A 72,089-nucleotide genomic window follows, 5' to 3' on the forward strand; every position below is an offset into this window, starting at 1 on the left:
TGGCCAAGGGCTCCCTTCCTTAGGGTGGGACAGTAAAGGTCCTGCTCTGCAATTTGCAGCAGTATCAGGCGCGGCAGCACTGGGTTGCAGGACCCAGCGACCTGACACTGCCATGGATCACAAAGCAGAAGCTCCCATTGACCCCCCCCAATGCAGGCGGTGCAGGGCTTAAATAAGCTTGCCCACCCCACCTATCTGTCGCATCAGTGTGTCAGTGCAAAGCCCCGTGCGCCATGTGCACAGGTCTGCCATCATCCTCTGCTGCCATCTTGGGTGATGGCATGGATTTGTGCAGATGAAGTGACATGACAGATAGGTGGGGCAGGCGGGTTTATTTAAGCCCCGAGCTGCTTGTATCATGTGGGGGTGTTTGGTCTTACAGCAGTGCGGGCCCGGGGCAGGCTGGTGACCAAGGCCCAGTCATGCCTGGCCCCGACCTTTCCACTTAGTTCCCTCCTGGTCCCAAAAGAGGTTAGTACAGTCTAAATCTAGTTTCTCTTCTGGGTTCACACATAGACACTTAAAGGACAAGAGTTACGAGCGTGCAAGTTTTGTTTTCTCCTTTCCATTCAGTGAATGCAGAACAAGAGCACTGCACAGAACTACCGCTAGCACTACAGCCACTCCTTTTTGGGAAACAGGAGTGCTGCTGCCTTCCTGGGCGTGCCAGAGCAGCACTTCTGCTGAAGCCTCAATGGTGCTGCTGTGCAACGTTCCTGTTCAGTGCAATAGTACTCAGAAATAACCATAAATAACAACAATAACAACTAAACAGAGTCAAACACAAAACCTTTCATTCTGTAAACTTTATTCTTTGTACAGTAGAACATACAGTACTTGTCATAAGTATACCATTTATACAATAATACTTTCCATTACAATGAAAAAAATCATTTTAAACCCCTGAAAAACGGTGCACTTCCTCAAAGTTTTGGCTTTGGTTTGCACATTGTTTTGCATTTATATAAGGCAATAATTCTATAAGAATCATTTACGACATTTCACTTTTTCATGATCTTGGCATAACACTGGCCGGTGACCAGGAGAAATTAACCATACAGTACAACACAGCAATAGCATAGCCTGCATTTTTTTTAAAAGTTAGTCTCTAGTACTTGTAGTTGCAGAGAACAGCTTGGAAATATTTAGGTTTCATATACTGAAGTCTCATAAATCGAAAGACCTCTGGTGATGAAGGGGTGAGGTTTCAATGTCCTGCATTGCTCCTTGCCCTCTCCCTGGCTATTATTTCCTACTGGGGGCCCTCTACTGCCCATTCCTAAAAGCCATGCTGTCCTCATTTCACCACACCCAACTATCTTCCTGCCTAGAGCTGGTAATGCCAGGAAACAGAGGTTATCAAGGTAAGAATCCTCATTAAGTTGGGCTTTGGAGTGGAGTTAATCTTTAAATGTGAGAGGTATCAGCAGTGATAACTGACTTGTAGAGGACTAGAGCAGGGGTTGCCTTCCATCTAGATGTGTTCCAGGCATGATGACAGACTGGGATTCACAATTGTTCAACTGTTTGCACACATTTCTTCACCTCTGATCACATTCCCCTATTCATTTGTTATATTAATGTCTTGCCTCTCCTCCTGCAGCCACACGCGGCATTTTGTGCCTGCATGTCAACACATGCCTCTCCCACACCTTTAATGTCAGTTGTGCACCCATGCTTCTGATAATAAACGTTTAAAGAGGCAACCCATACAAAACACCAATTTAAATTTGCCTGCAGCCTCAAAAAGAGCTAACAGATTCTGAGCAGGACGACGTTTCTGTTAATAAAAGATTAAAAAGCTTCCATTGGGTATTTGTATTTGGCACAACTCTTCTAGCTTAGGCTGCTTTCTGTTGATTAACATTTCTGAGGGGTGAAGCTGCAGGCTTCCTCACTAGTTCTGAGATGTCAAATAGAACATCACAGAGCTGGGGTGTGTGTGTGTGTGCGGGGGGGGGGTGCATTTGCATTTTCTATAAACCCCTGAGGCTTGAGATGTATTTCCACCCCTGAACAAACTATATTTACTTAGAGGGAAAGTATTTTGTGTGCTCATCCGCAGAGACCTTGTAAATGTAGCATTAGGATATTGAAGAAGGGGAAGGGCCTTGTACCCATCTTTCTTGGGTTACCATCACCATTAATCTTTTATCGTATGATCGCTTTTCTTCCTTTCCTTCAATATTTATAATTTCTCAGTTCTGTGTACATGTAGCAAAAGAGCATGTACAGCAAATATACCATTTCACATTTAAGCCATCTTAGCAAGAGTTCAGCTTTGGGTCAGACTGGCACAGACTACTACTCATAAACCACATAAAAGGCAGCAGTCTAGCTGAAATCCTCATAAAGCTTTGGGTGAGGTCTAATCCAAGGACTATTTTGTAGACATATTTTGCTGCTTAGTAACTAATCCTAATTAAGCAAAAACATTTTCCCAATTTTAAACCATAAGAATGACCTATGTGAGCTCCTTTATGTGAAATTCAATACGCAGAACTACCAAAAGGAATCTGACTCGACATATGAAGTAGCTACGTTGTTGACTGTCAGGCACATCTCTGGCTCAGGCAGTTATGTTAATCCACCTTGTCATTAGTCAACACAAGGTGTAATTATTATCACTGTAAAGGAGATATCCGATGTTCGAGAATAAATGAGTTTAACTGTGTTGCAATGATCTTCCTCAGTTTGATTTACATAAGCACTTCAGGTTCTATGTTAAACAACAAGTCATCGTTTCCCCTTCTAACTTCAAGTAGTAGAGGCGATTCATTCATCACTGCATCTTGCAGGTCAGCAGAAGTCATCAGTGGACGTCCATTCACCTTAACAATAATATCTCCAGCCTTAATCCCACCTCTGTGTTGTTAAGAGAGAAATAATTATAAACTAAAATCCATCCCCTTTTACCACAAACATATCTATTTATTATTAAAACACTTTTACCCTGAAAATGGCTCCCAAAGCAGCTTACAAAAGTCAGTAATAATTCCTGCCCTCAAACTTTCAACCTAGAATACATAAAACAAAAGGAAAAGGGACTGGGAGAGATAACATGGGGATCATAACAAAATGGCCTACCTTGCAGGGTTGATGTAAAGACTGCCAAGATTATATATGTGCAGTGCTTTCATCACCTCAAAGTCCAGTGTACGTGCTAACTATTATAGAAATATAATGAAAATAAGTTTTCCCTGCATCCCACGGTGAAAATTCAGTGACTGAATTTCCTTTTCCATAAACAAGGATATTTTAGGATTGGTCTAAGAAGTTAAGATGCATATAAATTCACTCAGGTACAACTCAACAGCTTCTACTTTTTAAAGTGTTCTAATAATATTGATCTGAAGCTTGAAATATTACTCTGAGGTAGTATTATTAATTTTTTTCTGCTAGATGGAATGGTTTTCTTCTGGAAAACTGTTTTTCATCAGTCTTATGTACTGTATTTTTGTTGCTGTACACTACTACAATATTTCCTCATGTTCAGCAGCCTACAAATTTTCCAGAAAATTTAAATAAATAAAATAAAAAATCTGACTCAGTTTGCATTTTAATATGAACCAACATGATCTGCATTCCCAGAAACATGTAAACCAAAAACAGCTATCCTGAGAAACGCACACTTCTCTGAATTTTGTGATGCAGTGCTCCATCCAAAAGATCTCCATAAAGTACATATACTATGGCAGGGTTTCTCAAACTGTGCTCCATGGACCACCAGTGGTCCACAAAACCCACTCTGGTGATCTGTGGCATATCAGCATGAAATGTTCATATTGATTTTTAATTGTATTTTTATTGCTGCTTTTATTTGTTATATTTTACCTGTATGGAATGCAAATTGTAATACAATAAAATACAATATAGAATAAAAGAAGCAATACAAATAAAAATAAAAGTCACACAGCCTCTACCTCAACACTTTACAATTGCTACAACAGGCAGGAAAATCATTAAGTGGTCCACCGAAACCCTCAGTGGGGGAAACATCTGGGAACCACTATGCTAGAAAATGTACATAAAATGCATATTTTAGTGAATTAGGGGAAAACTGCATACAAAATGTGTAATTAGGAGAAACACAAAAATTGCAACAAAGTTTTGTGAGGACTAAACAAAAAAGTAAACTGATGCAGAAATCTATTTTATTTATTTATTGCATTTATACCCTCTTTTTCTCCAAGGAGCTCAAGGTGGCATACACAGTTCTCCCTCTCCTCATTTAATCCTGACAACAACCCTGTATGGTTGGTTACACTGAGAAGCCATGACTGGCCCAAGGTGAGCTTCATGGCTGAGTAGGGATTTGAACCCAGGTCTCCCATGCGACAAGCAAACTTTAGGATTGAAAAACTGAGAGAACCTGGAGCTGAGAGATTTATCCATCTCTGCTCCAAGGTAGACATTTCAAAACTATAGCCACTCTATTTATAATAAGGGAAAATGCTTTTTTTAAAAAAGTAGAGCAAATTTGGCCAGCAATGACATTGCGTGCAGATTGTATTTGGAAGACAGCACAGATATTATGGACTTCTCCTATTTGATTTAAGCTCTAAAACAGCTGAGACTTTAGTCTAGCCTAAAAATGAAATATCATTAAGTGTACTGCTCCTGAAAAAGAAAGTAACAATCTCGCTATCAAGTTTTTTAGAGGATTAAAAAATAAAAATGAGTCAACCACAAGTTGAATCTCTAAAGGTGCCTCTGCTGGTTTCTTTTGCATTTAACGTATTTTAAGCAGAACAACTGTTTTTGGTTTAGGACCAACATACCTCTGAGATGGAGAATTTGGAACAACTTCATGTACGTAAATTCCACTACTGACATCTGGAAAATCTGGATCATTAAGCTTCAGTTCTTCCACTAGTCTAAGGAAGAAAAAGAGCACAAACATTAGCAAAATTGAATCATCATATTACTATTGCTGCTACTCCTGCTACTTTAAAAAAGTTTTGCCCCCATAATATACATTTTCTTCTGATAGCAGCTTTTGAACAATGTAACATTTTTATCTCAGTGGATTCATTTTTAAAGCAACTTTATAGCATTGTCTTAAATAACAATTAGCAGTATAAGCAACACTTACACACAGACTATGCATATTTAAGTTTTTACAGTGATGAGAGGCAAGGTAGACAAGAAGTTGTTAAAAGCTGTTGTAATATGAGACATCAGGGAACAGACACAGTATCCTAGTAGGAGTGAAAATTATGCAGGAAAAAAGCAAGAGGGCACTTCTGCAGGGCTTTAAGGAAGGAAGACTTGAGAAAATCATAGAATCATAGAATAGTAGAGTTGGAAGGGGCCTACAAGGCCATCGAGTCGAACCCCCTGCTCAATGCAGCAATCCAAATCAAAGCATTCCCCACAGATGGCTGTCCAGCTGCCTCTTGAATGCCTCCACTGTCGGAGAGTCCACTACCTCTCTAGATAATTGGTTCCATTGTCGTATGGCTCTAACAGGAAGTTTTTCTTGATGTCCAGTCTGGCTTCCTGCAACTTGAGCCCACTATTCCGTGTCCTGCACTCTGGGACGATTGAGAATAGATCCTGGCCCTCCTCTGTGTGACAACCTTTCATGTACTTGAAGAGTGCTATCATATCTCCCCTCAGTCTTCTCTTCTCAAGGCTAAACATGCCCAGTTCTTTCAGTCTCTCCTCATAGGGCTTTGTTTTCAGTCCCCTGATCATCTTTGTTGCCCTCTGAACCCATTCCAGTTTGTCTGCATCCTTCTTGAAGTGAGGCCTAACCAGTGCTGAATAGAGGGGAACTAGTACTTCACGCGATTTGGAAACTATACTTCTGTTAATGCAGCCTAATATAGCATCTGCCTTTTTTGCAGCCTCATCACAGTTGGCTCATATTCAGTTTGTGATCAACGACAATTCCAAGATCCTTCTCACATGTCGTACTGCTGAGCCAAGTATCCCCCATCTTATAACTGTGCATTTGGTTTCTTTTTCCTAAGTGTAGAACTTTGCATTTATCCCTGTTGAATTGCATTCTGTTGTTTTCAGCCCAATGCTCCAGCCTATCAAGGTTCCTTTGAACTTTGTTTCTGTCTTCCACAGTATTAGCTGTGCCCCCCAATTTTATATCATCTGCAAATTTGATAAGCATGCTTTGTACCTCCTCATCCAAGTCGTTAATAAAAATGTTAAAGAGCACTGGGCCCAGGACCGAGCCCTGTGGTACCCCACTCGTGACTTCTGCCCAGTTTGAGAAGGAACCATTGATAAGCACTCTCTGAGTACGATTCTGGAGCCAACTGTGGATCCATCTAATAGTTGTTCCATCCAGCCCACATTTAGCTAGCTTGCTAATCAGAATATCATGGGGCACTTTGTCAAAAGCTTTGCTGAAGTCGAGATATATTATGTCCACAGCATTCCCACAGTCTACAAGGGAGGTTACCCGATCAAAAAATGAGATAAGATTAGTTTGGCAGGATTTGTTCTTCATAAATCCACATTGGCTCCTAGTAATCACTGCATTGTTTTCAAGGTGCTTACAGATTGACTGCTTTATAATCTGCTCCAGAATTTTTCCAGGGATTGATGTTAGGCTGACTGGTCTAGTTCCCTGGTTCCTCCTTCTTGCCCTTTTTGAAGATAGGGTCAAGATTAGCTCTCCTCCAGTCATCCAGCACTTCACCGGTCCTCCATGATTTCACAAAGATAATAGAGAGCAGTTCTGAGAGTTCTTCAGCCAGTTCCTTCAATACTCTAGATGCAGTTTATTGGGCCCTGCCAAATTGAACTCTTTCAAATCGATTAGGTATTCCTTGACCATTTGTCTATCAATCTCAAGGTCCAATCCTGACTCTTCTACTTCATGTTTCCCGGGAGGGTCATAGGCCCTTTTTTGGGAGAGATGGGTAAAAGCAGTCAACAGTGTGTCGGAAAGATCAGGAGCACTATTTCTTCTCAATATGTGAGAGGATGAACTTTGATGAACACCCCCCCATCTCTGGATGTCTGGGGTAGTATCCAACAAAGTTGTCCCATTAGCACAAGGACTTCTGTTTGTGCAATGGGGCTTCCTCACCCTCTCATGTTCCCTTCCCCCCCAATCTGCTCCAGAGGGTTGGGGGCATCCTCAAAACAGATTGGGGGGGCACAGGGAGAGGCGAGGGAGAGGAAGTCCTGTTGCACACGCAGAAGTCCTTGCACTAATTAGATGACTTTGTTGTATACAATCCTTTGGGGTTATTTCTCTGCTGCTATTAAATGCAAACTTAGTGGACAATAAAATAACAGCTATCCATTATTTAAGGTCACCAGCCATGTCCATACCATAACTGACTAGGCTGAATGAGGTTTCTAGGCAGATACTGTTCAAGAGCTTCCCCACTGTGTACTCTGTAAAGCATCAATGGAGGCTTGGGGGCAGAAAGGTAGCTTTCAGAAGCTGCCTAAACCATCCTTCAAAGAACACATTTTTCCATCCCACCCACTGAACTATACATAAACAAGGAAAAGAGGATCCTTTCCTGCTGCCTGGTACAGAGGGAAGCCACCAGGGCAGCAAGGAAAGGGGAGAGCGTGGCAGAGCAGCCAGAGTGGTGATGGTGAAATCTGGACAACAGAGCAGCCAGGGTGACACCCAGAGGGCACCTTGCCCAGAGACCCCTCGTACTTAGCAGTGTTGCTGGTTGGCATTCCTTTCTAGAGTCTGCTGAAATAACTGTTTCTTCTCATTCCTGGGCCTTGAGGGGACTGTGAAGAGCCCAAAAATCTCAGGTAATTGGGGATTAACATCCTAACAGGGCATTGGGGAATTACAAGTGCGTGAAGCACATGTTACCAAATTATTCCAAGCTACACAGCAAGTGGATTGGACAGTAAAAGACCAACCCAAATTGTGTTTGCATTTTGACAAATGTGTAGGGCAGTACAATATCTCAGAGAGGAGGTCAGGTCTCCTGCTCCCTTGATGCATTCACTATAGCTACCCACTTTCCCTGCTTTTTAAAGTTTGATAGAAATGTCTGTTGGCTTATAGGAACGTTCTTAAACCACAAGGATCTTTTTGCCTATTAGTGAATTTCTCTGCTTTTTAATCCTGTCGGTAAGAAATGGGATCTTATGCAAGTTTGCTGAGAATGGATTGAACATTTGTATGCTTATCGAGTTCAATGGGATTCACTAACTTGCAATCATGCTTAGGATAGGTGAAACTGACCACGGGGAAGGGGAAGGGGAGGAGGAGAAAGGGCAAGGATAAGGGAGGAGGAAGGCAGGTTTGATCATTTGCATGCTTATTGAGTTCAGTGGGATTTCCTCCCATGCAATCATGCTTAGGATAGGCGAAACTGACCATGGGGGAGGAGAAGAGGGGACTGGAGTGGGCATGGGAAGAGAAAGAAGAGGGGGGGAGGAAGAAGGGAGGAGAAGGGGAGAGGAGAGAAAAAGGAGAGGAGGGGGAGACGGAAAAGGCAGATCTGATCATGTGCATGTTTATTGAGTTCAATGGGATTTACTCCCATGCAATCATGCTTAAGATAGGTACAACTGATCATTGGGGAGGGGAGAGGAAATGAGGAACGGGAGGGGTGAGGGAAGGAGGGGGAGTGGATTGGAAGGGGAGGGGTGGGAGGGACAAAGAAAGGGGGAGGGAAGGGGCAAGAGAGAGGTGATGGGAGGGAGGAGGAGAGGAGGGCAGGTTTGATCATTTGCATGCTTTTTGAGTCTAGTGGGATTTAGTCCTGTACAATCATGCTTAGGATAGGTGAAACTGACCTGAGGTACAGGGAGGGAGAGAGGAAGGGGGAAGGGAGAGGGAGGGGAGGGGAAAGGAGAGAGAGGGGAGGAGATTGGATGGGTGGGCACTGGGCAGAGGTGAAGACCCTTTCCTTTACAAAAGGAAAACATTGTGAATAGTATTATTCTTTTTCAGCATTTCCTCCACCTTTTTATTCTACAGCAGGCACATGTAGTCTCCTACCTAAATTTAAACCAAAGCTGTCCTTGGCCACGTCCACACCTGCCTTTTATTTCACTTTAAACAGTCATGGCTTCCTCCAAAGAATCCTGGGAAGTGTGGTTAGTGAAGAATACTGAGAGCTGCTAGGAAGCCCTATTCCCTCACAGAGATACAATCCCCAGAAGAGAAGCTGACTGTTAAACCACTCTCGCCACTGGAGCTCTGTCAGGGAAACAGAAGTCTACTATCAACTCTCAGCACTCTTCAAAAATTACACTTCTCAGGTTTCTTTGGGAGAAGCCATGACTGTTTAAATTTTATTTATTTATTTAATTAAGCTTATATACCGCCCGACTAGCAACAGCTCTCTGGGCGGTGAACATTAAAAATACAATAAAAATAACACAAAACTGTACACAAAACTGTACAGTCTAAAATCAAAATATAACAATTTACAATTAACAGGAATTAAAATGCCTCAGAGAGTGGCATAAGTGTCTGGTGTGGCTCCCTGATTAGCCAAGCCAAGCAGCTGTGAGTCTGGCTTTTAGCACACTGACAGTTGGTTCTTACTGAGCATGCCCAGGCTTATTATTGGGCATGTTAAATTTCTTAAATTAATTAAAATCACCAGGTGTTTTTTTTTAACTTTTAAACTGTGGAAGATGAAGGTCAGAGTATGAGACAAGGTCAGTAATAGGATTACAGGTACTCTATGAACATGGCTGATTTTTAATTAGTTTCAACAAATTATGAGACCAGTGACAAAAATGTCCAACAAGGGTCTGGATTTTTCCCCTCTATTTTTACATTTTGAACTCTCAGTTCTCTCTGACTGTTTTGTGTATCGCTATGAAAACTTAGAGGGTTGTTAAGCAAGCGTTTCTGAGTTCAGGACTATACGTTTTGTAAGGTTTTGTTTTGAAATGAGCTTATGGGAAGCAGCAGAATGGCTTGGGGGTATTTTCAATTTAACACTGCAGAATGAGAAAAATCCATGCTGTATAATAAGAATGTTAATCTGGTCCACCAGCTGTTACACATGATTATCAGTCCTCAATTACAGCTGGAGTTGGGCCCAAGATTTCAATTCTGTACATGACAGATCCACCTATTTTAACTAGAATTAGACACAAATGCAGCTCTGGATGTTGTGCCATTTGCCTCAGGCTCCTTCTGGGAGGAAGGGCAGGATATAAATAAATAAAGAAATAAATCCAGTACTCTGAGAAAGACTTACACAGGTGTTATTGTCAGCATCTTTATGCCAATAAACCTTTTTTTCCCATCTGAAATAAAAATGAAAACTTAGAATTAAAAAAAATGTTCCAAAGAACCAATTAGCATGAAACAGAATCACAAAAAAACCCTATGGCATATACAACAACCAAATCCTTAATCTTAAATGTCACAGGCCATCTCCTTAGGCTCTTGAAAGTCTGGAGCTGGGGTTTCTTTGCTGTGTACTGTAAATTTTATTTATATATAAAAGTATTTTTACACCATATCATAAAATGTGATATGGTGTACAACGGTGAAACATAAGACCCCATTAAAACAATGCTGATGATCATGAAAGTGACTGTCTAATAAAAAAAAAATGATCACAAAATGATATGCCTATCAGCACCAAAAAAAATCTTCATATAAATTGCCCTAATAGGCAAAGTGGGCCTGCCTTTCCCTGGCCAAGTTCAAGCACTCTCCATTATTCAAGTGCGTGTGCTAAGTAGTGGGATTGAGAAAGATCCTGTGGGATGAAATTTACCCCTTAGGCACCATCTTAAGCGCTCCTCGCCACTGTTCCCTAGCAGTAAGATCTCTCTCTCTCTCTCTCTCTCTCTCTCATACACACACACACACACAAGAAAGAGGACAGAGAAGACTGTATTTTGTGGCAGCACAAATTGCTGTTTACAGGCAACACTTCTAGTCAATTCATAACATCAAGTTGTTAGAAAAGCTTATGGAAAGGCCAGACAATTGCCAAGTTTCTAAACTATCTGACAGCTTCCTATTTTTAGATCTTACAACTTACAAAGTTTATATCCATGGTCTGTTTCGCCCAAGGTCAAACCTTTATCCAAAGCACATTTATGAAAAGGCAAAACAGAAAGACAATCTTGTTTAGGGTTGCCAGGTTCAGGGCCTGAGACTGATCCTGTATCTTTAGGAGAAGAAAAAGTCAGCCAAGTGCAGGTGTTCCTGCAACATTGTAATGGGAAAGCCACAAGGTGGAATTCTCCCTTCCCCCTGCACAACTTCTAAAGATACAGAAGACTTCTTGGAGGCCAGGCCTGGCAACCAATCTTAGTGACCAACTATAGCTATACAGTTAGTGACCACCTGTAAAATTTCATTCTCTTTAACATTTGTCAAAGGATGAGGCTGAGTATCTTCCAACATAACATAAGCTACTACTTTTTAAGTTTGGGTTGGCTTGGCTTTTGGGGGACAGGGTGGCTAGTATAAGCATGGTTTCTTAACAAAAGGTTTTATTTATCTAATTTTAACTGGTTGGTTTTAATAGGAGTGTGTATACGCACATACACACACAAATATATGGTTGCATCCAACACTGCTGTTCCAGTAGTGCAGCAGACTTCCACTTGCACAGTGGAATTTTCCCCTACTCTCCCCGATAGCCCCCTGCACAGATTTTAAGGGTGTACATGGAGAGGAGAAGTCCCATTATGGGAGCAGAACTCTGTGCATGTAGCATTGGATACAAACCATAGTCACTAATACATAAAAGTTGCTTCTAATTACTTTCAATGATGCTTCTAGAGTATTGGACGTGTTGTGGCTGAAATCAGTAGCAGGCTTTTTTATCTAGTAGTAACTAGGGAAACAAAATTATGGATTTGTGTTTCTGGACAGTAAAAGCAGCAAGGATCAAAGGCAAAGCTGGATAATTAATAGTGGATATTTTGTGATTTTCCATTCTGTGATTTTCCATTCTGATGTACCAAGTGTGAAGCGTTAAGAGTCCAGAAAGAGACTTTTTTCACATAATCTTGGTGATTTCTTTAATCCCTTCTTCTGTTACATCAGAGCCTGCCAGTATTAAGGGAGAATCACTCTCGTGACTTGTCCTTCAAATACTACTCTAACCAGTCCAGCTTATGGCACTATGCACGAGCCTCCACTCTCATTATTACTGCTGGATGAGGAACTGTATCTGCAAATGGATGATGTGTGATCTGTTCCATTCACCGTTCCAACAGCTGGGGCTGAATACACAGATAAAACCCTTTCAAAAAGGATAAAACTGGCTGTTCAGCTTTTGGTCCTTTCCAAATCTATGGTTCAATAATTTGGAGTTATACCCATTTTCACATTGTATTTTCCTCTTTTTATTATTAAAATATACCCCAGATAGGGATAGTAATTACTTTTGCAGTTGGAGTTGGAGTTTTTCTGGAGTTGGTTGAAATAATATCAGAAATGACATAAGCATTAAAAATGCTTTAATTATGTTTACTACCACACTTTGAATCTAACTCTTATTCACTGGCAGGTATTGAAATATGAGTAAGAACAATTCCAAGAGCAATTAATACTGACATCTTTACTAGCTTGCTCACCACAGAATCTAGGCCTCAACACATAGTTCTAGCACTTCATTACTCCAAGTTCCACTGTTTCCAAGGTGAGGACTGAATCACCTTGATTCATCATGAGCAACTCAGGAGAAGTTATTTTGCGGTGTCTATCCTAATCACACCCCAGAGCTTTCTGTCTGGCAGCCTGAATGACCACTTGCTACTAAGAATATGTGAAGAAATTGGGGGGAGGGGGAAATCAAGGCAGCCAGCTAGCGCAGAATGCAGAGGACTGATATGAAAGGTTTAAAAGGATCTCACCTACTTACCAGGTCCTAAACTGAACTACTAATTTTCTGATCCATTTCTCACATGGGAAAAAGTCATAGTTTTAGACTCAACACAGAGTCAGGCAACTGTGCTCTGGAAAAATGAAGGCTCTCAAGCCATTAGTACAGACAGCCCTATTATAACGTGGCATTATAAATAATACTTCATGATACTATAGACTGGTGCTTCACACTCTTCTATCAATGTGCATTATAAACTGTTACAGGCCCAGCAATTCACCCCCCCCCCTTGTGCTGGGTTGGGAGGGGTTTGGATTGGGCAGAAGTGTCCCTCTGCCCAGCACTGCCGGCTAAGCTGGCCTCCCACTGCCTCAGTGACACCAGTGCCACTTTGCCTATGCAGAGCTTCCTCTTCCATCTGCAAAATGTGGAATTTGTGCCAGTGACAGCCAGCAGGAGGCTCTGAAATGGGTTGTTCTGGAGGTAGGGCAGGGCAAGGCTCAGCTGGCCTGGGATCAGTTGGATGCTGAGCTGGTCCCACTGCAGTTGTGTGATGGCATGAGGTCCAGTCACTATGCCAGCTCCTGGTTGGCACAGGGATCCTCTTGCCACCTACCTTCCACTCTGGCCACCATGCACAGTCCACTGCAACACAAAGCCAAACAGGAAACGTAAATATGTGGCTGAGTGACTATTTGGGAAGCTTCCAGGTAGATCCTTCCCCAGCAATGGTTGCCCCAAAGCCAAAAGCAAAACAGATATACCTCCTGCCTTGGTGAAGCTACCATTACTGGGTCTATACATTGGTTTTTCCTTCCCCAGTGCCGATCCTACTCATTGCTTAGATACGCAGCCACCAGTACAGAGCTTGTCATAGTTACGTGTTCAGCACCCAGCAATCGATTGAACAACTACCATTACTGGAGACAGCCAATGACTGCAAGCACCCTAAAAATCTTACTAAGGAAACAGTGTTAACCTCTTGACATTGATTTGACTTCTATATTATTTATTTATTTTGAACTGAAGTAGGCCCTAACCTCTGAGTAGGGAGTAGGGAGTCTATTATATATATAAAAAAATGTTTGGCTGATACGCTGATCAATTTTCAGTAAGCAAGCACAAGGTCTCCTTGACTGAGGACCCGCTGTTGCCTCCCCTGTGAGTGCTGTTGAAATACATCAAAATAAAGGACTCTTGGCAGGAGATTGGGTATAACTCATGGGGGCTGGGAAGAATATGTCACAAGCCTGACCATGAGGGCCTTAACCTAAATCCATGTGAGAGGAAGATAAAAGCCCAGGGCATGTGTGACCAAGGAAGAACCAAGGCAGTGGAGCTGGCACCCCATCATTTGTTGGCAAATACAGGAGAAAAACTGAGAACTTGCAATCCTTATGACCTCCATTGTCTATATTCTAATGCATGGAGTATGGGGAAACAAAGAGACTGAACATGAAATCCTATACTGGAAGATATTCAGTCAGTATGAAAGAGGTGGATATATTTAGCCTGGAGAAAAGTTTAATATATATGTGAAGATTATATATCTCATATATGAAGGTCTGTCATGCAGTGAATGAAGCAGACTTGTTCTCTGTTACTCCAAAGAGCAGGATTAGAACCAATGGGTAGAAACTTCAGAGAAGCAGATTTTAGCTAAACATTAGAAACTTCCTACCGGTAAGAGTTCTTTGACAAGGGAACAGCCTGCTTCTGGAGATGGTGGGCTTCCCTTTGCTGGAGGTTTTTAAATAGAGGCAGGATGGCCATCTCTCAGGGAAGCTGGAATCGCAAATCCTGCACTGAGCAGGGGTTTAGATTTGATGACATCCTAGATCCTTTTCAACTCTTTGATTCTATGAAGGTGTATGGCAGCTGGGGAAAAGAAATCTCATAGTACTTTCAAATGTAATATGTGTAAATAACTCAGCACATGTTTGCAGTGGGCATGTGGAACATCTGCACCTGAAATGTTTTGCCCCACCTCATTGGGGGCTGCTGAACATGGCATGGTCATGTTTCACATGATTAGCCCCAATCATGTGTTAAGTTATTGACAAACATGATGACTTGCAAGTGGAGGTGCTGCCCCAAACAGTGCTCATGTAGTGACTGACATGGACTTTAGTGCTGTCTGTCTCTCAAAAGCCCCTCGTTGTTTAAAGGCCATGACAAACATTACCACAAATCATATGTTGGGTGGCATTTTCACTTGGAAGTCACAACTTATGTGATCAACTTAGCATGCGATTGCGGCTGATTATGTGAAATATTTCCATTCCAACTATCTTCAAAGATCTAGGGCACTAACCATGAGATGTTTCACATAATCAGCCCAATCATGATGCTCATAAGCATTATGACTTCCAAAGGATGTGTCACCCTCACATGGTGTGCACTTTATGACTGAACTGATATTGTAAATATATCTGAATTTAAAAGAGGATCAAAGTGGCCACTTTCCAGTATCTTTCCCATAATTTGCAGAAGCGTATTACTATTGGAGATATTCGGGGTGGGGGCTTTCCCCCTTGCCTTCAATTTTGATGATCTATTCAAAAGTCTTCCATCAATTTCTAATGCAATGAAAGGTTCTTGGACTGGCATTTAGAGCTAGTTATAGCTTTAGGTTTAACAACTATTTCAGTTTTTATTATTTTATATTTTCAAAAGGCTAACAAATAAGTCAGGAGTAACAGCCACTTGTTTTGATACCCAGTTTTGAGCAAAAGACAATAATGTGGTTGTCAGAATGTGTGTCACCAGATCAGTATGGAAGGAACAGTGTTTAGGACATTATCACAGAGCTAAAGAAAAATCAAATTCACTGGTAATCTCCACTAAATAAATTTTGCTCTGAAAAAGATGGGGAAGGTTCCAGTGGGGCAAAAGAACTAGATAGGAACCACTCATGAGGAAGGGATGGAAACTAGCTTCATTCTCTTTGCATGGCAGAGACTGAAGAGGGGAAACACTAGCACTAGTTGTCCCTAAACAGTGCTGGTGCTCAGATGCATCATAGATCATTTTAATGCCATTTGATCTGATGAACTGTTATACTAACAGATGATGCAACCGTAACATGAAAACATAGTTATATCAAAGATCACTTGTAACCGAATGCATATGAAAAATGACTTGGGCAAAAAAACTGATAACCAATTACAAGATCAAAATGATACATGACCTTGATGATCTTGATAATATGCAACTATAATCTTATATATTGCTGAGCATGCCCCAACTCCCTGAATATAAAGTTTCAGGGGTAGCACAGTAATGTCATTCCAACATCTATCTTACCGCAGCAGTTATGAAAAACTTAGAAACTTTTTGGATCTCAACAAGAGGCCTCCTGTATTTATTATTTTTTAAATGTGCACAGCTCCACCCTATACCAGGGGTAAAGGTTTAGTTGTACCTAATGTGCTTTCCCTAAGTTCCTGTTCTCAGGCTACAATCCTAACCCCACTTACATGGGAATAAGCCCCACTGAATTCAATAGGACTTACTTCTGAGTAGACATGGTTAGGATTATTTATTTATTTATTAAATTTATATCCCACCCTTCTTCCCAAAAGAGCCCAGGGCAGCAAACATGTGATAACACACTAAAAACATATATAAAACATCTTTTTAAAAACATCTTTAAAAACAATTCCAACACAGAACTGGAATAACTTCTCTACTTAAAAGGCTTGCTAAAAGAGGAAGGTCTTTTGGAGGCACCAAACAGATAACAGAGATGGTGCCTGGCTAACATTTCAGGGGAGGGAATTCCAAAGAGTGGGTGCCACTTCACTAAAGGTCTGCTTCCTATCTTGTGCAGAGCAGACCTCCTGATAACATGGTATCTGCAGGAAGCCCTCATCTGCAGAGTGCAGTGATCGACTGGGTATATATTTCAGGTGTTACTATGTAAAGTACTATTCTGCCATGTTCTGAAGAATTGTCAGGGTGACCTAGGACATCTCTCTTGGGGAAAAAACTTTTATCTGAAGCACAGCATCTTTCTCTAGTCCAGAGATACGGAAACCTCAGGCCAAGGAGCCAAAAAGTGGCCCTCCAAGCCTCTCTGTCCCTCAAGATTCTCTCCAGGCCACACCCCCTCTCCAGCCCTGCCCTGCATGCTCTTTGAGTGATTTTGCCTGGCTGGAATATGTCCTTGAACTCTGATAATAATGCTCATTGCTTCCCTGGATGGAGGACAGAGAAGGATGAATGTGTATAAAAATTAGCCTACCTTACAAAGGTAAAATTTACATTTACTGCTCTGCCCACTTTTCCAAGTGGCCCTGCCCACCACTGGCATGTGGGCCCTGGAAGGTCCTTGGGCTGAAAATGGTTCCCCATCCCATCCCCAGTCAAATTCCCCACTATTGCTTTCGCATTTTACCTTTACTTTGTTTATCATAATTCTCCGAAAGGAATTTAGTAATACGATCAGAAGGAATAGCAAAGGAAATTCCTGCAGTAACCTTTAAAGTGTTGATGCCAATCACTTCACCATCCTGTTGAAATAAGATACAGGGACATCTCATTTGTTATTTTAAAAGGTTTTACCAGCTTGTGCTTTGCATAACATATTTAACAACAACAACTTAATTATAATATGATGCTGATGATCATTTAATACCCACCCTTCACCCTAAGGTCCCAGGGTGGGTTAAAACAATTTGAAATACAACATTAAAAAGTTTAAATCATATTATAATCACAAGAATAGGGTGGGTCCTAAAATACACTTCTGAAATGTCAAAGGCCATGGTATATTTTGTTACCAGTATACCCAGGAAGCAGGTGGGACTGTTGAATTCACATCAATGTGATTTTCCATTCATTTCAATAGAAGGGACAGCTCTGCATGTGCATATGGCTAAAGTCAATGGAGAAGTCCTTGTATGCATCAGAAATTGTGTGCTTAGGATGCAATTCTACAACCTTATAATCCACTTTAGCCATATCATCATAAGATACAAAATGCTCATGTAGGCCAGCATTCTGTCTCTCACAGTGCCTTTAGAAAGCTCACAAGCAGGACATGGCCATAACCCTCCCTTTCGTCTGTCCCCAAGATCTAATGTGTTTACTTCTGTACATGGAAAGTTGATACCACCATTAACATTTTCCAATCTACAGCCCTAACAGGCACCACTCCTTTTTGTCACTGTAGGATAAAGGCTTCTTAGCCATCTCATTGGCTGGCAGCTCCACCTTCTCAACGCAAATGCAGACAGACCATCAATTGGAACAAACAGTATCTCCCAGGGCTTCACTTCCAGGCAATGGTGTGTGCAAAAGAAATTGCTTAATGAAGGCGGATCTCCTATTTTCTGGCACTTTCCTAATCATTCTTATATTCTTATGGCACTGGGTAGCAATTTTTTGCCTCAGTCCAAGAAACTGGCCCCAATCCTATATTTGTACCACACCAACTTTTCCTCACTCCCACATGCATCCTGCAAACTGGCAGTGCTGATAACCAGTGAGGTGGCTGGGAAGGAGCAGTGTCCCTTGAATGCCGAGCAAACATGGTGCAAAAGCCACAGGTATGCATGGGGGTGGGGTTGAAGACTTTTCCCCTCACAGCATTGCACGAAAGCTCACAGCTGAGAAAATCCACGAACAAAAACTGTTTCCGCTTTTGGATCTCCGTCACGAGACAGGGGTGATCTAAACGAATGGAAATCCTCTGTCCTGAGTGGTCAGGTTCAACAGAGTACGAAACGCAACACTGTTTCATTCTTTAAGGAAGCTTTGAGCCACAGCTCTTGGAAGTACAGTACTGTCAATCCTGGCTCTACATGTGTGTGTTACACTGCAAACTATACTGTCCTTTCCCAGCCACCACACTGGTTACCAGCATTGCAAGAGTTGACAGGGTCACCATGCAGCTCCTGAGGAGGAAAGAGACCACAATGAGAATTCGTACAAAAAACTGTTGAACTGCGCATCTTCTGCCCAACAAACTTTTGAGTGTACATGTAATGCAAACTGTGTTATTCCCACCCCACCTCTACTTTCAGTTATGAGAAACACTACCATCCCAGTATACAGACTGCAATTAATTTTCAGTAAAAATAACCATTCCTACACCTCTCCTCTGCATTATATTCTGATCTTTGGACATTTCTGCTTCAATACTCTGCTGTTTTGCATCATAAAATAGGCATTTATGCACATATTAAAAATCTGTTGATGACAAATCACCACTGGCATCTATGTGGGCCCTTTGTTTAGAAATCTTTCCCTCACTGTTCTCTCTCTGTCCCAGGTCCTTCCCTTGTAGCCTGAGTGTATGTGTTTGTTCTGAGGGCCTGTGGCACTGCTCGACTATGTACACGGCATGGTTAACATGCTGCACTGCCTTGTAACAAGCTCTGTATGCATTGTCTCATGAAGTACCTGATACTAATCTTTTTCAGTAAATAGGAAACAGTAAACAGGAAAAGCTCTTTTGCATTTGTCACAGAGAGGTTTAAGTGGCATTCCCTCCACCATACACCATAAACTGTAGGTACTGGATTGTTTTAATGCCTTGCCTTGAAGTGCTGCATCATCCTTAGCCCAGGTGCAACGTTTTGTTCTTGCCCTAGCACAATGTCCTAGGAATTTTGCAAATATCATGTGACACTATGACTTGTGATGCTGGACTGATGCTTCGGCCTTTGTACTCAGTCCTACCGAATTGCCTTGCCCAGTGGTCCAGTGAGTTGGGCTTCTACAGACCTTTTGGTTATCACAAAACAGATCCAGGACATGTGTCATAGCTCAGTTGTGGAGCATGTGCTTTGCAGGCATAGTGTCTCATGTTCAGTCCCTGGTATCTCTGATTAAGGAATCATGCGGAACACAGCTACGAAAGACCTTTCTCTGCTTGAGACCTTGGAAAGTCACTGCCATTGACAATAGATTTAAAGATCAAGACTGTAGGAATTAGGTTGGATTAGATGGGGACACACAACTGAATATCATCAGCATTTTGATGGATCTGTTCTTCTCACACTCATACTGTATTTTCATGGCATATGAAAGAAAATAAATAGATGCCTATTGTTCGGATTTTGTGACATCTGAAAACACCTAATCTCACTTAGATAAATGTACAACTCCTACTTTATTTGGCCCAATTGAGGATTATCATTTTGGGAACTGTCTGATCCTTTTTAAACAAATATTACATCACATTATGCAAATAGTAAATGCTATCAAGCTCCATTACAGTAATTAGTTCTTACCAAGTTTACCAGAGGTCCTCCTGAGTTTCCATACTGTAAAATAATATCACAAAATGTTAAGGCACCTTTCAGAAAGGGAAAATCACATTTAATTTTTTTTTATTAAACAGAAATTCTGTTTCGCATCCCACAAAAGGTACTGTGTGCACTTCAGATTTGTTTTCTTAATGGTGATGAGACTGAAAGGTATAAAAAAGTCAACCCATATTTTGTTCCCTTCATCCAGCCCACTCTGCAAAATCACTACACATGTCTATACAAAGTATATTATATATACATACACTACACAGGTACAATCACACATGAACACAGGTTCATTAACTAGAAAAGCTGCAAGTTTCAGTGAGTTAGGCTGAATTCAGCTAGAATTAGCAGGAAATTTAAAAGTAAAGCAGATATTAGTGCCTTCCATATCTAAATCTATGTAAAAGTCACTTTAACGTTTTGTCCCACTGGAGAACGACAGAAGGGGCTGATGTCCTCCCACATTCTACTGTTCTTCCCAGCTCTGTCATGCATGGGCTATGTGAGTCACTGGAAAGACTAGGTGGTGCACGACATGACAGAATTGCCTGCCTTTGTAGATAATTGCCTGCCTACTGTAGGAGACCCCACCATACCCTAGATGAAGGAATGACATCGAAGTCCAGCATGGCTGGCAAGGCAGTGGGGAAAAGGAACGAGTAGAGAAAACGAAGGCTTTCAGCCAGCAATACGAACAGCCATATAATAATGCAGTATTATGATGTGTCTGCAGAACTACAATTCCTATTGTAGTTACTTGTTAAGCAATCCAAGAGATATTGCCTATACAGCATCTTTCAGAGGCTTTTATGGATGCTAAGCAATGGTTATTATTGGTCTCTACAGAGTTTCAGAAGTAGCGCTGCTGCTGGTATTGGTCAGCAAATGAGTTAAGGTAGTCAGAGGCTTTTATGGATGCTAAGCAATGGTTATTATTGGTCTCTACAGAGTTTCAGAAGTAGCGCTGCTGCTGGTATTGGTCAGCAAATGAGTTAAGGTAGCCCAACTAATGAATAGGGGATTAGGACTAGAGTCCTCCTCCTCCAAAGCACATAAGCAGACTCATTGAATAACAATTCACCAAGTTCTTGTCTTACAAGAACTCGATGCCATGGATCCAACACATCTACACCAATAAAATAGAAAACATCCAACTATACCTAAGCAGTCCTTGTTATTTCATTATTGACTCCTTTCAAGGAGCAAATTGCTGTTGAAACAGTCAAAAGAAGTGCTGAACTGTGCAAGAATGTGCTGGCCTGCTCTAAATTGGAGAAACTGTCAACTATGATATTATTGCATGGACTGATGATACCTTCTAACAGTATTTTCATTCTTGGTGAATGTACTGAGGAAAAATCCCCAACTCATGTCCTTCATGGTTTTTCAGATATCCTCAAGTTACAGAGCACTTACTTACATTGATAATAGCATCTGTCTGAATATAATCCATGTCGGAATCCTTCAAGCCAAGCTCTTTGCCATCCCGCTGTGCTGTACTGACAATACCTGTTGTCACAGTGTTCTGTAAGGCAAAAGGGCTCCCAATAGCCACAACAAATTCCCCAGGCCTCAGATCACCAGACTGGCCCATTGCTAGGACAGGTAATTTTTTCTAGAAAATAAAAACCATTGTTGTATCTGAGCAAAGCATACTGTAATATTCACAGGAAAAAATTAATGACATATCATAAACAGAGTCAGGGTGGAGGGGATATTCCTTAATCCAGAACAGGAATGACACAAATACGTTGGGCTTGCGTGTGAGATACTCAGTTTTACATTGTTCTCGACTCTGAAGCTCAAAGAGTGCCTTTGGACAAAGTCTCCATCACTCTAGGCGAGGTACTGGGATCCCAGCTGCCAGACCTCTCTGCCTTACACACTGCACCACCAGTGCTGTGTTTTTACCACAAGTTTTACAGATCAATCTCAGTTTATCAAGGCTGCAGTAGCAATCCTGTCACCTGGCTGAAAACTCAGTAAGTTGACCCTAGGGACCGGTTCCCAAGAACCATCTGGCCCTGGTCTGACTTGAAAGGTTTGCTCTTCAGCCAGAGCAACATGTCTCTCTGCAGAGGACCCATTTTCTTGGCTAAGATCTACCTCCTTTCTCCCTCAACTGTTCCTTTTATGGCTTGAGCTTATGCCTATCTTGAACTATATTACATGCTTCTGGATCTTCTGACCGTCAGCCTACAAAACTTGCCCCATGCCTACTTTGGACACACTCCTCACCTCTGGCTCGACCAGACTGACAGCTGAGTCACTCATGCACCCTAAAATCTGACAGTTTGGGGCCTGAACCCTACAGGAACCTGACACTCAGCCTAACCAATGACACAGGGTAGTTAGGCAGAGAAAATGGTGCTGCATGCACTCTGAGATCTTGGGATGGATTGGTGCAGAAATGTAAATAAAATTTACATACAGGTCCCAAGCAAATTGGGTGAAAACCATTAGAACACCAACATCCTGCTTTCAGCTATTTAGTCTGATTCTCTACAATAAACTAGAGGTGCCATTGAAGTTCATAATTCCTAGGTTCAGATTATGAATTCTGGCTTTTCCCTTTGCACACAAGTTGAACATTATAATCTCCACCCCACCTCAAAATCTCTCATGGCTCAGATTTTAATCCAAGCAAGGAAAGAATTCAGTTCCATTCTCCCACCAACAATGTTGTTACTTGGTCTGAAGGTAGAAATAAATATCTCTCTCTCTCTCTTTCTCCCCCCCCCCAGTTCACACTCCCTACTGTCACCTGACACACTGCTCTGGCTTGCACCAAGGCTGTTGGGAAATATTGTTCTCAGTTTTCCTGCTATCTGAACAGAGGCTTGTGGGTGGGCTGAGGAGATACCATCATACTCCCAAATCAAGGACATGATGGGATCCAAATTAATTGCAACTAACTATGCTATCTCCCAATCTCTTTTGGGGTGATGGGAATAGCTTAGTTTGTTCCAAGACAATTCCAGGAGTAATGGAGGGTGGGGTTATTAATCACTAATTTAATCTTTCCTTCCTTGTGTCTTTAATAAGGAACAGCAATAAAGAAAATTGTAGTTTAGAAATCAAGCATAATTTCCCCTTTCTTCCCCATTTCCAACATCTTGCCAGAAAATACAGTCACTGTACCATTTATGATCTATGATGTATGTTTTGGAAGCCTTAAAGTACACATTTATCTAATCTGTTCCCAATCTAAATAGTTTGAATAGTTTGGCAAAATTCCATTTTGTGGAATATTTCTGTCACAATGCATTTCATATATATTAAGCAGAGCTTGGAAGTAACTCGTTAGAAATAACAAGTTACTTGTAATTTGTTACTTTTTTGCATAACGAGTGGGTAACTTCGTTACATTTTGTATGTAACAGAACGACTGGTAATTTCATTACTTTTGAGCTGCAAATGTAACTTTTTTGTGTTACATTTGGACGTTACTGGGGGGGGAAAGAAGGGAAATCATCTGCTGCTGTGATTGGTGGAATGGTGGAGGAAAGATATGTGCCTCAAACTGGGCTTCTGCGCTGTTTAGCTCTTCCCTCGTGCTCTATGGAGGCACGAGGGAGGAAGTGGAGAGTCAGACAGAGCTGGAGGGCAAGGAGGAGTAGAAGGCAGAAGCAGCAGAATGGAAGTGAAGAGCTGTGGAGGTGAGTGTATGTGTTACCCTTTCCAGCCTACACTCCCTGCCCCCCCGCTCATCCTGCCTCCCTCAGCCTGCTTGCCCGCCCCCTCTGCTCTTCCTGGCACCCCCCGCTTGTCCTTGCATCCCCTCTGCTTGTCCATGCATCCCCTCTGCTTGTCCTTGCACCCTCTTTGCATCCCCTCTGCTTGTCCTTGCACCCTCTTTGCATCCCCTCCGCTTGTCCTTGCACCTTCTCTGTACCCCCTCCGCTTGTCCTTGCACCCTCTTTGCATCCCCTCCGCTTGTCCTTGCACTCTTTTTGCATTCCCTCCGCTTGCCCTTGCACTCTCTTTGCATCCCCTCAGCTTGTCCTTGCACCCTCTTTGCATCCCCTCCGCTTGTCATCGCACCCTCTTTGCATCCCCTCCGCTTGTCCTTGCACCCTCTTTGCATCCCCTCCGCTTGTCCTTGCACCCTCTTTGCATCCCCTCTGCTTGTCCTTGCACCCCTCCAGAGAGGGTGAAAATTGGGAACTGGCAAGAGCATAGGAGGTAGGTGCAGTCTCATACTTCTGTTTGTGTGTTTTGCTTCAGTTATGTGCCTCTCATAGAGCGACTCTCACTAGGCAGCAAGAGATGACTACCCCAAGCAACTAATTTGGGGCACCATGCAACAAATTATTAGCTATTTTAATTTTTGGTTGTTGTATATTTACTGTCAGGAAGAGGTACTTGTGAGATTTTCTGCCTCAAATGCCAACATAACTTTTCAAGCTATGGTACTATGACCTTGACTTGGGGGAAGGGCACCATTTGCTCTTCTGCTTCAAGTAGCAAAATGTCTTGGGCTGCACCTGCTTGCAGTCATTTCACATACTGGACAACTAACATGGCTTTTTGGTGAAGGGCAAGAGAGAATAAGACTGTTATCTCAAAAACAGTTGTGCTTGAGGAAAAGATGGCAAACATATGTAGAACTGAACTTTTCTGCAATAATATAGACATTTGCATAGGGTATTTTTTTTCTACTCATGGAATATTAAATCTTTAAGTCCTAAATCCTTTGTCATCCCCTCCCCCTTGTGCACACCCTTTACACTGTCTTTCTCCCTATGCATGTAGGTCAAAATGACAACTGGTGTAGTTTGGGAATTAACAGAATGAGAGCTGAATTACAACTCAAAAAAGAACTTTCCTGCTGGTGTCTGCTACTGATGTGGGGGGCATTTTGTTAGGGAGAAGTGATGAGAGGGGGTAATTTGCTGCTGAAACTTTTTATCTGCAACCCCTTCCCTGGCCACTTTTCCCTAGCTGATGGAGGTCAATAAGGAAAAACATGGGGCATTGCACTGGTAAAGTGGCAGGCATGGAAAACAGCCCCTTCCATCTATCTCCTGCTTCACCTACCCAAATGCACCCCAGCAAATGCTTTGCACATTGACAGCACACATTTAGTTGGTTTTCTGGTATTTGCTGCTGAAAGTGTAGTTCCATGCTGGGTGCAGCTGGGATGTTCTGAGTTCATATCTTACCACAGCCATGAACTCGCTGGATGACTGGCCACACCCACGCCAGACATTTATGCCACTTTAAACAGTCATGACTTCCCCCAAAGAATCCTGGCAAGTGTAGTTTGTGACAGGTGCTGAGTGTTATTAGGAGACTCCTATTCTCCCGACAGAGCTCCAATGTCCAGAGTGGTTTAACAGTCAGCCCCTCTTCTCAGACAATTCTGTGACTGGAGTTCTGTGGGAGGAATTGGCCTGTCAGGTGTGCTTTAACTTGGATTCCTGCATTGAGCAGGGGTGTGGACTCGATGACCTTAATGGGTCCTTCCAACTCTACTATTCTATAATTTTCTGTTAGCTGAGATCTCTCTCTCTCTCTCTCTCTCTCTCTCTCTCTCTCTCTCTCTCTCTCTCTCTCACACACACACACACACACACACACACACACACACACACTCACTCACTCACTCACTCACACAGCCACTGAGCATTTCATAACAGAGCATGCTCAGTACTCATTTGGGCTGTTTTGGGAGTCATCCCCTTTCTGAGCTTCAGAAATAGAGGGAATGACACTCTGACCAGTTTAAGTGGTTAGTGTTTAAATCTGATTGGAAACTGCTCAGTTTGATACAAGGTGGCTATTAAGCATGACCGAAAAGCTGCAATTCCAAGCATACTTACTTGGAAGTAATTCCCATAGCAGTAAATAGGATTTACTTCTGGGAGTATAGAATCAATCCGTAAGAGTCTCCCAGTAGACACCATACATGTAAGCACATGGCTTTTTCCCAAGAATCTTGGGGACTGTAGTTTACTCCTCACAGAGCTACAATTCCCAGCAGCCGTAACAAACTACAGTTCCCAGGATTCTTTTTTGGGGTGGTGGTGGAAATGTGCTTTAAATCTGTCATGTGTATGCAACTTTGGTGAGATAATAGCTGAAGGTAATCAGCCCAAAATGATAACAAATAATCAGTAGGCATTCCCAAAAGACATTCAAACAGTGGGTAAAAAAAAGTGAGAATTACAGAGGCAAACACAGAATGCAGTTAAGCAATAAAGTAATCCAAGAGAGAGGAGACACCTTTGTCTCTGCTCTCTCCCTCCTGAGCCAGGAGGGCAACTCCCAAACCTGAGTGTTGCGCCTCCAAGTTAGTTAGAACTAGGTATGCCTTTCCTATCTACTATGTATTTCTATAAATAAAATAGCTTTTCTTATTTTACTATGTCTTAAGTCTCAGTGATCTCAGTGCAGGGTAAAAGCCTGCCGCTTAGGTAAACGCACACATTGGCACACACACATCTCAGACTGTTGACAATCTCTGCTAATATCTATACAAATTTACATAACATGCATCACCTGAACTCACATGATCTAGAGTTACCTTAGATCTTGCAACATTTGCAAATGAGAAGCAATAGGGTTTTATATTAGTTCTGATTGTCTATGGGCTATCATAGGGTATGTATTTTTTGCCTTTTCTATGGCAAAAACTCCAACTTCAGTGGAATTTATGTGATGTGTTCTAACCATTTGAATGTGGCTAATGAATGCTTTATTCTTTCATCAGAACTTTAGCAGTAGTACTAAAATACTAATAAAAAAGGGAAAGAGAAAAAATACTTTACATACATCATTCAGCTGTATTGTTAATTATAGATATAGATATAAAGGATAAATGGCATTTTGTCAAAAGTATTTTTGCCTACATTTTATACCTCCTCCTTGGTTTTCCAAGCTTGGCATGGAATGCTTGTCATACAGAATTAATTTGAAATGCTGCATTATCATAATCATCTTCTTCAAAATAAAAAAATTAATGTACTGCCTTCAAGTTGATTCCGACTTATGGTGACCCTATGAATAGGGTTTTCATGAGAGGCAGTGACTGGCCCAAGGTCACCCAGTGAGCTTCATGGCTATGTGGGGATTTGAACCCTTCTACTACCCCCTGTGTGTGTGTTTAGTTTTAATATTGTTTTAGGCTACTTAGATGTGAAGCAGCCAAGGCCAGCACCTCGTAGACATTTTTTTAAAAAAGTAACTGAAATGTAATTGTAGTGATTACCTTTGAGAAAAAGTAAAGTAATCAGTTACTTTCAGAGCAATTGCAATTGTAACTGTAATTACTACTTTTTTGGCCAAGTAATTGTAACTGTAATTTATTACTTTTTAAAAGTAATCTTCCAAGCTCTGATATTAAGGTAAGATCCAAGAGAAGCATCCTTTCCCCAATCCATATTTAACCCTGCTAAAATCACTGCCTTGTTAGGGGGAAAACTGAGCATTCATTACTGTGCATGGATTTTGGTCAGTTGTTATCCTATACCTTTTAGCACATTTTTCTGCCATTCTCCTTACTGAAAAAGACTGGTTTTTTTAAAAAGTGGATTTGTTCCACCAGAACACTTTAATCCACTTTAATTGAACAATTAAATTAAATTAAATTAAATTAAAGAAGAATATCTCTTGGAAATGCTTTGATTTGGATTCCTGCATTGAGCAAGGGGTTGGACTTGATGGCCTTAGGCTCCTTCTAACTCTAATATTCTATGATCCTATGATTCTATGATTCTATATAAAGATCAGATAAGGAACAGATTTGAGGCTTTAAACTTAGTTGACAGAGAACCAGAAGAACTATGGAGTGAAGTCAGAGAGATTATTAGGGAAGAATGCAAAAAGACAAAAGTTAAAAAGAGAGAAAGACCTCAATGGATGACTGATGAAACTCTTAAAATGGTTACAGAGAGAAGGAAAGCAAAAGCAAAAGGAGACAGAAACACAGATCCCTAAATGCAACAATACAGTGAGTAGTATGTAGGGATAAAGAGAACTATTACACTAGTTATTGTATAGAAATAGAAGAGGACAACAAAAAGGGTAGAACAAGAGCCCTGTTCCAAAAGATTAGAGAAATGAAAGGGAAATTTAAACCAACAGTAGGGATGTTGGGAAAGGCTGGTCTAGATCATGAAAAACTATGGAATGCTTTAAAAGAAATGGGGGTGCCACAGCATCTTATTGTCCTGATGTGCAACCTATACTCTGGACAAGAGGCTACTATAAGGACAGAATATGGAGAAACCGATTGGTTCCCAATCGGAAAGATGTGAGACAGGGGTGTATTTTATCACCCTACTTGTTTAATCTATACGCAGAACATATCATATGGAAAGTGGGATTGGACCAAGATGAAGGAGGTGTGAAAATTGGAGAGAGAAATATCAATAATTTGAGATATGCAGACGATACCATACTACTAGCAGAAACCAGTAATGATCTGAAACGAATACTGATGAAAGTTAAAGAGGAATGCACAAAAGCAGGACTACAGCTGAACGTCAAGATGACTAAAGTAATGACAACAGAAGATTTATGTAACTTTAAAGTTGACAGTGAGTGCATTGAACTTGTCAAGAATTATCAATACCTTGGCACACTCATTAACCAAAATGGAGACAATAGTCAAGAAATCAGACGAAGGCTAGGACTGGGGAGGGCAGCTATGAGAGAACTAGAAAAGGTCCTCAAATGCAAAGATGTATTGCTGAACACTAAAGTCAGGATCATTCAGACCATGGTATTCCCGATCTCTATGTATGGATGTGAAAGTTGGACAGTGAAAAAAGTGCATAAGAGAAAAATAAACTCATTTGAAATGTGGTATTGGAGGAGAGCTTTGCGCATACCACGGACTGTGAAAAAGACAAATAATTGGGTGTTGAACAAATTAAACCAGAACTATCATTAGAAGCTAAAATGATGAAACTGAGGTTATCATACTTTGGGCACATAATGAGAAGACATGATTCACTAGAAAAGACAATAATGGTGGGGAAAACAGCAGGGAGTAGAAAAAGAGGAAGGCCAAACAAGAGATGGATTGATTCCATAAAGGAAGCCACAGACCTGAACTTACAAGATCTGAACAGGGTGGTTCACGACAGATGCTATTGGAGGTCACTGATTCATAGGGTCACCATAACTTGTAATCGACTTGAAGGCACATAACAACAATTGTACAAACTTAAATTTCTAGTATGTGATTGAATTCTTCCCATAAACAGTGACAGTCTAGAGGCAACTGTGGAGTGGCAGCAGTCCCAGGTATAAAATGCAACCAACATTTGTCAAATATTGGGTACACTTCCTTTTCTCTACTCACCCGTGGATTGATCTTGATTGTTGCTATGTCAGATTTCTTATCAATGTCTTTGATTGTTGCATCATACGTATCTCCGTTCTGTAGCTGGACTTTTAACTGTTGTCGCCCGGTCACTGTACTGCTGCTTGACACTACATGGGCATTGGTTACAATTAAACCTACATCTGACATAATAAATCCAGATCCACTGGAAAGAGGAACATTACGACCAAACAGAGGATGCCTGGAATAGAAGCCATCTCTTAATTAAAACACCTTACAGAAAAACAGAAGCAGGCAATTCTTTTTCCAGAAACAAGAGAAGTGGGCAATGCCTTTTCCCCCAGAGTTACTGCTAGGATTACAGAGCTGCTAAAAGATATTGACATAGAGGAGACTCATGAAATGTTGTAGAACTTCCGAAACACCCACCCACGCACCAACCACTCAAGCACTATAATGTTGTGTGATCCACTACAGAGAACCTTCAGAAGCAACCTGTCTTTGAGCAACCACTTACACTAGCAGTTACAGTAATATGTACAAACAAAAATAAATCATCATCAGATAAGTCCAAACCTTACCAATACATCTACTCTTCTCAACTTCAGTTACCCACAGCTCAAAGCCAAATTACATATAACATGGGAGATCTGTGGTTAGTTTGTTTTTAATTTCATCAAGCTCTTGTTTGACGGATTTTTCTGCTGGTTCATTATGTTTTATCCGATGCTGTTTCATTATTATGTATTGTACTGCTTTTTAAAAAATGCTTATTGTATGCTCATTTTGTTAGCCACTAACAAGGATCTTTTCTTAAAAAGCAGGATATAAAGATTTCCAAAGAAACAAATGAAAGATCTCATAATGTCTTATTTTTCAAAAAGCAGCTGCAGGGGATTCCAATTTGGATTGGTGCTAGAGTACGAGGGGTGAAGTGAACCCTTCTCCCCATACAGATTCCCCAGTACAAATCACCCTTCTCTGGTTGGTATCTGTACAAGAGGAAATATTGTTGTGAGTTTGGGGGTTGAGATGGATCATTATTGATGGTCTTATTGATTGTATATTGTATTTTATTGTTTTAATGTACGTCGCCTAGAGTGGCCGTTAATTTGGCCAGATAGGCGACTCATAAATAAAATTTTATTATTATTATTATTATTATTATTATTATTATTATTATTATTATTATTATTATTATTTCTATGAGTCCCCTTCTAGCCTCTGATTTGGAGACTTGTGCCTGGGGGTGAGAAACCCACTCTGCTGGTCAGATGAGTTTCTTTTGTTAATCTAATAGAGTGGCCAGATGGGTTAAAGGGTCTATCAGGTGCCCATCAACTGGTAAATGGGCCAGGGAGATCCTTTTACCATTGAAACTCTTCAGGAGAGCGTCCCCTCCCCCCCTCTCCTGGGGCTGAGGAGAGGCTTGTGTTTTTAGTTGTGTCTGAGAAAGGCTGGGAACTGGAGGCAGGCAGAGGGTCTGGCTCTCTGCACCATGGCTTTGGGATGTCTGCTGTAACCCAGATGGAAAAGCTGGATATTGGACTGCTGATGCTTTGAACCCCTCCATCCTAAGCTCAGGTTGGAATGTGTATAAATAAATAAACCATATTTCATCAAGGCACCACAGTCTCCGCTGACCTTCTTTCCAAGGAAACCAAACCCTGGGCAAGCGCAGGGACCCCTGGAAATCTCACCGCTCGGAGATTGCGGTGGCGTGCAACAATATAAAAGTATAATAAGCAGTTGTATGTTTTTTCCTCCGTGGCTAATGGCAACTGGTGTGTGTAGGTGGGGGGGTTGAATGATTTGTGTTGAACTGGTTTGGATGGAAAGAATTAAAGCCACTCTCAGCACTCTGACCACAATACAAACTGGAGCTCTTGTCACTTCTTTTAGAGAAATAAAAAGAAATTGGGAGGTTCAGTCACAAAACTCTTGTGTCATGTGTCATTTGCCGTTGAGTGTAAATTTTTTTTCAGGCTCAGTCCTGACAGGGAGCAGCCCTCAGAACTCCAGAAAAGATCTGGAAAGCCTCTTTTCCCATCTGATGCTGGTGTGTCAATAAAAGACTGATGACATCAAGGGGCTTTAGTCCAGAAGTAATCTGGATCTACCATTCACCAATTTCCAACAAAATAATTTATTGTGCTATGATTATACAGTATATGGATCAGAACCAAGGGCACTCATGAATTCCTGCTCACTACCAGCAACTTAAACTCATGAAGAGGTAAAGGCTGCATGGAAGTAGATGAAAAAATTCACTTGTGCTGTAGCACAAACAGGTTGTGAATCAAAGCATTTATCTCTACTAGTATGAGATTTATTCTTTATTTTAGAGAACCAGACATATGAACGTGAACAAGTTAAGACAAATTCATGCTTTGAAGTATTGCAGAAACAAAATATATTGCTCCAGGGTGACTGAAAGAACTTTGGAGCCAATACACCCATTTGCCTTCCTTGTTGCTTAATCTGTCTAGGGATGACATAATTGCCATTGTTGTTTCTTGTGCCCCAGGCTCACTTGTTGTAATGAATTTTAAAACAATGATGTCTAGTGAGTGGCAGCTCTTACCTAAGCAAAATGAGCAGATAGTAAAATTCGAACCTTCTTTACAGAAATATTAATACTTTGACATCTGCATTTTAAACTGAGACACCACTTTTCTGCTATTTCCTTTTGAAATTTACCCCCAGGTGAAATGGTAAAAGCTCACAATGAGTAAACAGAACATTCTGATGACTACATGCAGTACAAAATGTTGTGCTAAAGACAGCACAAATGGACATTGTTGGATAGTACAGCAGATGGTGGTTGAATGCACAAAACAAAAATAATCTGATACATGGAAGATTTTCTATGGAAAATGTTCTGTATCAGTAGCTATTTACGGTGCAACTATATTCACTGTTAGTAGTTCTGTTCTTCATTACCTACAAAGAAGCTCCAATTGCAGTCTCAAGACAACCAGCTAAAGGAAGCCCTGCCTATCTGTTCATAGAGAAGGAGGAAACAGCAGATTTTTCTTCCTGGGTGATGAAGTGGCCATCTGCTCAATGAAGTGAAAATATATGGGGGAGGGGGCCTGCATGGCATAATCAAGTCCACATAGACACATAAATATAATACAGGGCATCAGCAGGCAACTAATGATCCAACCTGTTGACATCGAAACTATGTACTTGGACATTATTTTATTTTTAATCATAAAATGCAAGCAACTCACCTTAGGAAAAGTTCAATATGTACAACTGCTGGTGCAATCTTCTCCACCACATCTGCAATGAAGTTAAATTTATACCTTGGGCTGTTTGGCTGCTGCTGACCTATACTAGCAAAGAGAAATGGGTGTGTAATTAAGAAATGAGAATTTGATAGAGATTTCGCTATGGCTATATAAGATGAGCCTCAAATACAAATGTTAAATTTCTTCTTACAATAATGCTGGCTCTTGTTCTGCTTCTACTTGCAAGGTTCCTTTTCCTTGTTTTCCATGTTCCTTTTCTCCCAGGCATTTTAGCATGTATTTTTAAATTGTTTTTAAATTTTTAAATTGTGTTTTTAAATTGTTTTTTGTGTTTTAAAATTTGTATATTTGTTTTTAATGTTTTTAATTGCTGTAAACTGCCCACAGAGCTTCGGCTATGGGGCGGTATATAAATGTAATAAATAATAAATAAATAAATAAAATCATGCTGACTTGATTTTATACTACAAAAATTAGGAGACTCCATCACACCATAAAAAGTGTTAGACTGAGCTGGAATGTAGGCCACATTGTCAAGAATTATGCCATCAGACAGAAGCCACAGAACAAGGTGAACTTTGAGTTCTGGTAAGAATAAACCCTCTAACCCCACCTTCCCCAATCTAGTGCCATCTAGGTTTTTTGGGCTACAACACCCACCAGTCCAAGACAGCGTTGCCAATGGTCTGGAATGACGGGATCCAGCGTGCCCGATGGTCAAGGCACCTAATCTAAATACTCCTAATCTAAATGAATTAATACCAGAAGTGGGGAGGAAGGGGGGGGATAGATTTTTCCCTCTCTAATTTTAAAGGCTGATCTTTTCGAGGTACATAGTTTTATCTATAAAGTTTAATATTAGACAAAACATATCTAGTACAACGTGGACTTGGGTCAGTAAGATGGCTATTTTAATTAAACTCTATGAAGTTTTATTGCAAAAGTCAAAAGGAATGAAGTTTTTTAAAATAGTAGGAGAGCTGTGGCACCTTAAAGATTTAACAACTTTTTGTGGCATGAGTTTTCATAAACTAGAGCAGGAATGAGGAACTAGAGTCTATTTCTCAGATCCACTTTCTCAAGATATATGGTTGAGGGTGCAAATGTATATTTAGAACTACATTATTAGAATCTGAAATGTGCTGGTGCAACTATGTGGCTATGCCACTGCAACTTCTCTATTGTAGCAACCAAAATAGGGTGGCAACAGGGGCAAGACAGGGAGGAATGGATTTGCACCAAGCTCTATATCCCTTTAGATCCACTTCCTGCCCCCAGTGATGCCACAACTGTGTGCTCACTAGAGAGCACATGTACATAAAAAGTCACCCATTGGACACAGCTGACAAGAGAAAAGACACCTAATGACCAACTGCCTCTACCTCCTCCTGTCCCCCCATGCTTGAATACGAGTTTAGGGTTCAGACTAATCCTGCACCCAATCAGAGCACACCAACACTGACCTCTGACCAAAATCAAGCAAACAAAACACCAACTCAAAGTATGGGCTGTGCAGCATGAGGCTATGGGCCCCTCCAGACTGGTGTTTTAGGGTGGGTATATTCCGCAATACGTTCTTGACACAATATAGTGCATTATTCTGTCTTATTTGATGTTCTGCAGTGCTTCCCCAATGATATCATATTACTGCTGCCTAGAAGGGCAACAGCGCAGTGATTACCAAGCGTTTCCCCCATGGGCCACTTGAAAATTGCTGAGGGTTCTGGCGGACCACTTAATAGTTTTAATGCTTTTACAGTTGCAGTAGGTAGGTTAGAGTGCTGGATTAGGACCTAGGAGACCAAGGTTCAAATTCCCATTTGGCCATGAAGCTCACGGCATGACCTTGGACCAGTCACCATCTCTCAGCCTAATATACCTCACAGGGTTGTTGCGAGGATAAAACGGGAAGGAGTACCACGTATGCTAACTTGAGCTCCTTGGAGGAAAGGTGGGATAAAATCACAACAACTGTTATTGTTACTCTTATTGTTATTCTGCCTATTATAGCAATTGTGCTGTGCTAGACGTTATATGATTTTTAACTGTATTTCATATATTGCATTCTTACATGTTGTATTTTATTGTAATACAATCTGAATTCCATAGAAGGAATTCCATACAGTCTGAATACTGTTGAATTCAGAAGGGCTTCCTCCTAGGTAAATATAGTTAGAATTGCAAGCTAACCGCGGAGCTTGGAAAGAAGGCTTTCCTGGATTTCTTAGGCTGCAATCCAATAATGTCTACTCAGAATTAAACTCCATGGGGTTCAATGGGACTTACTCCCAGGTAAATGCATTGAACTGCAGCCTTTATTACATAATAATTATTGCCTCCCCACCCCCTCATTCCCTTTGCCCACTGATGAGAGAGAGAGAGAGAGAGAATTAAGGGCTTCCCTCTCCTTTTACAGGCAAACTTCTATTGTTCAGGACTGTCCTGGGGCTTTTGTATGTGAATTCCCTCTCTCTACCCCTGCCTGCCTCCCCACCACCCCAGTTGTAGCTGGGAAGCTCCTATTATTCTTTTCATTGATATCTTGCTTTTTCTATAAGGAGTTCAAAGATGGTTCTTCCCCTCCCCATTTTATCCTCTCAACACCCCTGTGAGGTAGGTTAGACTGAGAGACAGTTACTGCCCCAAGGCCACCCAGTGAGCTTCATGGCTGAGCAGGGATTTGAAGCCACGTCTGGCAGGAGGTCCTAGTTATCATGTGTCTCTTTAACTTGGAACCTTGTGCATTTATGATGCTTGGTGGTAACACAGCATGTTCAGAGACTAATAGTTTGTCCCTAGAAAGGCCCTTTTTTGAGTCCTTCATACAAAGCGCTATACCAATAATACTAAGAGCATTAAATCTCCACCACTGCTGGGTGTTTATTCTGCACTAGACATCAAAGGCGATTCCTCTTATCAGACATTTTTATGAGGGTTTCTGATGCACTGAGGCAGGCTGGAGTATTGTGTTGCATCTGCGTTTATATGCGTCTACAGTATCTGAAGTTTCTCTGCATGTAAGCCCTATGATGTGGAGGTATAGTGTCATTTTTGTACACTATGCACTTCTTAACATACAGGTGAATTGTAGCTGAATTATTGTGAATGCCTTTTTTTTAGAAATGGAATTCTAACTTTTAAAAAATAGTGTTTGCTTAAAAGGGCAGCCTTTAATCTACTGTTCTGTCCTTGGCTTGCCCTGGTGCTCTGATATAACAGTGCCACGTGGCAATAAGGAGTTTTAAGATTAATTCTAGAATGCCTCCTAATGTCTCAGCACAGTTGAGTAAGTTGTGAGTGCAGGGAAAGGTCCCTCAGGTTCAATCCCCAATGGCATCTCCAGGTAGGGGAGATGCCATCAGAGACTGGACCCGAGAGACCTTCTGGGAGAGACTCCGGCCTGAAACTTTGGAGAGCTGCTGCCAGTCAGTGTAGACAGTACTGGGCTAGATGGACCAATGCTCTGACTCGGTATAAGGCAGCTTCCTATGTGAATAGGAAATCCTGGTGGAGAACTGAAAAGTTTATTTGAAGTGATTTTTTCAAGGATCTTTGCAAATGACAGGAAAGGATGGCTTCAACCCCCCCACAAACACACATACATACTTTTTTGCCTGTGAAAACATTAAAGTAGAGCTCTAACCCAACAGAAACAGCAAAAAAAGAGAATTATTTCTCAGTACATTTTGTGGAAGATCCCAGGCTCTGATACTATTCATATCATCTGCCTATCATTAATATGGTAAACCAGAATAAATTCTTAGCAGCTGAGGCCTACAAAATAAGTAAATTTACCCTAACAAATTAAAATAAATGAAAATTTTGTATTTTTCTTTTATAGGAGGGGGTTGCAATATTGGTGAAGATTTGTTTTCTTTGAAAGGAGGGGGGCCACAAGGGAGGAGGAATGTGGTTTGAGGAGGAAAGGGAGGGGACAAGGGCCCACTGATACCCTGTGCCCAAAGGCCCCCAGAAACTTGGAGCCGGCCCTGGGAAGATGCTATGGGGGCATCCCTTGCACCATGGCTGCATTGGTTCCTTTCATGGCTGATTGACATGGGGGGACTGCTACCATGCTAGTGAAAGTCAGTTGCCCTGGACACTAGGGAAACAAAGGGGCATGATCCTATGTATGACTACTCAGAAGTGTGCCACGCTGAGTTCAGTGGCATTTACTCCCAAGGAAGTCTGTACATGGTAATAGCCTAAATCATTCGAAATGACACTTTCTGCCAAAGCAACATTTTTTTAAAAAAAAGTTTTACTCTGTGCTTTAAAATATGTAATTTTGTCTCATCTTTTCAGAATTGAGTAAACAATAATATTTTAAAATTTAAAATGTGTAAAAAGCCCCAGCGTTCCCTTGCTGTGAGTATGTTCCCACAGAAACAAAATAATAATAAGATAAATTTAAAGGAAGAACTTGTTCTGGGGGCTTTTAAATATATATATATAGTTCCACTTCTCTTGAAAACAAAAAATGTTCCCATATTTTGTTTGTTTTGCAGAGGACATCATCATTTTTACAGCAGAAGTAAAAATTGTAATTAAAAATAAATAATCCCCCAGAAGTAGGGGGTATTATTTTTCTTAAAATGTAATGTTTTGATTTTGCTTCTCTGCAGGAGCATTTCAAATACTCAAGAGTCAGGAAGCCGGGCTTTTCAGTTTCAAAAAATAATTATTTACTCTATTCTGGATTAGTAGTACTTTTTTTAACAGTTTAAGATCTCACTTCCTCAGAAGACAAGCTATATTTTGAAAATATAATTATTACTTTATTCCATGCTGAACCTGTTGTGCTGAATTAAAAAAAAAAACTTCAAAAAGAAAAAAGAGCAGAGAGAATATTCTATGGGGGCATGCACAAATTCCATTATCAACTTGTTAAAAAATTATATTTTCTTGTCAGAGGACAAGAAGATTTTAAAAGCTGGATGTTAAAATTTTGTATTAACAAGTATACATTTCAAATTCATTATATGTGTGCTTTCCAATCCCCATTTAATTCCCCAATGCCCCTTTTCCTTCTACACACAGTTCTTATGTCAAATTCTCTGAAAAAAATCTTCGGAGTTAAAAAAAAAAGGGGGTGGGGAATCTCTATGAGCCTTTTACACATTCCATGCATAATCCAACTCAGTATATGCCAGGATCTACAGCTGAGCCAGACTACGCCAGCATAAGTCCCTCAACCTGGCTCAGCCAAGACCAGCATAACTGAAGCGGCGCAAGCCAGCATGAGGTCAGAAAGAGGGGTGTTCCGGGGGCGTGTTGAGGGAGGGAATGAGGTGAGGGGATTTAGGCCACATCCAACTCGTGTTTGGAGGTCCCAACTCAGGCAAAGTTACACGGAAAAAGTTCAGTCTAAGAAAATAAATACAACAGAAGTCAACGGAGAGGAGGGCTTACTCTAAGGTTGTGCATGTATGCATCAGAGTGCCAGTGCTCACATAGGTTACACACATCTGATTTTTCTGTGGGCACTTTTGTTTATCCATGCATGAGCATTTAACATAACTCTATCTCAATGTTTCCTGTCCACACAGGGATGTATTCACACTGTTATTGTTGTTTTGTCCCCTAAATTAGTCCTTCCCCACCTTCCCTGAGTTCCAGAAATTCAAGGTCCATTGTCCATAAGCACAAATTCAGCTATACGAGCTTTGCAAAAAAAAATTAAATAGTGTGGGCAATTCCACTCACCATTCCACTCAATAAGTCCCAGGCTATGGTCTGAAGGCACATGAGGCCAGCACCCTGCTGAAGCTAAGCAGGGTCAGGTCTGGTCAGTGCCTGGATGGGAGACCACCTGGAAACCATATGTAAGCCACCTTGGGTTTCTATTACGAAAAGAAAGGCGGGGTATAAATGTAATAAATAAATAAATAAGAAGAATATGCCCTGGAGTGAACGTGAGATGGGAATCTACTGTTCTCTCAGGTGATCTCAGTTCCTGATGTCTCTCATAGTGTGAGCATCTTGCTGCACTGAGTGTGATTCTAGTGTTTAAATATACCTAATTTTCATCCTGTACTTTATAAGTGATTTGAGGGATTTTCAAGGGTAATTTTGACTATATAAGATTGTTGTCTTATGCACTGACTTTAGAACCTAACTCCCGCGTAAGATGTGACTCCATTTGTATTTGTTCAAGTATGCAGGCAGCCTTTTTTAATTTTATCTTTGAAATACAAGTTTTCTGATATACCAGACTTGCACAAAACATCAAACTAAAAAAAGAAGTGCCCCCCTTCCCTGAGTTCCAGAAAACTGAGTGGGCATGTGTGTAGGTATTTGTTTACCTGTGCAAGCAGCTAATGTTTAATAATAATAATAATAAATAGTTATTGTTGTTATTAAGATACAAGGTTTGTGATATAGCAGACTTGCACAAAACAGCAGCCCACTGAGGAATGCCTCACCAGCAGGAGGAGTGTAGCGACAGACAGCACCCAACCAAACATCACCATACACATTAAAAAAGTACCCACATAATGCGCTTCAGTATACCTCAAGTTGGATAACATGCAATGTTATGTTGGATATTTTCCCCTTACCACATTATCCATGGATCAGGAAAATCCAAATTAAACTGCGAGAGGGGGATGGAGGCAGCCACTTGGACAAGGAAAACATTGTGTGGGTGATACAAAAAACATTCACGCACAATATGCATTGAATCCACTTCAAACTGCTGTGTGTACACAACCCAAGATGTGGGTTTTTCTCTCTTTTCCCCATCCCCACCGTCCAAGTGTTGTGTTAGAGACTGTGACTCTGCATTATCAAAGTTTTTTTTAAATGGCCTGATTTATAGGGTGATACAGGTATTCTTCAAAAACAGAAAGATTAACAAGCATCTTCACTTCACAACCCATCGTGCACATATTTTCATGACTTACTGGCTCTTACTGGCAGAGCTGTGAAATGCTGCTTTTAAAAATTACAAATAATATTATTTTTACCCACAGAAAACCAAAGTAAACACTTTGAAACTGTCTGAAAACTTGTAGAAAACAACCAAAAAAAGAATGTTACAGGGATTGAGTGTTTGTATTTCTAGTGAATTATGTGTGTTTCTGCGGAAAACTGAATTGAATCCATTCCCCTAAAACCAAGGAGATCTGATTTAGCATTTTTGACTAAGCAAAAACTTTAAAACCATATCATGTTAATCCTACATGATGTCTAAGTATGTGAAAAGGGGTTCCCAATTGCCAAAAATAGTTGGAATATATGATTAGGAAAAAAATAAAACCAAGTGCACTTACAGAACAATCCTATACCTCAACTACCCCAGGGTGGGGGAAGACACACAACTGTTACACCAGTGAAATAGCTGCCATATGCTATGTGTGTTCAATCCAGGAGGGGAGGGGAAAAACATACAACCTGAACATTCAAAAACAACAGACATGTTCCAGTGTCCCTGGAAACACTGCCCATGACTATAACTGAAGAGTGTGCTGGTAACACCACTCACAGCCCACCCTCCTCACATGGAGGGAACCAATAAATTCAGGCTAATGGGAGCATACCCCAAGCAAACATGTGATATCACAGCACCCCAAATCCATCAGCTCATGTGACACAGCCAGCATTCATGCAAGGACTGCAAGACTCCAGGCATCCATCCAGGTAGGCGTTGGAGTTCCCTTATGCTGCTCCATTTTGGAGCACAACACATAAAGCGAAGGAAGGAAAGACATGGGTACCATAGCACCCCTGTGACTCACTCAGCAGAATGTCTGCAGAGGGCGCACACAGGCCTCGTGGGTCAAGGATTCAGGACCAACTCTGGGACCCAAGCAGTTGAAGGGAGGGGCCAGGGCATGCAACAAGTAGCACAGGGAAGCAGAAGATGGTATCATGTCCCAGTATCAGCTTGAAGAGGAGTTGGATTCAGACAACTCACCAGACACCCTGCTTGGGGCAGGCAGGGGGAGCCCTAAGCACCCCTTTCTACTCCCCCATCACCCTCAGACTCTGAGGATGACTCCCCTGTAACTCCTCCAGCTCAACAGCCACACAGGAACACGCAATTGCAAAACCAGCTTCAGGCATTGTAAGTGTCCTGCCCGACACGGCTGTGGTTGGTTTTACTGCAATTAAAAAACCGTTTCGGTTCAGTGCACTTCATGAATCTATCTATGCCTTACTCAGAACACAGCATCATCTACACAACTTCACAGCACTAAGATGTTGGCTCAGCAACTACTCCGCCCCCCTCACTCAGCTTAAGGCTGGGCAGGCACCCTTCTTGCATGTGCCAACTGTTACTACTGGGAGTGTGCGCACAGATGAAGTCTCCACCTCAGCTGTGTCTGTTGAATCTCCCGCCACATTCGCCTCCTGGTGCGAGGTGAAGCCTCCGTCACTATCCTATCTTCCTCCTCCAAGGGAGAGGAGCTGCCTGCTGGCGACGCAGGCGCACAGAGAGGAGAAGCATCAGGCTGGGAAACAACCTGCTGGTCAGGTTGATTCTCCACAGGGGTATCTGGAGCTGCTGGGGTTGAACTGTCAAAGTCCAGAGCTGGGGCTCCTTCTGAGTCCCACTCCCTGCTCGGCCCCTCACTGGCTTGAACATCACACTCTGAGTCTTCCTCCCCTGCTTCGTTCTCATGTGTCCACCCCACTCCAGCAGGGATCATGACAGTAAGGTCTGCATACAGCTCTCCCAAGGGCATGGAGCCACTGAACAGAAGGCCCTGCCAGCCTTCTTAATCCTTCAGATGAATCTGATCCTTGGCTGAGGTAATGTTATCCATGCCTGCACTTGAGATGACCAGAAAAGGCTCTGGTAATTACTACCATTTCCCCAGCAGAACAGGATACAAGGGAATTTGAGCCCCATTTTCATTTTAGATTTGATATGATTGATATTATAGCTATCTTAGGTGACCAATTAAAAACCACTGTGCTCATTTATTATGTTATTAATAAATTTTCTAAACATAAAGAATATAAAGATCAAATAAGGAACAGATTTGAGGCTTTAAACTTAGTTGACAGAGAACCAGAAGAACTATGGATTGAAGTCAGAGACATTATCAGGGAAGAATGCAAAAAGACAATACCTCTAGTTAAAAAGAGAGAAAGACCTCAATGGATGACTGATGAAACTCTTAAAATGGTTAAAGAAAGAAGTAAAGCAAAAGGAAGAAGAGATAGAAACACGGTGCAATAATGCAATAATACAGTGACTAGTACGTAGGGACAAAGAGAATTATTACAATAGTTGTAGAGAAATAGAAGAGGACAGCAAAAAAGGTAGAACAAGAGCCCTGTTCCAAAAGATTACAGAAATTAAAGGGAAATTTAAACCAAGGGTAGGGATGTTGACTAATCAACAGGGGAACACACTGACTGACTGAGATGAAATAAAAGGAAGATGGAAGCAATACACTGAAGAACTCTATAAAAGAAATGCAAGGATGACAGATTCATTCACAGAGGAACCATATGATGAAGAACCAGAATTTTAGAATGTGAGGTGAACGCCGCTCTTAAAATACTTGGAAGAAACAAATCACCAGGAACAGATGGCATACCAATAGAGTTGCTACAAGCTGCTGAGACTGAATCTGTCCAAATTTTGACAAAAATTTGTCAACAAATATGGAAAGCTAAACAATGGCCCACAGACTGAAAGCGTTCAATGCATATCCCAATTCCAAAGAAAAGGGATACCAGGAAATGCAATAATTATTGAACTATTCCCTTAATATCCCATGCAAGTAAAGTAATGCTCAAGATTCTACAACAAAGGCTCTTACCATATATAGAGCGAGAAACGCCAGATGTCGGATTTAGAAAAGGAAGAGGTACCAGAGATCATATTGCAAACATACACTGGATCATGGAACAGAACAAGAAATTTCAGAAAAAAATCACCCTGTGCTTCATAGATTACAGCAAAGCCTTTGATTGTCTAGAATGATCATGAAAAACTATGGAATGCTTTAAAAGAAATGGGGGTGCCACAGCCTCTGATTGTCCTGATGCGCAACCTATACTCTGGACAAGAGGCTACTGTAAGGACAGAATATGGAGAAACTGATTGGTTCCCAATTAGAAAGGGTGTGAGATGGGTGTATTTTATCACCCTTTCCTTGTCAAGGATTATCAATACCTTGGCACAGTCATTAACCAAAATTGAGATAATAGTCAAGAAATCAGAAGAAGGCTAGGACTGGGGAGGGCAGTTATGAGAGAACTAAAAAAGGTCCTCAAATGCAAAGATGCATCACTGAACACTAAAGTCAGGATCATTCAGACTATTGTATTCCTGATTTTTATGTATGGATGTGAAAGTTGGACAGTGAAAAAAGCAGGTAAGAGAAAAATCAATTCATTTGAAATGTGGTGTTGGAGGAGAGCTTTGCAGATACCTTCTCAAACTGGGCAGAAGTCATGAGTGGGATACTACAGGGCTCAGTCCTGGGCCCAGTGCTCTTCAACATTTTTATTAATGACTTGGATGAGGAGGTACAGAGCATGCTTATCAAATTTGCAAATGATACAAAATTGGGGGGCACACCTAATACCGTGGAAGACAGAAACAAAATTCAAAGGGACCTTGATAGGCTGGAGCATTGGGCTGAAAACAACAGAATGAAATTTAATAGGGATAGGTGCAAAGTTATGAAAAAAAATGGACTGCCTTCAAGCCGATCCTGACTTATGGCGGCCCTATGAATAGGGTTTTCATGGTAACAGGTATTCAGATGTGGTTTACCATTGCCTTCCTCTGAGGCTGAGAGGCAGTGACTGGCCCAAGGTCTCCCAGTGAGCTTCATGGCTGTGTGGGGGTTCGAACCCTGGTCTCCCAGGTCCTAGTCCAACAGCTTAACCACTACACCACACTGGCTCTCACAAAGTTATACACCAAGCAAAAAGAAACCAAATGCAAAGTTATAAGATGGTGGATACTTAGCTCAGCAATACAACATGTGAGAAGGATCTTGGAATTGTCATTGATCACAAGCTGAATATGAGCCAACAGTGCGATGTGGCTGCAAATAAAGGCAAATGCTATTTTAGGCTGCATTAATAGAACAGTTTCCAAATCGTGTGAAGTATTAGTTCCCCTCTATTCAGCACTGGTTAGGCCTCATTTTGAATACTGCATCCAGTTCTGGTCTCTGCACTTCAAGAAGAATGCAGACAATCTGGAACAGGTTCAGAGGAGGGCAACAAGGATGATCAGGGGACCGGAAACAAAGTCCTATGAGGAGAGACTGAAAGAACTGGGCATGTTTAGCCTGGAGAAGACTGAGGGGAGATATGATAGTACTCTTCAAGTACATGAAAGGTTGTCACATAGAGGGCCGGGATCTCTTCTCCTTCGTCCCAGAGTGCAGGACACGGAATAGTGGGCTCAAGTTGCAGGAAGCCAGATTTTGACTGAACATCAGGAAAAACTTCCTGTTAGAGCCATACGACAATGGAACCAATTACCTAGGGAGGTAGTGGGCTCCCCAACACTGGAGGCCTTCAAGAGGTAGCTGGACAGCTAGCGATCTGTTGCCAATGCTTTGATTTGGATTGCTGCATTGAGCAGGGGCTTGGACTTGATGGCCTTATAGGACCCTTCCAACTCTACTATTCTATTTATGATACCATGGACTGTGACAAAGACAAATAATTGGGTGTTAGAACAAATTAAACCAGAACTATCATTAGAAGCTAAAATGATGAAACTGAGGTTATCATACTGTGGACACATAGTGAGAAGCCATGATTCACTAGAGAAGACAAGAATGCTGGGAAAAACAGAAGGGCGTAGAAAAAGAGGAAGGCCAAACAAGAGATGGATTGATTCCATAAAGGAAGCCACAGACCTGAACTTACAAGATCTGAACAGGGTGGTTCATGACAGATGCTCTTGGAGGTTGCTGATTCATAGGGTCGCCATAAGTCATAATCGACTTGAAGGCACATAACAACAACAAAACATGCTGCTGTTATATTGGTTTCGGGTTGCATTTTAGTTTCAATTTTATTGTTTGTTTTTTATATTATATACTGCTTAGATAGTAATATAAATATTAACTCATTTAAAATGCTTGTCTGTCTATTTATCTCTAACTTTATAATATTTTCCTAAGCCATCACACCATCATGCAGTGTCATGTGGGGGCGTGGTGTGGCAGCAAGGCAGCATGTGAGGCAAAGGCGTGAGGGAAGCAAGGATGCCTGGCAGGCTAGCAAGGCAAGTGGGTGGGTGTGAAGCGAGCAGGCATTCCGTTGGGGGGGAGGGCGAGCACCCTGGGTGTACGTGGCTGCAGCAGCCTGAATGGGAGACAGCTAAGCCCCCTTGGTGGGGTGTGGTAGTGTGGGGCAGCAATGCAGCCCAGGATTAGGTGAGGAGTTTTAGCACCTGGCACATCAAAGCCTGGAGGTACTGGGTGGAATGGCGAGAGGAGTGGGATGTCTGGGGGGGGGCTGCGAGTGTCTGGGGGTACAATTGCAAGTATGTATGTGTTTTGGCGGCCATCCACAAATGAGTGTACACACACACACACATTTGGGAATGCCTGGTGGGCTGGCGTGTTTGGGGTTGCCTGGTGTGTGTTGTGGGGTGCTTGGGAGTTTGGTTGGCAAGCAAAGTGAGCAGGGGTGAATAGCCCCTCTAGTAAATAAAATAAAAATATTAGTTTAGAATTTTCCACCCCAGATAACTGTTTCTAGTTTCTATGCCCTCCCAACTAAATTATATAGGGCAATTTTGAGTATAATGTGAAACTAGGTCAGTGTTACAGGAATAAACACTTGGCATGCATACTCCCCATCCTTCAGCATGTGAGGAGACTGGAAACACTGGCTTCCATTTTTAAACAAATCATGGTTTGTTATGGCTGACAAGGCCAAAATATGGACAAACTCTCCCCAAGTCAAGGTCCTCATCAGCTCTACTCTGCATCCTCTTTGAGTTTTTCTGTGGTTGGAATGACTCTCACTTCCCTGGATAGAGGGTTGAATGAGTGTGCATAAACATTAGCCTTCAGTACAAAATTAAATTTGCATTTGTTGTTCCACCCACAACTGGCATATGCCTCCCAGAAAGTTGACCAGAAGGGAACGTGGCCCTTAGATTGAAAAAGGTTCCGCACCCCTGGTTTAAACTAACCAGTTTCCAGTTTAGATACAGTAGGGCCCTGCTTATATGGCGGGTTAGGGACCAGGCCCCCACCATAAAGTGGAAATCGCTGTAAAGCGCAACCCATTGACTATAATGGGCCGCGTCACGCGAAAATGTCGCAAAATGCCGTAAAATCGGCTTTAAAACGGGGAATTTCCCCGAATTGAAATCCGCCGCATCAGTGGAACGCCACAAAACGGAATGCCGGTAAGCGGGGCCCTACTGTACAATGAGAAACTCTTGAGTTAGTTTAACCAAGAAGCATATGCTTCCAGTATAATCCTCTTGGCCATGCTGGAAGAAGGACCTGTATGAGATTGAGGCTCATTCTCATAATGCTAAACAAGGGTTGCATGTTATGCCAGAACTGGGCCAATGCCTTCATCAATCATGAGGTGGACTGTTTATTCACACAAACACAAACACAGGAAGAGATCTTGGAAGTAATTCGTTACAAATAACAAATTACTTGTAATTTATTGTTTTTTTCAGTAACGAGTGGGTAACTTCGTTACATTTTGCTGGTAACAGAACGAGTAGTAATTTCATTACTTTTGAGCTGCAACTTTGTTTCCAGCATTGCTTTTGGGCGTTACTTTGGGGGGGGGAGCAGTGGACGTCTTCTGCTCCTCTGATTAGTGGACGAAAGTCATGTGCCTCATAATGGGTTTCTGTGCAGCGTCACTCTTTCCTCGTGCTCTGTGGGTGTTAGGAGGCGACAAAGGAGGAGGAGAGCAAGACAGTTGTGGAGCGGAGAGAGACAGAAAAATTGCTTCAAAAATGGATGGCGGTGGAGAAGAAAGGAGTGGAGGGAGAAAGCTGGAACGAAGGACATGGATGAAGGAGGCAAAGGAGGCAGCAGCAGAATGGAGATGAAGAACTGTGGAGGGGTGTGTGTGTGTGTGTGTGTGTGTGAGTGAGTGAATACTTCCTTGTCCGCCGCCCCTTCATGGCTACTTTGCTCCATCTGAAATGCTTAAACTTTTTTGCATGCAGGGTGCTTGGGCACGTGTGAGTCACAATGCTATCTGGCTGGAAGAGAGAGTGTGTGTATGTTTGTATTGAGCAAGGCTGCGAGGGAAGCTGCTCCTACTGCCCTTTTTTGCATTGCAGGGGGAAATGTTGGCTGGGCCACAATGCTTACTGGCTGGAAGAGAGAGTGAGAGGGGGTTGCATTTGGTTTGGTGCACGAAGCTAGGAGTGGTGGCTTCTGTCCCCTCCCCTCCCCTCCTCCCTTGGGCAGGCAAGCCCTGCAACTGCCTTAGTTGCTGGCAGGGGAAGTTTGTTTCATATAGTTCCTTCCAAAGTTCCAAAGCAAACCCATTTCAAACCATCCATGCCCCCCTCACTATAAGCAATTTTGTAATAGTGCATGGCTTGTGCAGAATTAATTAATTATCACTATTATTAGTAGTATTTTTTAAATAATGTTTATTAAGGAAAAGAAAATTACGAAGTAATATTAAAATAATAATAAAGAAAAGGTAAAGAGCATGTTTTACATACATCGTTCAGCTTTATTACTAATTATATTTATATAAAGGATAAATGGCATTTTGTCAAAAGTAGTTTTGCCTACATTTTATACCTCCTCCTTGATGTTCCAAGCTTGGCATGGAATGCTTCTCATACAGAATTAATTTGAAATGCTGCATATTTATTATCATCATAATCATCATCTTCAAATCCTACCTCAATTTATTGTACATGGCTCTCCCCCCTCTTCATTTTATTCTCACACAACCCTGTGAGGTAGTAGGTGGCTCAGGCAGAGTTATTCAGTGAGCAAAAATTATGCGAAATTTTTAAAATTGTGCTATTGGCCTGCTTACTTCCACTCTGACTGGGGGGATCTTGCAGGATGGGGAAGAGATGGGGCACACTTCACATGGCATCACAGCTGAAGTTCACCCATATAGGAACATTATCTAAATCTCTTATTTATTACAGACAAGCCTGTTGCAGTTGTTGTTCCTGCTGAGAGCAACAGCCAGTTGGTGCAGCCAATTGAGTCACAGCTCATTGATCCCGAGGAAGTGAAACTGGAAAGTGAAGCTCACCAATGAGGCCCTGTGGATGAGGAGAAGGAGGACAACATGAAGCAGTGCCAGTTGCCAACAGCCACATCTGCAGAACAGCAAGTACCATGGTTTGGCTTTGAGAAAGCTTGTATATTTGTGAGCCAAAGTGGGAGAAATGTCGTTGTAAGATGCAATTACTGCATTCCAAGGATCAAAACTCTTCCAAGATCAGCTATCTCCTCTTCATCCAATGTGAAGAAACATTTAGAGGTAAGCCTTTGTCATGCTGGTCCTCAAAGAGGGCCCATTGTCTATTTATGTTTAAATTGTGAAGTGCCTCTTCCATTTTTTCTTGGATTCAAGCTTTGTTCATCTTGTTCCTCAGAGGGTACACCCTAAGAAGCTGAGAGCCATTGAAGATGCAATAAAGGCAAGGTGTGGCCATCCTTAACCAAAATGCTGAAGCAGCAGCAGACAACCTTTGAGAGGTGGGGATCCGGCAGGGAGCCTGTCACCCAGAGCGATCTCGACAGGAAAATAATTGATTTCATTGTAAAGGAGACATTACCACTTCAGACTGTGGACAAACCATCATTCATTAATCTGGTTCGCATTGGACTCCCCAAAGATCTCACCATCATATGTGCCAAGACTCTGAGAGACAGAACTGAGAAGAGAGCATGCCACATGAGAGAAACTCTTGCAAACCGAATGGGTGCTGTGGCATATATAGCAACCACTGCCGATTGTTGGACCAATGGCAAGAAGAGTTACTTTGGGGTAACAGCCCACTGGATCAACCCAACTACCCTGAAACGTGAGGTCGGGGCCTTGGCTTGTAAGCGTCTGAAGGGGCGCCATACGTACAATGTCCTTTCAAAAGCACTGCATGATGTACATGTGCAGTACAGGATCCACAACAAAGTTATGTGCACTTGTACAGACAATGGCTCCAACTTTGTGAAAGCGTTCCAGGTTTTCATGGCCAAAGAACCAGTGGAAGCTGCAGACACCAGTGCAAATGACAATGATGGTGATAACCAGGAGGCCAAGGTGGAGTTTGTGGCCATCTGTGAGATGCTGGACACAGAACCAGAGGCAGAGGAAGAAGCTGAACTGAGAAGATTTTGTTTTACCACCACACCAGAGATGTGCTAGCCACACCCTCAACCTGGTGGCAACACAAGACATAGAGGCCATGCTTTCTGACTCCTCCAAAAGTAGTCTTCTTGGTCCTTTCAAGAAACAGTTTCATTCCTTGATGGGAAAGTGCAGCAAGTTGTGGTCCAAGCAGAACCAGTCAGCACAGATTGCTGAGTATATCCATGCGCAATGTGGTGTGTATCTGAAGGTACCGAATAAGACCAGGTGGAATTCCACCTTTGATGCGTTGAAGCAACTACATGAGCTCCTGTCAACTGTGCCACTAAAAATGCATGCCATAATGGACCGCTGCTCCTTGTCCAGGATCATAGCTGCTGAGATTGAAGTGGTACAGGAATACACAGAGATTATGGAGCCACTAGCCCAGTCCCTAGATATCCTGCAACGGGAGAACGGCATGTTCATGGGGTATTTGCTACCAACGCTCTGCAATCGGGACCGCAAGTTAAAAGGGCTGGAAAACAAACCTGAGAGGTACGCATACTGTTTTCAGCTGCTGAGACGCGTGAGCGAAGCCCCAAGAAAGCGGTTTGCAGCTATCTGGGAGGACAAGAGGCTTCTTCTGGTGGCCTGCCTACTCCCTCGGTTCAAACTAGAGTGGCTGGAATCGTGTCAGGCCACCACCCATACCAACAAGTAAGAACATTAGGGAAGCCCTTGGGTGGATTACTCCAAGGGAAATGTTGTCTCAAGGGAGGCATCAGAGGGCTTAAGGTGGTAGGCAGGGACTGGGCCTTTTCTTCCTGGGGCTCCTCATCACAACCTTGGGTTGCTGCAGGTAATCCTTAAGGGTCTGCTGTGCTGCCCCATGAGTGTGGTGACTTGGTCACCTTCCTGCCTTCATCACCCACAGGCTCAGGTTGACAGTTGGACCCTGAACCAGGGGACATGACAAGCATCAGGAAATGAAGAGCAGATGATGGTTTCCTAACACTTCTCAGTAATTTTCGTCCAGTATCTAACTTATCCTTCATCAGTAAAGTCATCGAACGAGCTGTAGTTACACAACTTCAAACATTTATAGATTCAAATAACTGTTATGATCCCTTTCAATCAGGGTTTAGGCCAAAACACGGGACTGAAACAGTGTTAACAGCACTGGTGGATGATCTGCGACTGGAATTAGATAGAGGGAATCTAACTTATTTAGTGTTGTTAGACCTGTCAGCCGCATTCGACACTATCGACCATACTATTCTTCTGCACCGCCTCTCTAATTTGGGATTCCGTGGAACGGTACTACAATGGCTTCGTTCCTTTTTGGAGGGCAGACTCCAGAGAGTTGTCCTTGGGAACTTTTCATCTAAGGTTTGGCCATTACGATGTGGGGTTCCCCAAGGCTCCGTATTATCCCCAATGTTATTCAATATTTATATGGAGCCCTTAGGAAGGATCATCAGTGAATTCGGAATACACTACCATCAATATGCAGATCATACCCAACTTTATTACTCTTTCCCGCCAGATGTTTCAGATGCGGTTCGTCCCTTAAACCAATGCCTGGCTGCAATACAGCAATGGACTAACAGGAACAAACTGAAACTTAACCCAGAGAAGACGGAGGTTCTACTAATTGGACATAAACCCTCTCATGAATTTAAAAACGTACTTATTTTAGATGGGGTCCCACTCCCCCTGAAGTCCCAAGTTCGGAGTTTGGGTGTTCTTTTAGATTCTGCTTTAACCCTTGAACCCCAAATTGCAACAATATCCAGAAGTGCTTTCTCCCAATTAAAGCTAGTCCGCCAACTTCGTCCGTTTTTAGGAACGTCGGACTTGAGGCAAGTGACACAGGCTCTTGTGACCTCAAGATTGGACTATTGTAACGCTCTTTATATAGGACTATCTGCTAGATCACTTCGTCCGCTTAAGTTGGTCCAGAGAGCGGCGGCCAGAATGCTTTGCTCCCGTTCACAGAATTACAGGCACAGAGTCAAGTTACATTTTTCATTAATAGCAGCCAAGTTTTAAAAATTACAGAGCCACAGCCATGACCCTATAGTTGGTTGAATTGCATTCTGCCATTATAAGGAGAAATGGGAAGTGGGGACAGGAAGAATCTACATCTTATAGATGATGGGGAAACTGATTTGAGATACGTTTGAGGATGGACCTTGGCAAATTTGGGGTAGAAAGGATGAAAAATAACTTAATTTGAATAAATTAAATTATGTCATGTTGACAGGTGATGCACATTTTTCTTTTATAAATTTGAAGAATTTCTATAAATTCTATCTATTTGTACTGTGTTTTAGGAAATGGGTTGTTGTGTTAGGTCAAGGAGAATTTCTAGTATGTGCTTTTATTCATGAGTTTTGTAGTAAGTTTGTAGGGGTTTGTTTTAATTAAAAAGGTATTTTTCTAGCCAGTGTTACTCAATGGACTTGCTTATTTTGCTGTTGCTACACAACTGTTTCTGCCCAATCTTGGCCTCTGGAAGTATAGAAGCTTCCTGTTGCTTGGCAAGATTCTCAGAGAGCAGGCCTTAACCTTAAAGAGTCTGCAGTTCAGTGTAAACAAGCACCACCACTTACCATATGCTCAGAGGCACATGTTACCAAATTCTTCCATGCGACACAGGAAGTGGATTAGACTGTGAAAGCCCAACCCAAATGGTGTCTGCATTTTTAGAAATGTGTAGGGCAGTGTAATAGCAGGTGTCCTGTTCCCCTGGTGCATTCACTATAGCTGCCCAATTTCCCTGCTTTTTAAACTTTGATGGAAATATCTGTTGGCTATAGGTATGTTCTTAAACCGCAAGGGTTTTTTTTTGCCTATTAGTGAATTTTTCTGCTTTTTAATCTGGGAGGTAAGAAATGGGATCCTGTGCAAGTTTGCTGAGAATAGATTTATCATTTGCATGCTTATTGAGTTGAGTGGGATTTACTCCCCTGCAATCATGCTTAGGATAGGTGAAACTGACCGAAGGGAATGGGGAGGGGAGGAAGAGGAAGGGCAGGGTTAGGGAAGGAGGGAGGGGAGGAAGGGCAGGGGAGAAGAGGGGGATGGGAGGAGAGGGGAGGGCAGGTTTGATAATTTGCATGCTTATTGAGTTGAGTGGGATTTACTCCCATGCAATCATGCTTAGGATAGGTGAAACTGACCTGGGTGAGGGGCAGGGAGGGGAGGAGGAGGACAGGAAAGGGAGGAGGAGGAAGGGGGAGGAGGAAGGGAGATGGGAGGGGATTAGGTAGGTGGGCACTTGGCAGAGGGGAAGCCCCTTTCCTTTCCAAAAGGAGAACATTGTGAACTGGTATCGTTCTTTCTCAGCGTTCAGGGTTTCCCCCACTTTTTTATTCCACAGCAGACACAGGTAGCTTCCCACCCACATTTAAACCAAAGCTGTCACTGACCAAATCCACACCAGACCTTTATTCCACTTTAGACAGTCATGGCTTCTCCCAAAGAATCCTGGGAAATGTAGTTAGTGAAGGGTGCTGAGAGTTGGTAGGAGAGGCCCTGTTTCCCTCACAGAGCTTCAAACAGTGGCTGACTGTTAAACCAAAGCTGTCACTGGAGCTCTGTCAGGGGAATAGGAGTCTCCTCTCAGCACCCTTCACAAACTATACTTCCCAGGATTCTCTGGGGAAAACCAGGACTGTTTCAAGTGAAATAAAGGTCTGGTGTACACTGACAGTTGGTTCTTACTGAGCATGCCCAACGTTATCATTGAGTTCAATGTAAAATTTCTTAAATTAATTAAAAATCAGCCAGGCATTTTTTTTAACTTTTAAACTGCAGAAGATGAAGGTCAGCGTATGGGGCAAGGTCATTATTAGGATTACAGGTACTCTGTGAACATGGCTGAGTTTTAATTAATTTCAACAAATTATGAGAACTCTGACTGAAAAAAGTCCAAAAGGGGTCTGATTTTCTCTCTCTCTTTTTACACTTTGAACTCTCGATTCTCTCTTACTGTTTTGTGTATCGCCATGAAAATGTAGAGAGTTGTTAAGCAAGCGTTTCTGAGTTCAGGACTATAAGTTTTGTAAGGTTTTGTTTTGAAATGAGTTTATGGGAAGTATCAGAATGGCATGGGGGGTATTTTCAATTTAACATTGCGGAATGCGAAAATTCCATGCTGGCTGTATAATTATACTGTTGTGGCTGTATAATTAGATGTTACCCAAGTGTAGAAATACTGAAGTACAAGGTGTGAGTGTTTGTTTTTTAAATGTGTGGTGATGTTTTGCTGGGTGTTTATCACAATACCTACTTCCATTTAAGAACATAAGAAGAGCCTGCTGGATCAGGCCAGTGGCCCATCTAGTCCAGCATCCTGTTCTCACAGTGGCCAACCAGGTGCCTGGGGGAAGCCCGCAAGCAGGACCCGAGTGCAAGAACACTCTCCCCTCCTGAGGCTTCCGGCAACTGGTTTTCAGAAGCATGCTGCCTCTGACTAGGGTGGCACAGCGCATGTTTTCAATATTTTTTATTTTAAAACAGCTCTTCTGCACATAACTGTTCTTGCACAAAACTGCTGTATTAAAAATAAAAATTGCCCTTGCAGTTACAGGAGGCGGGAACAGAAAAGGGGAGGAAAGGAAGGAGCAGCCTTTCATATAAGCGACTCCAAATCCTTGGCTGGCTTGGAGTGACATACTTTTTTTTACTGCTCTTTTGTGCAAATCTGGTAGATTGAAAAACTTGTATTTCAGTTTTTTTCCAAAAGATGTACACCACAGATAAATAAATACCTGTGTGCATGCCTTCAACTAACCTCTGTGTTGCTGCTTTTTTGTAGAAGAAATCAGGTATATTGGAAAACTTGTATATCACAAATTAAAAAAATTAAAGGGGTACACGCACAGCTAAACAAACACCTCTATGCATGCCCACCTCATTTTTTTGGAACTTATGTACTAATTGAGGGAAGGAGGAAACAAAACACAGCCTAAATAAATTCCACTAAGCACTGTGCACTAGTGTGGATGGGACACATAGAGATAGATTTCAGAGGCTCATGTGCAGACAAAGGTGCAGAAGCACACACATAGAAAAAGTGACCCATGTACACCTGAATGCTCTAATGTGGGCACAGCCCCAGATACTCGAAATTAAGTGTGAAAAGAGTTGAGGTGAAGAAATTGCAAGAGATGGGTAAGAAGAGTTTGAGAGGTATGGAAGAGGGAGGGGGAAATGTGGTGTACAGTGGCTGGATTTTTAATGTGCAGCTTTTCAAGGCACAGGAGTCTTCAGAGAAAAAAGAGCGAGATTTAGCAAGCAACTGTGTGGTTCTATGTCTGCTTTATTTGCTGAAATTCTTCTTTTTCCATTACTCGCCAAGTGATCTGAAAAACCCCAGCCAGGCCTGCTCCTGTGCCTTTAACAGCCTTGTAACATGCAGAAATCGGCCAAGGTCAATGTAGGACATGGGAACCAACATGATCCCCTGCTAATGTTGCCCAATGAACTGGTTATTACAGGTAGAGAAGCAATCTCATTAAAGGCACAAGTCTGATTAGGTAAAAAAAAGTTGGCAACCCTTATTTCTAATCTTATTTTATTTATTTATTTATTTTCATTAATAAACTAGCCACACAATAGGCATAAGTTGCATGTGAATTCTAGCCTTTCTAAGTGGTGTGTGATTTCTTATTAATGAAGATATTTCTCCCTTTCCTTTTCTCCTTTTTGATTTCAAGTTTGCCTGATGGGAGAGGTGTAGGCAAAATATATTAACATGATATTACATCCTATCCTGTGCTTAGTTCCAGCTTCTGAACCTAACATGCAATTGAAGTTGCCACTCCAAGTACCCAACTGGTAACCAATACCATCCACATAGTTCCTTGATAGCTTCAGTTGCATAGACTCCATGTGTCCATTCCAGTGAAGAGAAAAACCAGGGACTTAAGTCCACTACTCTGCCACTGACAGACATCCAGCTACAAGGTAGTGGTGAAGCTGAAATGTAGCCTCAATAATTATTTTATTTATTTAAAATATTTCTAGCCCGCTCTATTTTTTTCCCAGAAACTCAGAGCGGCGAACAACCTAAAACCAGTACATAAAAAAGAATAAAACAATAAGATACCAAATCTACATAGATCAAATACAGTTAAAAAATACAATAATTATATACTCGTTACCATGATTTATTAAAATTCCTATTCTACGTATAGTTAAACGCAACCCAAAAAAGGAACGTCTTCACCTGACGGCGGAATGCCGCAAGTGAAGGAGCCAACCGAACCTCAATCGGTAAAGCATTCCAGAGACTAGGAGCTATAACCAAGAACGCCCTATTTCTGGTTCCTGACAAGTGAACTTGTGAGACTGGAGGGATCATAAGAAGTATTTCTTCCAAGGACCTCAAAGAACGGGAAGGTTCATAACGAGACAACCGGTCAGACAAATAGACAGGGCCCAAGCCGTGTAGGGCTTTAAAGGTTAACACCAGCACTTTGAATTGAGTCCGGAAGCGAAGCGGCAGCCAGTGGAGTTGTTGTAACAAAGGCGTTGTATGGGCTCGAAGGCCTGCTCCCGTCAACATTCTCACTGCTGCACGTTGAACCAATTTAAGCTTCCGAACTGTCTTCAAAGGCAGCCCCACGTAGAGTGCGTTGCAGTAATCCAACCGGGATGTAACTAAGGCATGTGTTACTCTCGTCAGATCGGACATCTCTAGAAACGGATGCAGTTGGCCAACCAGTCTTAACTGGGCAAAAGCGCTCCTGGACACTGCAGAAACCTGTGCTTCAAAATTCAAAGCCGAGTCCAGAAGCACACCCAAACTGCGAACCTGAGTTTTTAGGGGGAGTGTAACCCGTCCAACACAGGCAAATTCCCTATTTCCAGGTTTGTCCCACAACTGACGCAGAGCATTTCTGTCTTGTCTGGATTTAGTTTCAGCTTGTTCTCTTTCATCCAATCCATCACTGAGGACAGGCACTGGTTCAGGGGTTGGACGGCTTCCTTGGTATCAGGAGGAAAGGAGAAATAAAGCTGAGTATCATCTGCATATTGATGGTATTGAACTCCAAACCTCCGGATGACCTCACCCAGCGGCTTCATATAGATATTAAATAACAAAGGAGACAGAACAGAACCCTGAGGGACTCCACAAGACAGGGGCGAAGGGGCTGAGCAAGAGTCTCCAAGGATTACCTTCTGGGTCCGACCCTCCAGGAAGGAACGCAGCCAGCACAAAGCAGTGCCCCCGAGTCCCATCCTGGCTAGACGGTCCAAGAGGATACTATGGTCGATAGTATCAAAGGCCGCTGAGAGATCGAGGAGAATTAACAGGGACACACTCCCCCTGTCTAGTTCCCTACGCAGGTCATCCACCAAGGCAACCAAAGCCGTCTCAGTCCCATGGCCAGGTCTGAAACCAGATTGGAATGGATCGAGGTAATCTGTTTCCTCTAGGAAATGTTGCAATTGGGTAGCCACCACCCGTTCCACTATTTTGGTAAGAAAAGGTAAGTTGGAGACTGGCCGATAATTACTCAAACATAGCGAGTCTAACGAGGGTTTTTTCAACAATGGTTTTACTAATGCCTCTTTCAGATATCCTGGAAGAAAGCCTTGTTGAAGGGAGGCATTAACTACCCCACATACCCATAAGGCCAGCCCCCCTCCAGCTTGTTTTAAGATCCAAGATGGACAAGGGTCAAGTGGGCAGGTGGTGGGTCTCATTTCTCCAAGAAGCTTATCTACATCTCCAGGTTGAACAAGTTGAAAAGAATCCATCTTAATAGGACAGACAGAGGCCAAAGGTACATCCTTAGAGACTGCATCAATATTGGCGTCTAAGTCGGAGCGAATCTGATGGACCTTATTTGCAAAATAAGTGGCAAATTCTTGACAGCGAGTTGGTGAAAGGTCCACATTAATTTCAGACTGGTCACAGTTAAGTAAACTTTTGACCACTCGGAATAGTTCCGCTGGCTGATTAGTGGCTGAAGAAATAGAAGCCGTAAAAAAAGCCTTTTGCGCGGTTCGTCTGGTAGCCAAATAGATTCTGGAGAATATTCTAACCAGGAGTCGGTCAGATTCGTTGCGAGTTTTCCGCCACCGTCGCTCTAGACCCTACGAGTGCGTTTCATCGCCATCAGCTCCCCGGAAAACCATGGAGCTGATTTTGCTCTGGAACGCCCGAGGGGGCGCTCAGGAGCGATTGTGTCTATAGCCCTGGTCATAGAGCTATTCCAAAGTGCGACCAGGGCTTCGACAGAATCACTTACTTGTGTCTGTCAATGATGGGGCTGGCCCTTAACTGTAATTTCCCTGGATCTTGGAGCGTGAGCGAACACGGACAGCCTTAACGCAGTACGTTAAGCCAAAGGTTTTTTGTTAATTCAATTTAATCTTAATGCGGGGATAATTTTCATCAGTACTGTGGCTCACAGGGAGGTGAGGTTTAATTCTGTTCTCCCTGATCACAATCCCAGCAAAAATCACCCCCATGGGGCAATCAGCCTTAGGAAAAAAAGTTCCCATAGGTGCTAATGGGAATTTTCTCCCCCCCCGCCCCCCCCCAGGTTAACTACAACAGGGGGTGGGGATTTTTGTTTGGATCTCACTAGGAGGGAAGGGTTAATCTTTCTGTCTCTGTGCACTGTTGATTGCCCACAATTTACATGACGTGTAGTTTGACTAGCAGATAGATCAGCAGTCTTCAACTTCTTCAGAAGCAGGATCCACCTCCAGTTTGGGCTTGTATTTGGAGACTCACTTCTTAATATTTTACACTATCTGTGCATTATGTCACTATCAAGAGTTGTCAAAGGTATATATTTGTTGTTGCAGCTTGGATTTAATACAACTGCAGTGTAACATACAGTTTGGTCCTAACTATGCCTGTTTTTCTTTTGTTTTACATACAGAACCACTTCCTTTTCTCACTGCCCCCCCACCCCAATTACATGAGAGTCACTGTAAAAAATAAATAAATAAAAATGTATACTTTTTGAAGATCGTATACTTACTGTTTGTTTTTGCTTAACATTATGGACCATGCAGGAGACAGAAAGGGTTCAGCTGACAAAATGAGTGATGTGGGCACAAAACTTTCTAAAGATTCTGCCAGAAGTTAGAACAGTAACAGTCCCCATGACCTTCAGATCCTTCTGATTTCCTTACTGGGCTGTTATTAGATGCAGGGACTGGAAGATGTTGCTGCCAAATTGGTACTGACAACTGTTGTCACATTGACCAAGGTAAAAAATCAATACAGTTATGCCTTTTATTGGAATAGCTCATAGAATACAGTATTCTGAGTTAGGAAGAACATCCTGTCAGCAAGAGTTCAGTGCCCTTAAAAAAAAATTGCTTGTCTTTCCCCTGCAATAGTTGGCTCAGTAAGAAAATAACACAACAAGACAGCTAAAGGTGGTATGATGGAAGTTTGGATGATGTATACATGCAGGCACACACACAACATTTCTGCAGATCTGTTATCTTTGCTGAAACATGCTTTGCAAGTTTTTGAAGCATCACAAAAACCTACAAAACCTGTTCAGTGGAGCCAAGACAGCTGTCATACCATCTTCAAGGTCGCTTTAAAAATTAATTGTGGGTCTCTAGCTCTAAATCACACCTTATTTCTCATGCAATAGCAAGCAAATAATAAAAATGATCCTGCTGACAAAGGGGCTTATGAATATATGGGGTTTGTAAATGTGTGAAGAACCTTAAGATTTCGTTGTCTACGGCTAAGCTGCTGTTCTCATCTCATGGGCACATCCAGTCTGGTTCTATGCTTCATTCTGACGAACTCGAAACCCATTCTCGCCTTTTCAGTGTTACTACATGGTTATCACACGGTGTGCAACTGTCAGGCTTTTAAGCCTGCCACCGCAATACGATGTGTTTTAAAGGGCATCATCTCAAGTCTGAAGCCTAGGGGCACCGTCTACGAGCCCCGCAGAGACAACGCCTCCTCGAGGGCCCGCGCCAGATCACCGTCGAGGCTGCACCGGGCGAGTGAGGTCCCTCTTGCTCTTACCGACTCGGCAGGCGCCCTTCTGGACCTGGACAACTGGCGGGAGCCCCTGCTGCAGAGCTTGGCGCTCGGCAGTCTTCAGGCGGCACACGTTGGCATAGGTCCTGCCGTCGCTGCCGCACACGGGCGCGCTGAGCTTGCACTGGCAGACGCCCTGGTTCTGGTGCTGACCTGCGGCGAGGAAGCGACACTGGAGGCTGTCCCCGCACGGCGGGTCATCCGGACGGCCGCACGCCTCGCCCTCGCCCGCCGCGCACACCAAGCAGCAGTTGCAGCCGTCGGGCACGTAGCCGCTCGGACAGCCGGGGCTCGGGCACCGGGACACGTCGCAGCGCGCCGGGCACCGCTCGCCCCAACCCTGCGCCAGCAGCGCCAACAACGCAAGCGCCAGCCCCCTCATCGCCAGCACAGCGCAGTGCCTCGTCGTTCGGCTCGGCTCAAAAGGCGCCCTCCAAACAGCGGCCGAGTCACGCAAAGCTCGACGACACGGGGCAAAGCCAACCAGCGCGACGCAACCGGCGGGAGACCACGCCCATGGGGCGGCGTGCTCCACGCTCCCTCCAGCAAGTCAGTCTGTCTTCGAGGTTCGGTCAAAGCCAGAGGAAATTGCGGGGTGGGCTTTGGAACTGGACCCTTGACTGTGTGTGAACTGTAGCCACAGTAACCAGTAAGACGAAACACAACATAGAGCCGGTCGGCTGGCTAGATGGCTTCTTCCGACGAGGATTAGCTCAAGGAGTCTCACCGAAGAATCGGCCTCAGAAGGCAGAATGACCAACAGGGAAAGGCTACTTCAGGACACGGAAAGACTCTTCCTTTTCGCCCCATGCAAAGAGCGCCGCGGTAGCTGTAGGTTTAGCAAAGCAAGTCATAGGGGAGTTTCTGTATCCTGGATGGCTACTGCAGCACAGGAATTTTAAAATGCATTTTGGAACGCAAGCCCCCCCTCTGCCCTATAACAGTCCACATTCAGTGGGCAGGTGGGGGGTGTGGCGGCAGGGCAGCAGTAAGGAGGTAGGGGTTCCCACACCGGCCTGAGCCCCAACACTTCTTTTTAGAAATGAACCCCTGCCATTCCTCCTTTGCCAACATTTTACGAATATAGTCTTCACACAGTTAAAACTTACAGCGCATGGTGGTGTTTCCATACCAGTAGTGATATGTTTTTGCACAAACAACTTTTATATAGATAAATGCAAATACACTGCTGAATATAAAGCAACATTTAATTCAAAACAGAAAAACAACTCTGAAAGGTACCAATATTTTTATTTTATTTATTAAATTTATTAGTCGCCCATCTGGCTGGCTGTCCAGCCACTCTGGGCGACGTACAAAATAAAAACATACAAATACATTAAAACATTAAAAATCTCAACAATAATAATAAAACCTAACCCACCCCAAAAGCCTGCCTGAAGAGCCAGGTCTTCAAGGCCCGGTGGAAGCTCATCATGGAGGGAGCATGGCGGAGATCATTTGGGAGGGAATTCCACAAAGTGGGGGCCACAACTGAAAAAGCCCTCTCCCTAGTCCTCACCAGTCTAGCTGTTTTAACTGGTGGGATAGAGAGAAGGCCTTTTGAGGCTGATCTTGTTGAGCGGCATTCCTGATGATGTTGGAGGCGCTCCTTCAGATAGACTGGGCTGAAACTGTACAGGGTTTTAAAGGTCAGAACCAACACCTTGAATTGGGCCCGGAAAACAACCGGTAACCAGTGCAACTCCTTCAGCACTGGAGTGATGTGATCTCACCGGCGGCTGCCTTTAATCAGGCGAGCCGCCGCAATCTGTACCAATTGCAGCTTCCGGATCGTTTTCAAGGGTAACCCCACGTAGAGCGCATTACAGTAGTCTAGGTGAGAGGAGACCAGGGCATGTACCACAGATGGGGGCAGATGGTTGGGAAGGTAGGGGGTGCAGACTCCGTATCAGATGGAGTTGATACAGCGCTGCCCAGCTCACAGCTGAGACCTGAGCCTCCATAGACAGCTGGGAGTCAAGAATATCCCCTAGGCTGCGGACCTGGTCTTTCAGGGGCAATTGTACCCCATTGAGCACCAGGTCAACATCCCCCAACCTTCCCTTGTCTCCCACAAACAGTACCTCGGTTTTGTCAGGGTTCAGCTTCAGCTTATTCTTTACCATCCAGCCACTCACCGACTCCAGGCACTTGGATAGGGTTTCTGCAGCCAACCTCGGTGAAGATTTGAATGAGAGATAGAGCTGCGTGTCATCCGCATACTGGTGACACTGCAGCCCAAATGTTCTGATGATTGCCCCCAGCGGCTTTATATAGATGTTGAACAGCACTGGGGAGAGGATGGTGCCCTGTGGCACCCCACAAGTGAGAGGCCAGGGATCCGAAACCTCCTCCTCCAATGCTACTCTTTGGTACCTACCAGAGAGGAAGGAACGGAGCCACTGCAATACAGTGCCCCCTATGCCTAACCTCTTCAGGCAGTCCAGAAGGATACCGTGGTCAACGGTATCAAAAGCCGCTGAGAGATCCAGGAGGACAAGGAAGGTGCATTACCCCTATCCAACACCCTCCTCATATCATCCACCAAGGCGACCAAGGCCGTTTCAGTCCCATGTCCAGGCCTGAAGCCGGATTGAATGGATCCAGATAATCTGCTTCCTCCAAATGCACTTGCAACTGCTTCGCCACCACCCGCTCAACCGCCTTGCCCAGGAATGGCAGACTTGAGACTGGGCGAAAGTTGTTCAGATCTTGGGGATCCAAGGAGGGCTTCTTTAGAATTTGTTTTATTACTGCCTCCTTGAGAGCTGATGGCATTACTCCCTCTTCCAGGGGTGTATTTACCACCATCTTGATCCCCTCGCCCAGACTGTCCTTGCAGCTCATAATGAGCCACGACGGGCAAGGGTCGAGTAAGCAAGTGGTTGGCTTTAAGGTTGAAAGCACCTTGTCCACTTCATCAGAAGGAAGAAGCTGCAACCGATCCCACACCACCGGAGCATCACTGGCCGCCTTTGGCTCGCACACTGTGTCCACAGCGCACGGAATAACACTCTGAATACGATAGATTTTCTCCGTAAAGTGCTTTGCAAACTCATCACAGGAGGCCTTAGCATGTTCCATCGGTTCCGGGGCAACTAGACCGACCAGGCTCCGGACCACTTGGAACAGCCTCCTGGGACAGCACTCTGCTGACGCAATAGAGGCAGCATAAAAATCCTTTTTTGCTGCCCTCATCGCCACATGGTAGGCTGCCGCAGCCGCTCTAACCCGTGTCCGATCATCGTCAGAGTGAGATTTCTGCCACCAGCACTCTAGCCGTCTCACCTCCTGCCTCATGAGTTCGCAACCATGGAGTATACCTGGGTGCCGTCTGAGCTCTATTTAGGGGGAGAGGGCGTTTCGGAGCCACCTGGTCTAATGCCCCGGTGATTGCAGCATTCCACCCCTCCACCAGGGTCTCAACCGAGTGCCCGTGTGCATGCTCCAAAGAATCCCCAAGCGCATTCAGGAATCCATCTGGATCCATCAGACGCCTGGGATGGACCATCCTAATGGGTCCTCCACCCCCACGGAGGGTTTGTGGCACCAAGAACTCCACCCTCACCAAGTAATGATCTGACCATGACAAGGGGGTGATGGATGTACCCCCAATTTTCAGATCACTCCCCTCCTCTCCTGAGACAAACACAAGGTCAAGTGCATGAGCAGCTACATTTGTTTTTGTGCTCTTTAACGTGATAACCGATGATACAGATAAGTAACATGGTGTGCACCCCAAACTCAGCTTTGGGCCACCCCAAATCATGGACTTACATTTCGAGGAGTGTGTCTCCCTAAGACACCCTAACATCGCAGCCAGCCCAACACTTCTGTTTGGGTGCAAGACACTGTGAAGTGTACTGCCCCCTTACCAATGATTACCAATGTATATAGGAATGAAAGAACCAGGAGCACGTATCCCCAACAAAGCTTTGGGCCTTCTCAAAGGAAAGCCTAACTGCCATAATTTAAGAATGTCACTTTCTAGATGCCTTAACATCATGTCTGGCACAAGACAAAGTCAAGAGCGTTCAGCCCTCTATGCTTACATCCAATGTGTGTAAAATTAAGGAACTTGAGGCAATACACTCAATATGGTCTTCCATCAAAATGGAGCATTGGGCTGGCCACAGTGCTAGGGTGCCTCATAGGTGTTTTTTCTGGTTGTGCTAGTGTGTATCATTTGGGACAGCCTTTCCCAATCTTTGGGTCCCCAGATGTTATTGGACTACAACGCCCATCAGCCGCAGCCAGCATGGCCAACGATGATGGAAATTGTAGTCCAGCAACATCTGGGGACCCAAAGGTTGGGAAACGCTGATTTGGTATAACCCAAAGCTTAGACAACATAAATGTTGTCTAGTCTGGAGTCAACGTGAGTTAGCTCACCCAGCTCTTGTATACTGTAATGAGAACTAGGAATAAGGAACTGTGAACTAGTAACCAACTTCAGTCACACTCAACACATTGCCTGGAAATTAGATGGAACTGTCCAGAAAGGAAGCTTATAACTGGTTTGTGCCTGCAGAACTGATTTCGCAGGTCTTGGTTGTGCTGAGTCAAGCACACCTGACATCTTCAGGGGTCACAACGATTTCTGCAATTTCTGCTGGCCAAACTGATGGGCCTGAGACTGACAGGATCTATGCCAATGCAAGCATTAGTGAGATTAAGCATGCCCTTGTCACTCTACTGAGCATTACTAGGTGTGCAGGGCTTTGCTTTCTTCCTACACTTCTGGTTTAGAGCTACAGTGTGCAAACAGGTTTCTCCTTTTCTTTTGTGTGGGAGAGGTACTGGCATCGCAGCCTTTTGGAAATATTAGTACTTGTTTCTAATTATTAAGAGTCTGTCTAGTACCCCTCCCTCCATTCCCAAAGGAATTATTGTGAGGGAGCTGACCATTCTCTCTTCCACTGTCCATGTGCCTGCAAGAGCTCTTGTAGGAAGGAATGGCAGCAGACTGAGACAGGAGGAGAGGGGAGACTTCAGCACTTCCTCACAAGTGGGATCTACTGAAGAGGGAGGGAAGTTTCAGCTTTTCCCCCCAAACAGAACTGATATTCCCTTAACTATTAATCTTGAGTAAAAATACTTAGGAGGTAATCTTAAAACAGGTGTATGTTGATTCACTCAGGCGGTATAAAGAGAGAAGCTTTTTGGAATCATCATCCCCATTTTACATATAGGAGAAGGCGAAGAGCTTGATGTTCTAGAGACAAGTCGTTTCTGTTGATTCAAGGACAATAGGGATCTTCTAAGTCTCAAAAAGCAAATAATGGGATTTCTTTAGAGATATTGCAGGACTGTGCTACAGCAGGAATAAATTCTCAGACTCCAGCCTTTGAGCCACATGTTCAGAATGTTCACACGCGCACAAGTGTGTTTAAAAGCTAACAAGCTGACATGTACAGAAGAGGCTGTGAAAAAAATGTAGCCATAGTTTTGCAGATGTCTTAACCCTGGAAAGGTTGGCCAGAGATATGAAGTTCAGCATCATCAACATGCTGATGACACCCAGTTCTACCTCTCTTTTCCATTTATTTTGTTTTGCTTTGTATACGATTCAGTTTGTTTTCATTTTATGTACATTGTTTAGAGATTTATTGCTCAATTATGTTACTTAAAATGTGGATTATTGTTATTATTAGCAACTGTACTGAATGTAAAATTTATATTTATTTATTTATTTTATTACATTTATATCCCACCTTTCCTCCAAGAAGCTCAAGGCTGAGAGGCTGTGACTGGCCCAAGGTCACCCAGTAAGCTTCTGGTGGAGTGGGGATTTGAACCCTGGTCTCCCAGGTCCTAATCCAACACTTTTTTTTTGTTGAAATGTAAACCATTTTGAGATTTTTGAAATAAAAAGTGGTATACAAGTTAAATAAATAAATAAATTTTAGGGAGACTGTGGAGGTTCTGAAATGATAGCTGTAATGGACTGGATGTGGGTGGATAAACTGAAACTTCCAGAGAAGCCAGAAATGTCCTTGGTTGGGAGCCCTGCTGACTCAATGCCTTTTCTAAATGGGTTTGCACTCCCTTTGAAGGATCTGGCTTGCAGTTTGAGAGTAGTCCTGGATCGAGCCCTGCTTCTGAATTCTCAGGGTGGTGGCAGTGGCCAGGAATGTCTCTGCTCAGCTTTGGCTAGTACATCAAGCTGAGGAAAACAGACCTGGCCACAGTCACACATGCCTTGATTGTTATCAAGACTGGATTTACAGTAACAGGCTCTGTATGGGGGAGGGTTTGCCTCTGAAAACTATCTGGAAACTGTGGCTAGAGCAGAATGCTTTTTTGGAGAATGTGACCATTTCATACATCAATTGCCCTGGCTATGGGTGCATTTCTGGATGCGATCCAAATTGCTACTCATTACCTTTAAGACACTAAATGGCTTAAGACTCAGTTAACTAAAGGGCCTGAACTCTATAGTTATCAGGAGAAGACCTGCCCCATCTGAAGCACAGTGGCACCCACGACTTTGTGGAACACTACCTAAGGAGATGCCCTGCCCCTTCTTTAACTGTAAATTGCTACCGGCTAGAAACATTTTCATTTAAAGAGGTCTTTGGTCTCTAGGTGGGGTAATGCTTGTGCTGAGTCTTTGACTATAATTGGTGTGCCTTTTTAATTTTATCTGTTGCTTCTCAGGTATTTTTCGTTTCGTTTTAGTGATGCTGTCAATCTTACCTTGAGTGACTGAGCTTTTGACTAAAAAGGTGGGATATAAATGCAGCGGCGTACCAAGGGCGGTGCGGTGGGAGCGGTCCGCCCCGGGCGCGGGCAATAAGGGGGTGCAAGAAGAAAAGGATTGCCCAGAAAATGACGGGACGGGGCGCGGCGGGGCGGAAGCCGGGACGAGCAAGGGCAGCAGAAGGCGGCGGCGGCCAGGGGGCGCTCACGTTGGGAGGACCCCCTCCTGCCTCGGAGGAGCCGCGCCCAAGGGCCCCCAGCCGGGAGAGAGCGCCCCGCCAGCGCCCGCTCGGACCGGATCCCCGCCTCCGCCTCCTCGGCGGCGCCGGGGCTTCCTCCATCCCGGCTTCCGCTGCCCTTGGGAAGGCGGGGGCTGTGGGAGGGGGGGAGGCCCCGATATCCTTCCCAGCGCCAGGGGTTCATTAAGGGGAGGAGGGGGTTGCGGAGAGCGAGAGCGATCCTAAGGGGAGGGAGGGAGGGAGGGGGAGACGAGGTTTTCTGTCACACACCCAGGATAAAGCTCGTGGGGGGCAAACTTACTGCGGGGGAAAGAGAAAGGCTGAGGAAAGGCAGGCACTGGAAAGAGGCAGGCCCCCTCCCCATAGAAAGGGGTCTTTTGCCTTGGGGGGTGGGGGGCTTCCCTCCCCCCCCGGAACTCCCTTGCAAGAGGCTTGCTGCTATCTATCCACTTTCTCCATGCGCCAGGCATCATTTTATACTATCGTGTCACCTCTAGTCCATAGTTCTCATAGTGGAGAAGCAGATGCTATTCGCTATGGGCGGTTTAAAAATGAAATTAAATAAATAAATAAATAAATAAATGGGAAGCCCGCAAGCTGGACCTGAGTGCAGCGCACTCTCCCCTCCTGCAGTGCCCAGCAACTGGCATTCGGAAGCAGGCTGCCTCTGGCCATGGAAGCAGAGCAGAGCCACCGTGACTAGCAGCCAGTTATAGCCTTACGATCTTCCATCAATTTGCCTAATCCTCTGTTGAAGCCACCCAAGCTGGTGGCCATCACTGCCTCCAGTGGGAATGAGTTCCACAGTTTAACTATGCGCTGCATGACAAAGTACTTTCTTCTGTCTGTCCTGAGTCTTCCACCATTCAGCTTCATTGGATTCTAGCGTTATGCAAGAGGGAGAGCCACCTTTCTCTGTCAACACGGAGAGGAATGTCCATCGTAATAAAATGTAGGGCCACCCAACACGGTGGAATGTAAGAAGGTTTAGGACAGACAAAAGGTAGAACTTTTTCACATGGCGTGCAACTCATTTACGATAGCTGCCGTGGTTGCTTTTAAATGGATTTTTTTAATGTGATGTCACTTATGTGTTTTTATTCCCGCATTCATTGTATTATAATATATTTATTGTTTTGTGATTTCAGATTGTGGTAAGCTGCTCTGAGAGGTTCTTCATGGGCAGTATAAGGGTGGGCTAGACCTTTTCATAAGGATTGAAATAATTCATGTAGCCTGCTTCCCAAGATGTGATGAGGACTACTAGCTCAAATGGCTTTAGAAAAGAGTCAGGCAAATGCCTTGAGGAGGGCGGCTTTACGGAACCTCCAGTTTTAGAGGCAGTCTACCACTAAATACCAGCTGCAGCGATGGGGAGGGGGCTGCCCTCCTTGTGGGTCTTCTTGCTTTCCAGTGTGGAAGGCAGAATGCCAGACTTTGGCCAGCCAGTTCTGGTCAGACTCCAAAGAGCAGAGGTGAAAGGCAAATGGTTCTCCGAAGAACACCCCCTAAAGAAATCCATCATGTTTGGGGCAACCAGTTTTTTGTATTAATCCATTGTTTTTGTTCTATTTTGTACCGTAATATTTATTTTATTTTTTTATTTTTTTACTGGCATGATTATATATATGAAGTTCAATAAAAGAAAATGTTCACTGTCTGCGTTTCTTTTCTGGCTATTTTTATTATTCATTTCATTTCATGATTATTACTGAAAATAATTTTGTCGTGTAGAGGAGGGGTGTGTGTTAAAAATGATCCGCTCCGGGTGTCAAATACGCTAGGTACGCCACTGCAGCCAACTACGGTTACAAAGTTAGTAGGTTGCACTAGCAGCATGCATCACATGAGCAGCAGGGCAATGCATGGGCATGCACAGGGTCTGCTCGAATGCATGGCCTTGGCTGGTTGGCTCTCTGCCTGATCACTCAGCCTCTTCAAAAAGTGCTGCCTGTGGCACATTGGCAGAAAGCAATTAGGCAGGCCAGCAGCGTACAAGAATCACCACCATGGCCCTGGCTTAGGACAGGAATGACTCTGGAGGAATAGCCAGGGGGAGGCACTGACAAATCCCTCCCCCAGCATAAGCATCTTCCATATTTATGCGTTAAGGTAATTTCTGAGCAAAGACAAGAGTTATCCACCAGCATCAGGTATATTTATGCACTGAGGACTTGGTGGAAGGAGATATTTTCTTTTGGCTCACAACCATGGCATACTTGAAACTGTTGCACACTGTCTCTGACTTCATCCCAATGCCATTTCCTGCAGCATGCTGGCTTATTTACTCTCCTTGGCTTGGCTTCAATGCCTGGCGCTGGGTTTTATCCTGGAAGCCTCTCTGACAGACTCTTAACAAGAACATCCCCATAAAACACTGTTCAAAATGAATGTACACTTTAAAACTTCATTCAATAATTAAAAATTCAGAAAATAGCAACAGTTAAGCAATGGAAAAGCAATATTAAGCAAACAGAAATATTTCACACTCTGGTCATAACTCATTTCAGAACGTGCGTAAGCAAAACAAGCTCTAGCTTTTATGTACACCGCCCAGAGAGCCTTCGGGCTTAGGGCGGTATATAAATAAAATAAATAAATAAATAAATAAATAGCATTTAGGTTTTCAGGTTCTTCACCTAAATGACTGTAATAAGCTTGTAGAAGTTCATTTAAAGGAATAGTCATTTCCCCCGCCACAAAATGTCTCATCATTTGAAAGAGTTGTGTCCTCCTGGGCTCCCATAGAAAGGGAATGTCTACACTGCAGGACAAAAATACCTTTCTGCTGGGTCCTCATCAAGTCCTCATCAGTTCCATTCCACTGCTTTGTGGAGGACTGAAGATGCAGGCAGGATTATAGAGTAGAAAGATGTAATCATAATTGCACAGGATTTTGATTTATATGTTGAAAGTGACCACAAGGACTGCAACAAGACAATGTCACCTAATACACACACCTCTCAGGAAATCAGAGTGAGTGGTCTCTGGCATGGTGTTGGAGGACCCTGGGATGACAGTCCTGGGTAACTTCAGTTTCCACACAGCAGCTGCCGTTGGGCTGGCTGGGGACTTCATTACTACCATGACAACCATGGGGCCGTGTCCTGCCCAAACTGGTCAAAGTCAGCTGCAGGCACGAAGGTGTGCTTTTCTTTAACAGGTTTAATAGAAAAAATCAGTTTGGAGCTCTTCATGAATCAGCTTACAGGTTACATAGGAATCAGCATCTTTACCAGGTATAACTAGTCATGACTACACTTCACGAAGACGTTGTTGCAGCAATTTGACACCCCCCTTACCAGCCTTCAGTAAGGATAGGCGGGCTCCCTACTTGTGTGAGAAAAGTGTTACAGTCGGGAGCATGCATGCAAACACTCCTCCTCAAAGGGACAGGGGGAACTCTGAGCCGACTGGCACCACAGCCTACAGAAGTGAGGCGAGGGCAACCGGACTACTTCAGCAAGGTCCTCCTCTTCAGGAGGAGGGCTGCATGGTGACAGTGGCAGGGTGAGCTATTAAAGGGGGAGGAAGGTAAGGTGGAGAGGCAACTTCTTGACCAGGCAGCACCTCGTCAGCGGTAATTAGATCTAGGGGGTGGAGCTGTCACTGTCGGCAGCACAGGAGCCTTCAAGCTCAGCCACATCTGAATGCACATCACTAAGGCCTTCCCCCAAGTCCAAGTCTGTCTCCTCCTCCTCCTCCTCATTGTTCCAAAACCTTTCCACAGGGCTCATGACAGGCTGCTTCAAATGGTCATCAGTCCAGCACAATGGTCAGGGCACACCCTTGATATTGTCTTTATCCAAGTGATATGGAGGATGGTCCAAAGTCAGGGGTGAAATGCATTCTCTTATCATGGTCAGTACTGGTAATAGCAATTCCCCCTTATAAGTGTAATGAGCCCATTTGTATAGACAGCCCTCAGAGGCTGATGGAACCTGATGTGTTCCTAAATGCTCTGGGGGATCTTCCAGTGGAAAAAGCTGATGATCCTGTTGAAACCCTAGTCTCACTATGGGATGGTGAGATGAAACAGGCAGTTGACACAATAGCTCCCAAGTGTCCTCTCCAGTGCTGTGGAGCCTAAGTAGCCCATTGGCATTCTGGGGCGCTTTGGGCTATGAAACAAGCTGGATGAAAACTAGAGCAGAAGTGGCACTCTACCATGTGCCCCAGAACTCCAGGGAGATTATACAGTCTTATATATTATGCTCTCTTACAACTTAGCTTTCATGAACCCGTATTTCCCCTTAATCTTTCAGTCCTAAACTTCTTCTTCTGGAGTTTAGGGGGACACTGGAACTTGCGTGCACTCTTCAGCTTCAACCTCCTCTCATCCAAAATACAGTCTGCTATGGCTAATGTATGCCATTCTCTATAACCAAAAGGAAAGCATCAAAGGAAAGAAGAGGATTTCCTTAAGTGCAGCTATGGTTCACTGCCTCTGGGGTATCTTAATCTTTAGTGTTTCCCCAGTCCTGCAGATGAAGAGGATCTAGGGCTGGAAGGGAATGTGTGGGTGCACAGAGACTAACACAACTAGGTTGTTCTTTTCCTCAATTCGGATGGAAGTTGGTTTTGGGGAAAATACAGCAAAATGCAGTATTTCATAAGAAACGACAGGATAGATATGGATTGTGGCTAATGTCACGTGTCCACTGCTTCCCAAACAAGTGGTGGGAGCGCACTGGATGCAGAGAGTAAATGCGAGTCTATTTTAGGGATGGAAAGTTCTGTCCATTTCGGTTCTCTCAGTTTCTCATTTTTCTAATCTTAAATTCAGTTCTCCACATTTCTGCAGCAATCTGATTTCTTTTAAAATCCTAATGAAAATTCTCCAGTGTCTTAGTGCAAATTTCTCCTAACAAACACATGTCTTGCATGCAGTAATTTTGCTAATGTACACATTTTTGAAAGCAAGTTTTCATCATATAATACATTTTCATACACTTTTCTCTAAGATATGCATGCATTGTTTGGTTGGCTAAATGCATTACAAAATTCAAGTAAGTGTGAATGTCAAAAGATGGTTGTGTTTCGGGTCTCATATTGTTTTGGAACGTGCGAATTTGACAAATTCTGTGTGAAATTTGAATTGAATTTCTCACCCATCCCTAGTGAATGTACAGTCTCAGTTGTAAGTGTGCACAATAGATGAGATAGCAGAGCGTGTTTACTGCCTAAAGGCATAAAGGTTAAGGCTAGGTGTCTTCATTTATAATTTTGATACTTAGATGCGTGAGTAAATTTGTAAGCTCCTTAACTCTATCTGAGAGCCAGTGTGGTGTAGTGTTGGACTATGCCCTGGGAGACCAGGGTTCGAATCCCCACCCAGCCCTGAAGCTCACTGGGTGACCTTGGGCCAGTCACTGCCTCTCCGCCTCAGAGGAAGGCAATGGTGAAACCACCTCTGAACAGCGCTTACCATGAAAACCCTATTCATAGGGTTGCCATAAGTCGGAATCGACTGGAAGGCAGTCCATTTCCATTTTAACTCTATCTAACTCAATTTTTAAAAAAAATTCTATAGTAAAGGAATATATCACAAAAGGTTGGAAAAGATAAGCAACCAAGTGACCATGGAGAACTGAAAATGCATCAGAGAGTGAGTTGTAGTGGCAGAGACATGGAAAGGAATGGTGGCCTGGAGCTGTTCTGAAAACTCTGTCAAATAAAGCACTACAGTGTCAAATTCCTCCCAATAACATTTAAAGCAAGGGGAATATATTGTCTGCTTTGTATTCGCTCAGGTCATGCAAGCTTTCTGAGATGAACTCTCCTGACTCTTTGGGACATCATCTTGACATAACTTTTTCTGGCACAGTAGTCAGAAATCAGTTTTGTTCTCGTTCCCTAGGTTCACCGCCCCATCTGTTCAAACATGAGATGCCTATGAACTTCCATGGTGTGTTTGACTGGCCACTCTTAGTGGGCAGAATGCTGAGAGAGATGACCAGGGCAATTCAAGAGGAGTAAGCCTGGTGTGTCTACTCATGAGTAAGTCCTACTGTGATTTACTCTAAGGTAAGTATGTATAGGATTGCAGCCCTGATATATTCACAGATATATATATATTGTGACATGTTTGAGTTTGTGGATAAAATACACCAACTATGAGATCAGCATAAGTATGTGTGCCTAAAACAACTTTCATCATAAATCTTACTGGGAGGAACTGAATATCTGGGGAGGTAAGTCATTCTTTGGAATTACTAATTCAGATGCAGATGCTGGTGTCAGATGAAGCGGCCCTATC

The 72,089-nt window shown here is 43.1% G+C and overlaps 1 protein-coding gene across 1 annotated transcript; it reads right to left on the minus strand.

Moving 5' to 3' along the window:
- Positions 1-813: 813 nt before the first annotated feature.
- On the minus strand, positions 814-59,422 carry HTRA3 (HtrA serine peptidase 3). Its single transcript, XM_061584571.1, has 9 exons — positions 58,872-59,422; positions 32,567-32,666; positions 29,349-29,571; positions 21,456-21,650; positions 20,012-20,044; positions 17,170-17,284; positions 10,176-10,224; positions 4,782-4,877; positions 814-2,865 (listed from the first exon to the last, which is right to left on the minus strand). Exons 1-9 carry the CDS (start codon positions 59,266-59,268, stop codon positions 2,700-2,702), a joined length of 1,374 nt encoding a protein of 457 aa, XP_061440555.1. The 5' UTR covers positions 59,269-59,422; the 3' UTR covers positions 814-2,699.
- Positions 59,423-72,089: the final 12,667 nt, after the last annotated feature.

The sequence above is a fragment of the Rhineura floridana genome, chromosome 9 (genome assembly GCF_030035675.1).
Source record: "Rhineura floridana isolate rRhiFlo1 chromosome 9, rRhiFlo1.hap2, whole genome shotgun sequence".
NCBI classification, from domain to species: domain Eukaryota; kingdom Metazoa; phylum Chordata; class Lepidosauria; order Squamata; family Rhineuridae; genus Rhineura; species Rhineura floridana.

Excerpts from the sequence above, each read along its gene's own strand:
- HTRA3 (XM_061584571.1), bottom strand. The coding sequence starts at position 59,268 with ATGAGGGGGCTGGCGCTTGCGTTGTTGGCGCTGCTGGCGCAGGGTTGG. Across the intron at positions 32,667-58,871 it reads GAAGGGCGCCTGCCGAGTCG|GTCAGCAGCAGCCAAACAGC; the intron begins GTAAGAGCAAGA and ends TTGCTAGTATAG. Across the intron at positions 4,878-10,175 it reads ATGCTGACAATAACACCTGT|ACTAGTGGAAGAACTGAAGC; the intron begins GTAAGTCTTTCT and ends TTTCTTCCTTAG.